Raw genomic sequence first — 70,764 nt, 5'->3', positions numbered from 1 at the left:
ACTGATGTCACCATACAGGGATTTATTGACAAGCCACTTGCATACCCACCTGTGTGTGCCATGGTACAGCCTACTCCAGGATCTAGAGTTCCTGAGGATTTTGACATAGCCCCGACGCTTGTACCTTATCGCTACGATAGGAAGACTGATATCCCTATACACATAAGCAATCTGTCGTCAAGGACTGTAACTCTACAGCCGAGAGCTCTCATTTGCGAGCTACAGCCGGTAACAGTGGAGGACATTAACGATCTACCTACTACGGATGAGAAGGAGGATGTCCTTGATAAGGTGGAGATTTACCAGGAAGGTCTTTCCGAGGAGCAGATTGCTGGGATAAAGGATCTCCTGGAGGAATTTAGGTCAAGTTTCTCCACAGGTGACACCGACATCGGCCATACTGATACTGTCAAGCATCGCATTGACTTGGATGACCCGACGCCCTTCAAGCAACGCTGTAGACGGATAATTCCCACCATGTTTGCAGAAGTTAGAAGTCATCTCCAGCAGTTGTTGGCGGCCGGGGTCATACGACGTTCCCATTCACCTTGGACATCTAACGTCGTTCTGGTACGAAAGAAGTCAGGAGCTCTGAGGATGTGCGTCGACTATCGCCAGCTCAATGAACGCACCATAAAGGACGCCTACGCCTTACCAAGGATTGACTGGATGCTGGACTCTTTGGCTGGGAATCGCTACTTTTCAGTGATCGATATGAAATCGGGTTATCACCAAGTAGAGATTGCCGAGGAGCATAAGGAGAGAACAGCGTTCACTATTGGACCCTTAGGATTTTGGGAATATAACCGCATGCCATTTGGTTTAGCCAACGCCCCCGCAACCTATCAGAGGTTAATGGAAGACGTCATGGGTGAGCTACATACTACCATCTGCTATGTTTACATTGACGACGTTATTATATTTGCCAAGTCCTATGAGGGCCATCTCTCCCACCTGAAACAAGTGTTTCAGAGGATAGCGAATGCTGGCCTAAAGCTTTCACCGGATAAATGTTCGCTTTTCAAGAGGAGGGTTAAGTACGTCGGCCATATTGTTTCAGAGGATGGCATTGAACCGGACCCTGACAAGATTGACAAGATTGTGAACTGGCCTCGACCGACTAATCCCGAGGAAGTACGGAGATTTCTCGGACTCGTTGGGTATTATAGACGTTTTATCCAGAACTTTAGCCGGATAGCGAAACCTATGACGATATTGATGCCAGCGCCTGTGAAGACTGGAAAGAATGGGAAGAGAGCCAAAGGCGAAGCTACCCAGGAATGGAAATGGGGAGATGAGCAGGAGGAAGCCTTCTCATTTCTGAAGTCATGCTTGTGTGGACCCCCAGTCATGGGTTATCCAGATTTTAGCCAGGAAAGCAAGCCTTTTGAAATCCATACCGACGCTTCGTCACTAGGACTAGGAGCTGTACTCTACCAGGAGCAGGATGGATTCAAACGGGTTATCGCCTACGCAAGTAGAGGGTTATCAAAACCGGAGTCTAGATACCCTGCTCATCGCCTGGAATTTACGGCATTAACGGATAACAACCCGCTCACGTATGTACTAACATCAGCGAAACTTGACGCTACGTCACAGAGATGGGTAGCAGCCTTGGCCGGATTTGATTTCAAGATCCTATACCGCCTAGGCATTAGGAATGGAGATGCTGATGCCATGTCACGTCACCCATTATTAGAAAGCAGTGATGACGCTCATATCATTACTAACGAGATGATCAAGGCGATCAACAACAGCATGCAGAGCACTCCGCTCATCGACACCATTTCGATGTCAGCAGCCACTCTGGACACCATTAGTGATCCAGAAGAGACTACATCATTTGATATGATCTCAGGCCAGGAACAAGACTCTGTGCTGTCTGTGTGGATACCATTTGTAAAAGCAGGCACCAGACCACAGCGACAGGACCTACCCAACACCCAGGAGCATTCTGTGTTCTTAAAGAATTTCCACAAGTTGAAGATGGAAGATGGGATCCTGTGTAGAGAGGCCATTCGGAATGGAGAGCCGGTGCTTACCCAAGTGCTACCCCGATGCCAGATTGCTACAGTGATCTCTATGGTACATGACCAGATGGGACATCAGGGACGAGACCGTACTCTCTCACTAATACAGGACAGGTTCTACTGGGTCGGTATGGGAAGAGATGTTGAGAAATGGATCAAGCACTGCGACTGGTGAATCCGAATGAAGACTCCGACCAATTCCAGGGCACCGCTTGTGAACATCCGGACTAGCCAGCCTTTAGAGTTGGTTTGCATGGACTTTGTAAGCCTTGAGAAGTCTAAAGGAGGATACAACAGTATATTGGTCATTACGGATCATTTCACTAAGTACGCCATTGCGATTCCAACTAAGGACCAGAAAGCACGCACCACTGCGGACGTGTTCTTTAACAACTTTATTGTTCACTACGGTCTACCTCAGCGCATTCATACTGACCAAGGGCCAAACTTCATGAGTGACATTATAAAGGAACTATGTGTACTAACGGGAATTGAGAAGTCTAACACCACGCCGTACCACCCAATGGGCAACGGACTCTGTGAGAGATTTAATCGCACATTGATCAGTATGCTTGGAACTTTGTCGGGTAAGCGAAAACAGGACTGGAAATCGAACACTGCGGCATTGATCCATGCGTACAACTGTACCAAACAGGAGACAACAGGACAGACCCCGTACTTCCTGATGTTTGGTAGGAGTCCTAGACTTCCGGTGGATTTAGCCTTTGGAATTCCCACATCCAAACCAACAGGAACTTTGACCTCGTATGTGGAGTCATTGCGGAAGCGCCTTACCGAAGCTTACGCTCTTGCATCGTCCAACTCCGACTTGGCCAAATCCAGACAGAAGAAGGTTTACGACAGCAAGGTGCGCGGTTCTGCCGTAACCATTGGGGACCGAGTACTGGTCAAGGTCGTAGCCTTTGACGGTACACATAAGATTGCTGACAAATGGGAGGAGTACCCATACATCATCATGGATCAACCCAACAAGGACGTTCCGGTATTCCAACTTAGGAGAGAGGACGGTGAGGGAAGGATCAGAACCCTTCACCGCAACCTCTTGCTGCCTATTAGTTTCCTGCCTGGACGCCCTAAAGCTCCTGCACCTGCTCCGAGACGACAACGACCAAGTCAGACGAGACAGACAAGACAGACAAATCCCGTCGTACCAGATGAGGGCAATTTGGAGTCGACATCGTCGTCTGATGAGGAAGTAATGGTGTTAACGAGGATGAAATCAAGGAATGACTCCGACACCATTCTTGAGGAAGAGGTCGTTGCCGAGATAGATGAAGGAGGGGACGCTCTCTCGGGGGGAACGGAGATTCATGTGCAGGAGCGAGTTGAGGATGTTGAATCTGAGGATGATTCACCAGAAGAAACCGAGGAGGAGAACCAACCCAGAAGATCTCGGAGAGAACGGAGGATACCAGAGTGGATGAGAAGTTGAGCCTATGTTTGCTCACAGCAACGAGGGAAACCGGATTGGATGTCCCGAGCTCATTATCTCATCCAGCTGTCCTCCGGTGACCTCTTCAAGGATAAGGGAGGGGAAGTCGCGGCAGCGATTCTCAGCGTAGTCACTGGAAAGTGATTTGATTTTAATCTTTGTTTTCCAGTATTTCACTGTTTTTCTTAATTTTTAGAATGTGTGTTTTTGTATTATTAAAGTCAATTAATTATTGATTTTGATTTTCAGGATAATTGGTTTATATTCAGGCATTGTGTTTGCACTTGTACTTATTGTCTGATGTCTATTGAATTTCAGTGTTACCGGATACTGTGAAGTTAGTTAATACAATTTCATTTTCAGTGGACTACAGTTTAGTTTACTAATTTGTTCATTTCTATTTCAGATTAAGCAATATTGCTGTAATATTGTGGTATTTAATATTTCTGCATTTTTCTTTGTATTTTGTCGTGGACGACATTCTACGAGGCAGGGGAGGATGTAGCAGGGATGAAATTTATAAACTATAAAATATATTTTGTTTTTAATGTTTATGCCGTCATTCGCGCCGACCGTCCCGTGTTTTGTATCATGCTCGCGTAAAAGAATTGTCCTTGTATCGTATCCCATATTGTGATCGTAGTGTACAGGTGTATTGCGTTGCGTTGCTCGTTAGTTTGTTGTTACGTCAGTGTCCTATGGTGTGATTTGTATTGGTCATAATTATGTAAGTTGTTTTGTTGGATTTTATTGGTCCGTTTCGGGTGGTCAGTTTTGGCGCGTGTTTTATTGTCCTTATCTTGTTAGTACCCTTTGTGGACTCGTAGAGGACGGACGTCTTTTATGACAGTAAGTGTCTTATTGATTTTATGTACAATGTATGTTATATTTGAGACTTTATTTATTAGTCTCATTAGTTTATATTGAAACTGGACTTGTGTAATGTAATTGTTGTAACGTATGTATTTAAATAATTATATTTAAAATAATTATATTTGAGTAAGATTCAAAATCATATAACACAGAATTAATTGTATTTTTGAAGTATATGTGATATTCTCATCTGAGTAATGAGATTGTATAAGTCTATTTATTATAATTTGCAGTACAATATTTGGTGGTCAGGATCATTCTACAGTTTATAGCTAGATCTGTCATACGGCTCTGTGCCACACGCAGGTATGCCATGTTCTATTTACGTCTTTGTATTGTTGTAATTTGTAAAATATGTTGAATCCAGATATTGGATTCAATAGAATGTGGTAATTGTAATTTGTTAAAATCCCGAATGTTAAAAGTTATATGTACATGTGAATCTAGCCGGGAGAAAGTTAAGTTTATAAGAGTTGTCTCCCTTATCATGTGTATGAATGAATATTGTATGAAAGTGCTATATGTATGGTTTACTTATATTCGTCTGTATATGTTACAGGGTTTGGTTGCTTAAGACAGATCGCTGATAGATCTGAGCAATAAAGACAGTTGAACTCATCCGAGGAGTTGTTTCGATTATTTCACAATTCACCTCTATCACAGGCACTTGAAATGATGTTGGGTCAAATCGAGAACTTTTGTCCTATAATTTCACGCAGTACCATAGTGAAGAACTCAATTTCTATCCCGTCAATCTGGGAGACAATTCGCTTGCACTTCGGATTTCAATCGACCGGGGCTCACTTTATCGATTTCGCGTCAGTAACACTCAAAGCTAATGAAAGGCCGGAAGACCTGTTTCAGAGAATAACGGCGTTTATTGAGGATAATTTACTTCGTCGCGACATGGGAATCACTCATCACGGACAAGAAATCGCTGACGATGAAGAACTGTCTCCCACAATTGAAAACATGGCAGTCTTAACATAGCTTCGCCTAATAAACCCTGAACTTCCTCGTCTTGTTAAACAGCGGTACGGTACCGAATTGAGAACACGAACTCTTGCATCAATTAAGCCGGAAATATCGCAGGCTTTAGATTCATTGTTAGATGAAATAAGAGCTAGCGACGATGCCAAAGTGATGAGAGCAGCGATATCGAACACTCGATCTCAAGGTCTCGCGTTTCCGCCCAAGCCCACCCCGCGTCCACGCGCTACCGTTTCATCGAAATCGTGCCCCCTCTGTAAGGAAGCAGGCCGGCCAAGCACACACTTCCTCAGTAAATGTACATTTTTACCCTTGAATGATCGAAAATACCTCGCTAAAGCGCGATGTGTTATGAATTCGGATAATGCACCCAGTGACGAAGAAGACTCCGATTCTTCCCATACCGAGAGTGTCGAAGTTAGTGTGTATAGGGTACAAATCCGCCAATCACCGTATCTCGACGCCTTTTATGGACATCACACAGTTCGTTTAACGATTGACAGCGGCGCGACAGGCAACATGATTCATTCGTCAATAACTGCTAAGTTAGGCGTACATGTAAACAAGTCATCACATGTCGTGAGTCAGGCTGACGGTATCTCCGCATTACACGTTATCGGTGAAACGCGCTTCTCATTTCATCACAATGGTCATGATTTGTTTTTCGAAGGTCTTGTTGTGGACAATATCGCGACAGATGTTCTCGCGGGTATCCCGTTTATGGAGAAAAACGACATCTCTATCCGACCATCTCGACATGAAGTAGTCATAGGCGATAACTACGCGTACACGTATGGTTCCCAGCTACGAGGATCAAACCAACACATCGTACAGCGTGCACAAGTTCTTCGTGCTCCGGTCGCCACAACAACCACTGTATGGCCGGGCGAATTCCTTGAAGTGAAACTCCCTGACGATGTTGCGCCTTCTGATGAAACTTTCTCTATAGAGCCTCACCCCACGACAGATGAACCGTTTTCCTGGCCGCCACCGTCTCTTGTATCTAGCGTGGCAGGGACAATCAGAATACCCAACCTTACTACTGAACCTCAAACTGTTAAACGAAACGAGCACCTGTGCAAAATCCGATCGACATTTTGCCCCGAACCGCTCCCACCGTTAAGTGATATGAACATGTCAACCAAAACTCAAACTCAAAAAGCCGGAAACGTTAGGTATTCTGACAGTGTAAACCTAGACCCTGATAATATTCTGTCTGGAGATGTGAAATCCCGCTTTCAAGACTTGTTAGGTCAACACGATAGTGTCTTCAACCCTACCTTCTCTGGTTATAACGGCGCTGTTGGTCCATTGAAGGCTACGGTAAATATGGGCCCGGTACAACCCCCTCAGAGGAAGGGAAGACTGTCCCAATATAGTAAACACTAGTTGGATAAACTTCAAAATAAGTTTGACGAGCTCGAGGGTCTGGGCGTTTTTCGTCACCCCGAGGATGTGAGCGTAAATGTAGAGTATGTGAATCCATCCTTCCTGGTAAAAAAGCCTAACGGTGGCTTTCGGTTAGTTACCGCGTTCGCCGACGTAGGACGGTACAGTAAACCCCAACCATCGCTCATGCCCGATGTGGACTCCACGTTGAGACAGATCGCACAATGGAATTACGTCGCCGTCACAGATCTGACAAAATCGTTTTACCAGATCCCACTTGATAAAAATTCTATGAAGTACTGTGGTGTAGTGACTCCGTTTCGAGGCGTCCGCGTTTATGCCCGGTCTGCCATGGGTATGCCCGGTTCTGAAACGGCTTTGGAGGAATTGACATGCCGTGTTCTCGGTCATCTCGTTCAGGAAGGAATCGTTGCGAAAGTAGCAGACGATCTCTATTGCGGGGGAAACTCGGAAGAGGAATTGCTATCAAACTTCGGTCGATTACTGGATGCCTTACAAAAGTCTGGCTTGAATCTCTCCTCGACCAAAACCGTAATTGCACCAAAGGAAGTCACAATCCTCGGATGGATTTGGCGTCAAGGAACGCTCAGAGCATCGGCACACCGAATCGCCGCACTCGCCTCGTGTGAACCACCGACAACAGTCACTGGTCTGCGTTCTTTCGTTGGAACCTATAAGGTACTCACACGCGTCATAAAAAGCTGTTCGTTTTTAATATCGCCACTCGATAGCGCTACTGCTGGAAGGGAGTCGAAAGACAAAATATTATGGTCCGATGAACTGTTGTCGTCTTTTCGTAAAGCTCAGACCGCTTTGAGCACCAACAAGTCCATAACATTACCGCGATCAAACGACCAATTGTGGATAGTCACCGACGGTGCAGTCAAATGTAAAGGTCTGGGAGCGACTTTGTACATCGCGCGCGGTAATAAACTACTGCTTGCCGGCTTCTTCAGTGCCAAACTGCGACAGAATCAGAGTCTATGGATTCCCTGTGAAATTGAAGCCCTTTCGATTGCTTCCGCTATAAAACACTTCAGCCCTTATATTATCCAGTCTACGGCTTCGGCTTGCGTGTTAACAGACAGTAAACCATGTGTGGAAGCTTACGAAAAACTGTGTAGGGGCGAGTTCTCGGCTAGCCCGCGTGTCTCCACATTTTTGGCTACCGCTAGTCGATATCAAATTTCTATCAGACATGTCGCCGGTGCTGCTATCTTACCGTCGGACTTTTCTAGCCGGAATGCCGCAGAGTGTGAAGAGCCCAACTGTCAAGTTTGTTCGTTCATTCGGTACACCGAAAGCTCTGTGGTACGCCACATTACCACAGAAGATGTGTTGAACGACTCGGTGAAGCTGCCGTACATAAGCAGACCTGCGTGGATATCTATTCAGAGTGAATGCTCTGACCTGCGTCGCACACATGCCCACTTGAAACAAGGGACACGGCCGTCGAAAAAACTCACAAATATCAAGGACGTCAAACGTTATCTACAATCTGCCTCAATTGCACAAGACGGACTTTTGGTTGTGAAGAAAGATATCCCGTTTGAACCACAGCGTGAACGAATAATCATTCCGCGCAACGTATTGGAAGGTCTTCTGACGTCGCTCCATATCAAATTGGACCACCCGTCAACTCATCGACTCAAATCCGTTGTACATCGCTATTTCTTCGCCCTCGACATGGACAAGGCAGTTGAACGAACAACATCCGGATGTCATCAATATGCGTCACTCAGCAAAATTCAGCGTCACACTCTGGTGCAAAGCACTGGGGATCCCCCAGCAAAAATCTGTCTGATGTTTGCGGCGGATGTTATGAAACGCGAACGCCAACTTATTCTCGTGGTTCGCGAGTACGTCACATCGTTCACTGCCGCGATAATATTGGAAAACGAACGACGCGAATCTCTTCGTGACGGTCTGATCTACTTGTGCTCGGAAATGCATCCGTTAGACGGCCTATTCTCCGTTATTCGAACAGATGGCGCGCCTGGGTTTTCCGCTCTCGTGAACGACAAGGACTTGTCTAAACACCGATTGAGGATTGAAATCGGCCGTGTCAAAAACCCAAACAAAAATCCTGTTGCCGAACGCGCGATCCAGGAATTGGAGGACGAAATCCTACGACAAGACCCTACGTGCAGAGCAGTAACACCTCTCCTCTTAGGACTCGCTGTGTCCCGGATGAACACGCGCTTTCGAAACCGAGGGTTGTCCGCTCGTGAAATGTGGACTCAACGAGATCAGTTCACTCACCATCAAATCCCAGTTGACGACCAGCAATTGATTTCGCGTCAACACGATCTCAAAACCGCAAACCATCCTTATAGTGAGAAGTCGAAATCACCGTCCAACTGTCTGCCTACGCCTCCGCAAAGTCGCGTTGGAGACATCGTGTACGTGAACGACGACCGTAATAAGTTCTACGGAAGGGACAGACATATCGTTGTATCTTGTGACGGTCAGTGGCGTAACATTTGTAAGTTTGCAGGATCTCAACTCCGTAAATCGTCATACCGCGTGAAGGATTCTGACTTGTTTAAGGTTCCTTCCACCACTTCGACAAGAACGGAAAGAGAAACTCTCGCGTCTGACAATTCTGTACTCAACGATGAGGACGATTCGGACTCGTGAAATGAAACATTGCCAACTAGTATTGGAAACAGACCGATGACATTTCCCGAAAATGAGCAACCGCTAGAAACTCCACAACCACAACCACTACCCGAAATTCCTAGCGTCATAACGGAGATACCAGCGCATGAATTCAACCCTCAGTCGACCCTTAACGATGGACAAGAAACTTTCACAACCCCGATCGTAACCAACAGGCCTCGCCGGGAAATCCAACGTCCCAAGTATCTGGATGACTATGTGACTGATTAATAAGTGAACCTTTTTGATTGAACGTGTTAGTTATGGAGTGACTAGTGACCATGTACCAGTAATGTTTTTCCAACGCCTTTTAATTGTTTCTTATTTTTCTAAGTGCCAAATAGGTAGCTTTGTAATAACTTTTCCTTGTCCAATTATCGGATGTAACTTTGAACTTTAATGAATTTTTGAATATGTTAAGTGTGTATTTTTTGTGAAAATAACCAGGGAAGAATAATCCCCTTACACGCACGAGGGCAGTCTACCCAATGAGTGTGTTCATGTTTTAAAGTATTTACTATAATTGATGTTCTCTCTTTGAAAGAAAAAAGCGGTAGCGCCAGTATATTGTTAGTAAATTCCGGATCCGCATTATCCGGAATTGGTTCCTTATATTACGCTCGCCTTAATGACGTCATTACAAGCTTTACAGTCTGCGTTTGTGTTGTGATTTGTCTTCCAACGTTTAGCCTAATATTGGCGCAAACTAATGGTGCGAGGCCCTCCAATGGCGTATCTTTCGAAAAGAGCGAACCAAAAGGGGGATAACTCTAATGTAACTATAAAATTTTAAAGCGGCGATGTACCGAATCTATGACACATTATATAATACGAAATAATTGTATAATGTAACTATTTGTTACAGAACAGAAGGTCACCTGGAAAAAGTCTGTTTAAAGAAGAAGCGTGAGATGTCATCGCAACAGAGTCGGTCAAGTTCAACTTCTAAAAAGACCTCCGTTAAATATGTCGAGGATGAATGTACTACAGATTATGAACCACCAATGTTTCATACTAGAACTAATATGAATTTCAGGCAAAGTCTCAGAAGAGCGCAGCTACATGTAAAAGATTATAACATCATAACTTTATATTGTCTATATTTTTCTATGAGACTAACAATAGAATATTTCACTGACATGCAAATACTATCGATAGTTAGAAAGAATTCAAAACAATCCAAATGGAATAGTTCAATATACACGTACTTCAATCTTGTTTTTATCAGATGCAGAGAAAACTTGGCAACATGCCATGCTATCAAAAATACGCGCGAATCTGTGCCGTCATCTTTGGCGTCAGGTTTTGTGACGTCACTGCTGACGGTGCCGTGCGCTTGAGAACATACACAGTACATATTGGACAACTACATTTATTGTGTTGTTCTTGTACATGTGTAAATTAAAACTACTTACAGTAATTTTAAAGCGTATACTGATAACACATTTAGTCTAGTACAGAAATTTCAAATCTCGTCGTGCTGATAACGAGAATTAAAACATGGCTGTCTACATGGAGGCGCGAGACTTTTCCCGCGGGACACAATTTCAAAGTCCAAGGGGTACTGGAATGTATTGGAATCTATATGCTCACACACGTGTTATGGTTAGTAGAGCTTCGCTCTACGCGGCCTTCGGCCGCGCAGAGAGCTGCGCTCTTATAAATTACAACCACACTGATCCTATAACAGTAACAGTTTCAGTGAATGGGAACATGGTTCCAATGGAAATTGACACAGGGTCGTCAGTATCACTTATGCCAGAGATCATGTACAAGGAACATTTTGCTGATGTACCATTGCAGAAAACGCCTGTTCGTTTGAAAACTTATTCAGGTGAGAATATCACACCGCTTGGATCACTGAATGTGTCTGTACATGTCCACAACCAGACAGGGAATGTGGATTTGCTTGTCGTGCCCCAGAAAGGACCTGCATTATTCGGTCGAGACTGGCTACAGAAATTTAATCTCGATTGGCATGAAATCAAAGTACTTGACGTACTGAAGTCACCAACAAACACAGACCAGAAGCTTAAAGTAATTTTGGACAAACACAAGCAAGTATTTTCTGAAAAAACTGGGGAAACTACAGAAGATCAAAGCTACTATCTACATGGCAGACAGTGCATAACCCAAATTCCACAAGGCGAGGACAGTACCTTATGCTTTAAGGGGTAAGGTGGAAACGGAACTCGAAAGACTCGAAAGCAGAGGAATCATCAGTCCGGTACAACATAGCCAATGGGCTTCACCGATTGTCCCAGTACTGAAGAAGTCAGGACAAGTACGTATATGTGGAGATTACAAGGTAACTATCAATCCTGATATGAAAGTGGAGAAATACCCATTGCCACGTAGTTCTCTAAAATCGACCTTCCGCAAGCCTATCTGCAAGCCTATCTACAGATGGAGGTGGATGATGTTTCTAAAGAGCTGTTAACAATCAACACTCACAAGGGTCTCTTTCAATACAATAGACTTCCGTTTGGAGTAGCTTCAGCCCCTTCGATATGGCAACGAGCAATGGACCAGGTACTACAGAATATACCTTTTACATCATGTATACTTGACGATATGATAATCAGTGGCAGAACAGACAAGGAACACTTGGAGAACTTGAACACTGTTCTTGACAGAATTGATTCATACAACTTGAAAGGTTAGTGCCGTGCTGAATGCACCGAAACCGGAAGATGTACAACAACTTCGTTCGTTCTTAGGCCTCGTGAACTATTATAGGCGATTCCTGCCAAATCTTTCCGCTGTTGTCGCACCAATGAATGAACTGTTACAAAATGAGAGTGTCTGGAAATGGACTACCGAGTGTGACAAAGCTTTTACTACAGTGAAAGAGCTTATAACATCAGAACAAGTGTTGTGTCATTACAACCCTGAGCTACCGGTGAGACTTGCCTGTGATGCTTCACCTTACGGTTTGGGAGCCGTTATCTCACATCATGCCAGATGATTCCGAACGACCTATTGTATTCGCGTCACGGTCCTTGACGAAGGCAGAAAAGGCTTATTCACAAATAGATAAGGAAGCTCTTGGATTGTACTGGGGAATTCAAAAATTCCATACCTACCTACATGGCCGTCGTTTCACGTTGGTTACGGACCATAAGCCATTAGTCAGCATACTTCACCCACAGAAGTCAATACCTGCTATGACTGCGGCTAGACTGCAAAGATACGCACTTTTCCTTGCTGGACACACATATGACATTGAGTATCGTCGTACCCAGAACCACTGCAACGCTGATGGACTCAGCAGGTTACCGCTGTCCTCTGCTACAACAGACTACATAGATGAAGCATCTGTACTGTGTACATCTCAACTAGAGAAGTTACCTGTTTCTAGTGTACAAGTCCGGAGAGAAACACACCGTGACCCGGTACTATCAGAAGTTCTTGACAATGTTTTTCGGGGAACAAGCAACCTTCCAAAAAATGACCAATTCAAGCCCTATCGTAACCGTGAGACAGAGCTTACTTGTCATCAAAGCTGCGTTATGTGGGGAAATCGCGTAGTTGTGCCAGAAACCCTCCGAGCTACTGTGCTAGAGGAACTACATGATGGACACCTTGGCATTATAAGAATGAAGAACTTAGCACGCTCATATGTGTGGTGGCCGAACATTGACAATGATATTGAGCAAATGTGCAAGTCGTGCATTGGTTGTCAGAATACCAGCAACATGCCGAAAGCAGCACCTGTACACCCATGGGACTGGCCAACAACCCCTTGGGATAGACTGCATGTGGATTTTGTTGTCCCTTTCATGGACTACATGTTCCTGATTGTTGTTGATTCCCATTCCGGGTGGCCGGAAATATATCCAATGAAATCCACGACTACAAGCCTCACCATTGAGAAACTACGCATTCTGTTCAGTCAGTACGGTCTTCCGCGACAACTGGTCTCTGACAATGGACCACAGTTCACTTCCAAAGAATTTGAAATGTTCATGAAACAGAACGGGATCCGGCATATTACATTCGCACCCTATCATCCGCGTACAAACGGATTGGCTGAAAGATTCGTGCAGACTTTCAAAGCAGCAATGAAACATGCAAAGGGAGATAACAGGAACCGCTCATTACAGGAACAGTTGAGTGTTTTTCTGTTGGAATACAGAACTACACCACATGCGCTTACCAACGAAACTCTGTCAAAGTTGCTTTATGGACGCAACTTACGTACAAGATTGGATCTCATCAAACCTGACTTGACTGGTAAAGTTTTGGGGAGGCAATAACGTATGAAGCTGTCAAAACACTGTGGTACTACAGTCAGGGAGTTCACACCAGGTCAACGAGTAATGGTACGCGATTACCGCCGCCAAGATAAAGTCTGGATACCAGCTCACATTCAGAACCAGACAGGTTGTTGATCAGTTACGCCCTACTGAAGTTCATCCTTCAACAAATGTACCACCAGAAACACCGCAATTACCTGAACTTTCGATTCCCGCTAAACCCATTTCTTCTACAATTACGGACGGGGAGACTATGTTACCTAAGTCTACAGTACCTAAGACGTCACCAAAGCTGAATGGAACACCTGCTAAAGAACCACCATCTGCACCGGATGTGGCACCACCTCGACGCTATCCGCGTAGGGAGAACACGCGTCCTCCTGTTAAGCTGGACTTGTAAATGCTATAGCTTATGACAACAGGTATTATGAATAACTTGCTAAAGTAACCAAAGTTCAGTAAGAGACATTTTCGTTTTATTTAGTTAAATGTTACCATACTGTGCAAAGGGCATAATAATCCCTGTGTGGTAACGAGGACCAAAGGTTATCTAGTGTTAGTTGTAGTTCAATACTAGTTGTATAATTGTTACTATTCTTAAGTGATCATCGTGTCTTTAGATAATGAGAACAAACAATCTTGATAATTGTCCAATTACTGTACCATTTATTTTGGAAAATGAACATTCTTCAGCTATAACATATTTTACAGAGACAATTTTTACTTAAGACATAAACTGATGTTACAATGGTATTAACTCTGTATATTCTCTTAATTGGAGGGGAGGAGATGTTATATACCAAATTCCGGAATGTAACCGATCCGTATATTAGACTATGAGTCTGTGTAACTATTGTACTTTCTCAATAAAAGAGTTCGCCATGTTGACGCCATTTGTAAACCCACGTGTTGTGTGCTCTGTGTTGTAATGCTACAAATACATAACAACTACCAAATCACACGTGTAAGGCGTGGTACCAGACCTTACTACCAAATCACACGTGTAAGGCGTGGTACCAGACCTTACTACCGAATCACACGTGTAAGACGTGGTACCAGACAATACTACCAAATCACACGTGTAAGAGGCGTAGAATCATACCTTACTACCGAATCATACGTGTAAGACGTGGTACCAGACCTTACTACCGAATCACACGTGTAAGGCGTGGTACCAGACCTTACTACCGAATCACATGTGTAAGACGTGGTACCAGACCTTACTACCGAATCACACGTGTAAGGCGTGGTACAAGACCTTACTGCCGAATCACACGTGTAAGGCGTGGTACAAGATTTTAATACCGAATCATACGTGTAAGGCGTGGTACCAGACTTTTTTACCGAATCACATCTTTAAGACGTGATACCAGACATTACTACCAAATCACACGTGTAAGTCGTGGAATCAGACCTTACTACCGAATTACACGTGTAATACGTGATACCAGACCTTATTACCGAATCACACGTGAAGACGTGGTACCAGACCTTACTACCGTGTGTATATATGTGAAATAATCATGGCCAACGCTATAGACCCTCGTAACATTTCAGGCGAAAGTCTGACCTGGTCAAAGCGTTTAATATCACTCGTATGTCCCTTGTCACTACCCACTTCTTCCAAATGTGTCGCTTAACCTGGATTTGGCCTAGATAACGCAGAGAGGAACTTCTGCAATGATAATAGTTATTTATTAAGATCAGCACATGTGTTTGAGAAGTTTTCTATGCGATAAAATTTGTTTATACTGAGATCCATCAGTTACTTTACTACATATATATATACATCTGTACAGACTGTTTTTGAAATTTTTCCAATATACAGTCAATAGGCAGTGGTATCAACTGATAAATCATTATCGAAATAAGATTGCCCGTATAAAAATTTATTTAGGCTAAAATGAATAGTTTACGATCCCCTACATGTATATAGCATTTTAATCTAGGCCACCGCGTGATCAGCGGGGCACATAGCACGTGCCCGTATGTAAAACAGCAAGTGATACATCGATCGGTAACATACCCCATACAAGTTATGTCTCATCATAAATGTGTCATTTGATGAGAGGTTTATTTATTATCGTTATCTGTATGAAAAAAAAAACCTTTAAAGACATGCATACATGACATGAATTTACATAATATAACACACTTTCATTTCTTCTGAAATTAGTCATGAAATGAAATAAAGAGTGTTTTGAATCGGAAAGTTTTGATGATTATTGTGTTCGATTCGATGTACAATGTCCGATATAATGTAGTGTTATTGGCTACATTGTCTATTGTTATCGCCCAGTTGTTTTTATAGCTCACTCACACATCAGTATTAACCTGTTTATATAGCTCACTCAACCACCATTAATAACTTGTTTATATAGCTCACTCACTCATCATTTATAACATGTTTATATTGCTCACTCACTCATGAGTTATAACTTGTTTATATAGCTCGCTCACCATCAGTTATAATCTTTTTATATAGCTAGCTCACTCACTCATCAGTTTTAACTTGGATATATAGCTCGCTCACAATCAGTTATAACTTGTTTATATAGCTCACTCACTCATCAGTTATAATTTATTTATATAGCTCACTCACCATCAGATATAACTTGTTTATATAGCTCGCTCACAATCAGTTATAACTTGTTTATATAGCTCACTCACAATAAGTAATAATTTGTTTATATAGCCCACTCACTCACTCATCAGTTATAACTTGTTTATATAGCTCGCTCACCATCAGTTATAATCTTTTTATATAGCTCACTCACTCATCAATTATAACTTGTTTATATAGCTCACTCACCATCAGTTATAATTTGTTTTTATAGCTCACTCTCTCATCAATTATAAATTGTTTATATAGCTCACTCACTCATCAATTATAACGTGTTTATATAGCTCGCTCACTCATCAGTTATAATCTTTTTTTTTTATATAGCTCACTCACTCATCAATTATAACTTGTTTATATAGCTCACTCACCATCAGTTATAATTTGATTATATAGCTCACTCTGTCATCAATTATAAATTGTTTATATAGCTCACTCACAGATCAGTTATAACTTGTTTATATAGCTCACTCACCATCAGTTATAATCTTTTTTTTTATCTCACCACATCACTAAATCATTTAATATTAAAATACGCGGATCGTAGATGGCGATGATCAAGATCAAAATTAATGCAGTTGTTTGACCACACAATGTTTCATAATATGCGATCAGCGCACTATGTGCGAACGATGTGCGGTCTGTGCGGTGTGCACACGATGTGCGGTCTGTGCAGTAGGAACGGTGTCTGAGCCATTGCGACCGTGGTTCATTTAAATTTAAGAATTCAAATTGTATACTATCAATCTTGTTTAAAGTACACTGTATCATTATTAATATCTTAAACGTTGAAATGAGAAAGATTTAAAAAGCAGACGAGTTCAAACAGACAGTTGCAAAGAGTTGCCTGCTGTTTTGTAAATAGGTAACAACCAGAATGTATATTTTTTTAGATTCGACTTTTATATGAAGGACTTTCCTACTCGCGCGTAGTTATGTTGTCATAGATTATTTGTTATCAGTACATGCATAGCAAACACAAAACAGCAAAAATGTAAAAAAAAAAAAAAATTAAAAAAAATCAACCGAAAAACTATAAAAATTTCTATAGATGACCAATTTTACTACGACAACTTAGCTGTAAATAGGTAACAACCAGACTGTATATTTTGTTAAATTCGACTTTTATATGAAGGACTTTCCTACTCATGCGTAGTTATGTTGTCATAGATTATTTGTTATCTGTAAAAGCGCTGATATCGGCAGCTTAAACATGCATAGCATACACAAAACAGAAAAAAAAACAAAAACAAAAAACTAAGAAAACCCCGAAAAACTATAAACATTTCTATAGATTACACATTTTACTACGACAACATAGATATGTGCGAGTTGGATCGTCTATAATATATCACGAGAACAGAACGTTGAATACGACTGGTAGTGAAGGTTGTGTCGGTAGTGTAAGGATAGCCGTGTAGTGACTAGCTACAGACCACTTATGTATGTAGATCTGGTCAGGTGTGGGATCCGCACATAAGGTAAGCACTGCTTTATACTTATTTCTGTCAATTAATATGTGGTAGTAAATATAAAAGACGAATTATTTTGATACAGATAACGCTTTCATTCTGTGTATTTTAAAACTGAATTTTCTCTTACTGTATTAAATGGCGGTTGAACAATATAAAGCTAAAACAAAATTCTTACCAATGATCATTTAATCAAATATTGTGCAAATTATAGAAACATGTGGTAATAATCAATTAAAGACACACATCCTACAATATTATTTCTAGTAAAGTTAGAAATATCGCACGGGTCTTTGATTTCATAATGGAGACAGAATGTGCACATCACGCTATGGAAGACGGTGTTGGTTATATTGGTTTAATGGTTAAATCAGTTTTATAATCATCTGTAAAAAATGAAATGTTGTGATCTTGATGCCATTGAAGTCCATAAGACCATTTACTATGACTATTGTTTTTCAAAATCCTCGTGAAGATATGCTCATTAGAATTCGTCATTCAACGAATAATAAAACGATCTACCATTTGTTTTCTATTTCAATCACCCTGCTAATGACAAAATCAATATTAAAACTACAAGCCTAATCATATGTTAGTTAAAATCCTTTGTAATCAGCTGTTGAAAATGATCCTTGCCTAAAATATCTATTGGCCCGAACCACAAAATCTTATTGTATTTATAAATTCAAACTGTGTCTAACATCTTAAAAAAACTTATATCTATCACGAGGTTTACATCATCACAATAATAGGCTACAGACGAACTAGCTTACTAAAATCTAATGTTCTAATGTATAAATATAACATTCTCGCTTTCTAATGTATAAATATAACATTTACTCGTGGTGTTTACAGCTAACTTATACGTACGGCCTGAATAAACTACCTTAAACATTCCATATAAGATGTTCCAAGCAGCATTATCGAGTCATGACAAGCGATGTTAAATGTAACAAAACAATGACGTAAAACTCGATGTTTATTCTACTTGGATATGTCTGACGGTTTGTCCATTCTTGACTAGAATACTGAAGTGAAAACATTGTATAATATTCCGCCATTATTGGAGAGCACCTTGAGGTAGAGTTACAATAGACCGTAGATTGCTGCTCTGATACAGGTTATTTTATCATGTCTATCCTTCCACACAAAATCACGAATGCGATTTCTGTATTAAACACAGTGTGTTTTATCAAATGCGTCATCGATTGCTAGGCACGGATCGACATAATCTTGGAGGCATTTCTTGTAGTCTGTGGTATATTGAAACACATTTTTCGTTTTCCACTTTCCCTGAATTTTGCCGATTTCCCCTTTTTATGTCGTAATTCCGACTTCCATCCGTTATTATGTTGGTTCTTTTCTATATCTGGCTGACATTGTCGTTTTTTTGCAAATAAAAAAAAAAATAATCGCAGTATTGGATTTTATACACTGCAATATTTCCCTCCCATACGGCGAAACCACAAGGACTCAGGTAAATGGATATACATGTATAACTAACTCATCACCTGCGATTAATGTCCCTCAAATGGCCAGTATTTCTTGAAAATGATTCCGACAAATGACAGAAATCAAGCAACTTAATTTGCGTTCCATCATCCTTGAATAACTAAAGAGAATATCATATTTCATTGCGCGTGATGTAATTAGAAAGTTATTCAAGTGTATCTGGCATAGATGTTTGATTTAATGATTGATTTAGGTGTCTTAGGTGTATTAATTTTGTACAGAATGTATCTGAAATTGCCAATATGTATTGATGAATTAATGCCGGTGTAACGTTGAAAATGGACCTCCGTTGAAAATTGACCTCGGGTCAGTTTTCAACGTTGAAAACGGACCCCGAATGCCGTTGAAAATTGAACATGCCGTTGAAAATTGACGGTGCCTAGGGTCAATTCTCAACGCCAGGTCTGTTGAAAAATGACCGTTGAAAAATGACCTTGGCAAACTATCAACGGATGGTCTGTTGAAATAAAACTGTTGCACAAACCAGAAACATATATACATAGAGATTGGCAATTTCGCCAATTTTACGATAGGCAGATGTACCTCTCTATGTCCCCAGGGGCTTTTAGATAAACTCTTAAATAGTTAAATACAGCAGAATAACTTTGATATGTTATAAAAGTTAAGTAATTTTCAGATGGTTTGAGTACGATTTTGGAAAGAAAAAATAATATTTTAACTTATATGTTAATAAAACAAAATGCACTTCCGGTTTTGAATGCCTGATTTTCGAAAAACCAGGTAAAATTGCTCATTTTCATACTTTCAAAATTCATATTAAATAACATCAATTGGGAAAACTGATCACATCAAACCATGATATAATGTTTAAACTTTGTGTTGATGCAAAAGTATCATGTTTAAAAGAATACACTTAAATGTAGTTAGCCAAGGGAAAATGCCTATAAACTGGAGGTCCCTCTGCCTGTCAACATAGACAAAGAAGGAGTTTCCAATCTCTATGTATATATGATTCTGCACAAACATAATTCTCGAATTCTGTTATCGCCATTCCTAATATAAGCGACCCTTCTATGCTGGTATTTAAATTGCGTAATCACCTCGATTTGAATTGAAATTTGGTATTGTTATCATCGTATCAAATACCTCATTTAAATATTTTGTATGTTTATTATGGAGAATACAAAACTTTCATTTTTTCTATAGTTATTTTGTTCGCCCGTGTAGATAATGTTAATTTAATTGTTCTCAGACTGAGGAATTGCTATATGACACTGAGGTAACGTAGTAAATAAAAAGGAATTGTTATGTGGTATTCACTTCCGAGTACCAGTGGATAGTGTTACAAAACTATAATTATGGGATATTAGTAATTTGTTTCTTAATGATTTTTTATGATTATATTTTCGACGATTTTACGTTTGTCAGATATTCAGTAATTTTTAATATATATTTATTCCCTGCAATACAAGAATGTTTTATATATCTGCGTATGGATCACTTATGTTGTGTTCTGCGTATGGTTGTGTTTTGTTGTTTTGTAGTTGTGTGTTTTTGTGTTGTGTGTTGTTTGTTTCTGGTGTTGTTGTGTGTTGTTTTGTTGTTGTGTGATGTTGTGTTGTTATGTTATGTGGTGTTGTGTTGTTGTGTTGTTGTGTGTGTTGGTTGTGTCATGTTATCGTGTTGTGTGGCATTGGTGTGTTGCTGTGTGCTGTGTGGCTGTGTTATGTGTTGCGATGTTGTGTGTTGTGTTGTTGTTCCGTGTTTGTGTAAAGCGTTGTTACGTGATGTTTTTGTGATGTGTTGTTGCGTTATGTTGTGTACTGTTGTGTTGTTGTCGGGTTTTGTGTTGCTTTGTATTGTTGTGTTGTTAGGTGTTGTTGTATTGTTGTTGTATGTTGTATTGTAGTTGTGTTGTGTGTTGTTGTGGTTGTGTGTTGTTGTTTGATGTTTTGTTGTTATGTTGTGATGTGTTGTGAGGTGAGTTGTGTTTTTGCGGTGTTGTGTGTTGTTGTTGGGTGGTGTTGTGTTGTTGTTGCGTGTTTGCGTGATGTGTATTTGTGTTATGTTGTGTGATGTGCTGTTGTGTGATGTTGTGTTGTGTGATGTTGTGTTGTGTAGTGTTGTTGTTGGATTTTGTTGTATTGTTGTTGCGTGGTTGTGTGTTGTGGAATTGTTGTGCTGTGTGATGTTTTGTTGTGATGTTGTGTCGTATTGTTGTGTAATGCTGTCTTGTGTTGTGTGTTTTGTGATGCTGTGTTTAGTGTGATGCGTTGTTGTGTTGTGTGATGTTGTTGTGTTGTGTGATGTTATGTTGTTTGATGTTTTGTTGTGTGATGTTGTGTTATTTTGCTGTGTTTTGTTGTGTGATGTGATGTGTTGTTGTGTGGTGTTGTGTTGTGTAGTGTTGTTGTGTTGTTGGTGTGTTGCTGTGCTGTGTGATGCTGTTTGGTTTCGTGGTGTTGTGGTGTCGTGTTGTGTTGTTGTGTAAAAACGAGTTCTTATGGGGTCACTTTTCAACGGGGTCTATTTTCAACGGGTCGGTGTAAAAAGTGCGCTGAAAGTTCAGTTTTCAACGTTTTTCGGGGTCATTTTTCAACGTTGAAAACTGACCCGAGGTCAGTTTTCAACGGGGGTCCATTTTCAACGTTACACCGTCTTGATTCGCTGTTTATAACTACAGCTGTGTGATTGTAACGCTAGGATGGCATTTACACAACATCACAGGTTTTTGTTGTAAATTGAGAGGTGAATAATGATTCTTTTGCCTTGTTATTTTCTCCATTTTTGGATTGAGGTTAAAATTGAATGTTGACAGTCAATCTTGGCGGTATGATAATTGTATGTAACTTTGTGATGTATGTAGGTAATTATCTACATTAGTGTATACTACCTACCTGTACACTCCATTCACAGGTCATTCTACCTGTACACTCCATTCATAGGTCATTGTTCAGAGACATCACGGCAAGCTGTGGTGGAATGTTAGATAACCATGATTGGATTACTACTTAATAGGTCACATATCGATATATGCAGTACCGTTTAAACCAATTACTTGTAAAGATGTACAATGTCTGCTTCATATCTAAATTACGTTTACGTAATAAATGTAATAAATGTAAGGTGAGCTTGACTGATAATAGAATCGGCAATTTTTAAAGAAATAACTTGCAAACCAATGAAATGAGAGTCAAACTGCGCTTACACTTGACATATACCGTTTTACAGCAAATTTATTTTACTTATATATACGTTATTTTTATTTACGGTCAGACTTTGACATTGACATCACTACCTGGATGTTTGTGTGGCTACAGGTCATTGCTCGCCTCACCTGGCGTCCATCTTTGTTATTGTCTACCTATGCATTGTTCACCGTGGCGTTATAGCCTTGTCCGAGCCTCGTCATTGTCGCTGGGGATATTATGAAACACCATGACTTGTTTAGCTAGTAGTCTAAATATATATTCAATACTCCAACATTGGGATCATTCTTTACTTAATTTCGTATGGAAAGTTCAGCGTAAAGAAGGAAAACAAATCCGATACCACTCGAAAAATTTAAGTTCGGAATCACTTCTGTTAACAAATATTGCGAGAGAAGTCAGGGATTTGAGTCAGAACCTTTTACTGCCTACGGCTTACATCACAAGGGGCTGTACAGGTCGTATAGTAGACAGTCGATAGTCGGTATCAATGTTTATAACATATGATATTGCTTTATTTGTGTAATACATAAAAATAACAAGACGGTTTCACGAACAATTTTAGTTTACTACTAGTTCAATGAGACGAAATATTTATATAGTCAATATAATTTTCAATATATTTGATGTAGTTGATGAACGGCAATACGTGTATATATGTTTCTCATTTGTCAAATTACAACAGGATGAGAACATTTTTCCAGCTTTTGTGTCTTTTGTTACAGATTTTACTTAAATCAATATTAATTACTTAAATTTTGTTTGTTTGGTAGTACGTCCAATAATGAATGTATAACAATTTTAATAAGTTACATTATGTTTTACATAGAAAGAGCCTTGTTTATCAAGAATATAGTCTGCAGGTAGTAGGCAGAACGTTCTTATTATCCAGGTCAAATTATGTAGGTAGCCGGAATAACTTAACAGTTATATAGGTCAAATGTCAAGTAGCCGACATAATGCCGATGTTATCTAGGTTAAATTGTGCAGGCAGCCTACAAAACGTTGAAATTATTTAGGTCAAATTGTGCAGGCAGCCTACAAAACGTTGAAATTATCTAGGTCAAATTGTGCAGGCAGCCTACAAAACGTTGAAATTATCTAGGTAAAATTTTGCAGGCAGCCTACAAAACGTTGAAATTATCTAGGTCAAATTGTGCAAATAGCCGATAGAAGTTTGATGTTATCTAGGTAAAATTGTGCAGATAGCTGACAGATCGTTGTTAGTATCTAGGTCAAATTGTGCAGGTACATGTAGTAGACAGAATATTTTTAAAATCTCAAGTATTGTAAGGATATCTCAACCCTGGTGACAGATTTTGGCGTGTCAACCCGAGGATTGCCGGGTTGAAATATCCCTGTACATCGGAAAGGCCCGCGTAAGATTCTATTAATCTCCGAGTGAAAGATGTAAGCCGAGGGTTGACAGCTAAACTGTCTCATGAGGGTTGAAATATCCCTATCCACCTGACAGGCCTATGTTTCATTCTTTTTCTCGCAATTTTCATGAACAATAATAAAAAATCAGTTGTTTATAAACATTTTCATTCGACGTCATCACATGGACGTTACGATACATCGAGATTAATGACGTCGTCGATGACAATGGTTGCCACATGTATTGTTGATCCTAGGTCATTGTCTAGCGCGTTATATATTGCCCCTTTCCCGGTAAAAGACACGGAACTTTATCTTGTTCCTAGCAACAGCCTGTCAGATCGAAAGGGATATTTCAACCCTATTGAAAGATTTTGGCTTGTCGAGTCGAGGCTTGAGACATACCTGTCTACCTGACAGACTCATGTAAGAATATTTGTCTCGCATACATTGTACATGTACTTTAACGAAGCATTATGAAATTATGTACAGTTATATAGAAACATATCGAAAGCGCCACCCTCATAGGAACATCGCAATGCGTCGAAATGTATGACGTCGTCGACAATAGTCACAGCATGTAATGATGACGTCAAGTCATTGTCTAGCGCGTGTGAGCTGTCTTTTCCCTACCCCAGTAAAGGACATAGTTATCTTTTTCCTAAGAGATTAATACTGCGAAAATCGCATCGCCAAAGACTCCTGTCGTTACGCTAGGTAAGTCAACCGTGCGTCCTTCTATTGTTGATAGGTTCACGTGCTATAAAGCCAAGCCTGCAGGTAACATCATTACTATAATTAGGCTTCATTTGACCACACAACTTCGCACTAATTTGACATCCCGTTGACTCCATCTACACCTCCACACATATTCACAATTGACAGGTGTGGACGACGTACCCTCGGAGACCACAGCATCTTAACCACACTAGCTAGGTTTTTGGTTACGTTTACGTGAGTATAAACCGACGATGTCAGTTACGTTTACATCATACAAAGACAAACAAATCATTACTTATATACTTAATTAGTACAAAACAACAAAGCAAACAATTATCACGCCTGCGTTTAGTTTCTTTGCTAAGACTAAGACGGCTATTTTCAGAGATTATTGATGATAAGCTATGGAGGATCGCGAGGACCCCGTGGATACTGCTAAGGTAGAGGTAACTACTGAGGAAGATCGGCCGAGACATGGCAAGACCTTTTATGGCGTGGAGGACGTCCCACCAATTCATCTCTGTTTTCTGTTCGGCTTACAGGTAAGATCTACTATTTTGGAGTGAGTTTTCATGGTTACTCATCACTTGTTTGGTATAAGAGTATTAGGTTGATAAAGAATGTACAAATGTATCTATTCGGCCAATCTACGTCTGTGCCGATTTATAATTTTGCCCATGTTATGATAAATTTATCATTTATCACAACCGCGTATGTATAGAGACAATTATAAATGTTTGATATCGCCGGGATGACACGGCCGCATTAACACGACGATGTTTTATATCACGATAATGTAGAATAGAAATAGTTCTTGTTGTGGCTTCCACTCTCTTTTTATGGGGTTGCTGACTTATTTTTTTTGTCGATCAGGCAGCATCGCCTAACTAGTTACTGCTATATTGTTATTGTAGTTTACGGTTAACGGGGTGTCCCATAAATCATGTTATACTTGAAATGTTAAAGCTGTTGGCATACATTAAGAACACAGAGATATTTTGGTAGATAAAGACATGCAGTATGAATAAGAAAATAAGAAAAGCATTGACGTCACAATGACGTCATCAAATAAGATCACGCCCTGTTAAATATTCCATACTTTCTAAGACACTGAGCTTCGTCCTCCAATGCCCCGGTTCTCAACAAATCTAATTATTTCTGTGTGAATATTATCAGAAATACAGGAATACAAGCGTTGTCCAAATCTCCAATTATACATTTAGTATAATACACAGTGCATTTTCGATATTCTTCTATAGTGGTTGCTGAAACATCAATGATAATTTTGAAATTTTGACATAATTATGGGAAACATGTATATGATTTTATCAAATCACATAATTTAAATATTTAATTGGTATGCATTTACATGAAACGTAATGACTAATCGTATGCGTTAGATACATGTAGTGAAGCACATATATTACCCATTCTGAAGCTTACACCTTCTCTTTCGTTGAAGTTATATGTGCCGTAATTTCCATACCCACGAATCACGAATCAAGAATTTTATCAAGAATGATTCACCTCTAAACATTACTAATATTTTGAGAATTACAAAACTTTCAACGTAAAGGTTTTAATTTGACAAAGTCAACAAAGAGCCAAAAATGAATTTCGATTATACTACCACAATTGATGATGTGTTACGTCAGCAATGCAGTACAAACTGTAACACAGTTAAACCCAGAACAAATTAAGTAGTGGTCAACTATTACATTTTACATTTGTACTGTCATGTATCTAATGTTAAAGTGAATTTGATCTATATGTTTTCATGTTAACAGTGAATATTTCATATGTAGTTGCCATTACCTATAAAGCATTATACATGATTGTCTCAGCCTTTAAAATTATTTTTAGAGATGCATTCAACAAAACATGTGGTAGTTTTGAATATATTACTGAAAAAATGTAGCATGTCAAAGTTTTCGCCCAGTTATGACACAAATAACTTTTAGTCATGCGTTAGATACTGAACTAATATATACTTCCCGTTCTGAAGGCTGAACCACTTGTTTCAGTAAGCTATGGTTTAGATACTGAAAAAACATCTATGCACCCCGTTCTGAAGGCTGAACCATTTGTTTCAGCAAGCTATGTTTTAGATACTGAAAAAAAATCTATGCTCCCCGTTCTGAAGGCTGAATCATTTGTTTCAGCAAGCTATGTTTTAGATACTGAAAAACATCTATGCTCCCCGTTCTGAAGGCTGAACCATTTGTTTCAGCAAGCTATGGTTTAGATACTGAAATATATATATAGTCCCCGTTCTGAAGGCTGAACCATTTGTTTCAGCAAGCTATGTTTTAGATACTAAAAAACATCTATACTCCCCGTTCTGAAGGCTGAACCATTTGTTTCAGTAAGCTATGTATATATATAGTCCCCGCTCTGAAGGCTGAACCATTTGTTTCAGTAAGCTATGATTTAGATACTGATATTTATATATACAGAGTCCCCGTAATAGAGTCTGTCCATTTTGTTTCAGCAAGCTATGTTTTATATACTGATATACATATACTCCCCGTTATAGTAGCTGCCTCCTTTTTGTTCCAGCAAGCCATGCTGTGTCTGGGGAGCACCCTGTCCATCCCTTTCATCATATCCGGTATGATCTGTGCCGAGGACGAGAGTGACGTCAGAGCCAAACTCCTTAGCATCACCATGTTTATGTGTGGCCTGGCGACTATCTTGCAGTGCACGTTTGGTGTCAGGTTAGAATCTTATACAAAGGATATTGCTTAATTTTGATTTCAGGAAAGTGTTGTGACTATATGCATATCACCGAGTTATCTGTCCCTGCTGATGGTACGGTTGTTACAGCATGTATATGTGAGTGTAATGTCATATGTTTTCAGGGAAAACGATGTAATTTATGCTCGTAATGACGTCACATTAGATACCATCCCGCAAGGGAGATAACCCAGGTTGTTTCATGAATATCGGGGATTTTAATTATAATCACTGATGATATTTACCTTAACGTAAGACGTATTTATATGTTAAGCTTTTGCATACTTTTCACTATTCATAAAGATTAATTCCCATTTTAAAATGACACTTTACGAGATCCCCCTTCGTCTTTTTGACTTGGTTTTTGCGGATTTTCATCAGATCGTGCCATCATCCTTTTGCTTGTTTCATCATTAAAACTGTTAAAAATCTCAATAAAGAACTAATAGTTTGACTGACATATGAATCTTGCTATTACCATTTTGGATTTTCTTACATGTCTTGTTTTAAGTCATGCTTTATTCTACGTAGTTTCACATGAGACATTGTGTAGACCACACATATGTTATGTGTGATAATGACTTGCGTGTTTCACGATAGCATCCATGTCTTTAACTATCATCTTATTAGAACTCCGGATTTTTCCGAGAAATCGAAATTTCAAAAGTAAGTTATTGTAAGTGATATTTTGTTGATTACAGGTTGGGCATAGTCCAAGGTGGATCTCACACTTTCATCGCCCCAATAGTCGCCATGATGACTCTAAGTAAATGGAGCTGTCCACATTCTCCCGGAGGTAAGTAAATGGATCTGCCCACATTCTCCCGGAGGTAAGTAAATGGAGCTGTCCAGATTCTCCCGGAGGTAAGTAAATGGAGCTGTCCACATTCTCCCGGAGGTAAGTAAATGGAGCTGTCCACATTCTCCCGGAGGTAAGTAAATGGAGCTGTCCAGATTCTCCCGGAGGTAAGTAAATGGAGCTGTCCACATTCTCCCGGAGGTAAGTAAATGGAGCTGTCCACATTCTCCCGGAGGTAAGTAAATGGAGCTGTCCACATTCTCCCGGAGGTAAGTAAATGGAGCTGTCCACATTCTCCCGGAGGTAAGTAAATTGAGCTGTCCACATTCTCCCGGAGGTAAGTAAATGGAGCTGTCCACATTCTCCCGGAGGTAAGTAAATGGAGCTGTCCACATTCTCCCGGAGGTAAGTAAATGGAGCTGTCCACATTCTCCCGGAGGTAAGTAAATGGAGCTGTCCACATTCTCCCGGAGGTAAGTAAATGGAGCTGTCCACATTCCCCCGGAGGTAAGTAAATGGAGCTGTCCACATTCTCCCGGAGGTAAGTAAATGGAGCTGTCCAGACTCTCCCGGAGGTAAGTAAATGGAGCTGTCCAGACTCTCCCGGAGGTAAGTAAATGGAGCTGTCCAGATTCTCCCGGAGGTAAGTAAATGGAGCTGTCCACATTCTCCCGGAGGTAAGTGATGGAGCTGTCCACATTCTCCCGGAGGTAAGTGATGGAGCTGTCCACATTCTCCCGGAGGTAAGTGATGGAGCTGTCCACATTCTCTCGGAGGTAAGTAAATGGAGCTGTCCACATTCTCCCGGAGGTAAGTGATGGAGCTGTCCACATTCTCCCGGAGGTAAGTAAATGGAGCTGTCCACATTCTCCCGGAGGTAAGTAAATGGAGTTGTCCAGACTCTCCCGGAGGTAAGTAAATGAAGCTGTCCTCATTCTCCCGGAGGTAAGTGAATGGAGCTGTCCACATTCTCCCGGAGGTAAGTAAATGGAGCTGTCCAGATTCTCCCGGAGGTAAGTAAATGGAGCTGTCCAGATTCTCCCGGAGGTAAGTAAATGGAGCTGTCCAGATTCTCCCTGAGGTAAGTAAATTGAGCTGTCCAGATTCTCCCGGAGGTAAGTAAATGGAGCTGTCCAGATTCTCCCGGAGGTAAGTAAATGGAGCTGTCCAGATTCTCCAGGAGGTAAGTAAATGGAGCTGTCCAGATTCTCCCGGAGGTAAGTAAATGGAGCTGTCCCGATTCTCCCTTATGTATATGTACTGGTGAACCAGAGGATTTATATCATATTGAATGAACATGGTTGTATGTCCTATCACTTATGTCCAGTCGAAAAAAGTTCTTAAGAGGATAACAAATGAGACGATAGTAAAGAATGAATGTATTCATCTACAAATATATATGCAACCAATACAGATTTGAATATCATGCTATCTCATCTACGATTTCAAGATCTCAAATCTAGTGCTGAATAATAGGACATTTTTTGTAGATACTTACTTGGTTGTTCTAAAATCGAGAATATGAAAAACTGCGATTTTTGTTTATCTAGTCACTATTGTCTATCGCCTAACCGCGAATATTTCTCTCCTCTAAAATATATCAAAGCTCTAAAACCACGAACGAAAGTACACCCGAATATTTCATGTCATGTAGTATAAGCATATTAACTAAAGCAGGCGGTATCTCCCTAGGCTATGAACGGATTTAGCTCGATATATTTGAAAGATGATCTTATATTCAGCATCAAAGAGGGGCGACGTTCACATTTCGTCGACCCTGAAAAGTATCTAACCGCATACAAATCTAATATCATTGTTACCAGATGAAGAAGCTGGTAGTTTTGTTGAGTAGGGTTGTTTCATTGACAAAATAAAAGAGAAAACGAACACTTTAAATGAAACCTCGTGATCGGTGCTGTGCATATAAATCTTCTGAGCCATTTAAAAAAAACATAAAAAAACTCCTTGACTATTGCCATAGCTTTAAGTCATTTATTATAGCTGTAAGTGTAGTCCCGTAACTAGGATATGTATGAACAATACACGCGTTGCATTTACATGCAAGTGATTTATGTAAGTTCAGTATAGACACATTGGTCTCAAGGCAGCGGACCTCCCGTAAGTGTATAGGTAGACTGTGTCGAGTGAGTACAAATATGTTACCTATTATAGGGGCCAATGTTAACGGGACTTCGACAGCAGAGGACAAGGACGTGGAATGGCAGCTCCGTATGAGGGAGGTAGGTCACGTGACATTGTTAGTGTAGCTGCATTATATACGGCAATTAACATGCACTCATACCTTTGAACGCGTCTCTGTAGTATTGTAGACAGATCAATACCTGTTTTTTTTCCATTTGTAAACGCCAACCGACTATACAGAATGGTTTTTCAACTGGCATGGCAGTGGTTGGTTTGTTCATCATTGGATTATTAGCATGTTCCGCCTCCTTCAGGAATTAAGAATTTTCTTCTGCATAAGTCTTCAAACCAGATTGCATTTTACACACATGATAAAACGTCCCTTGTAGTAAAATAAGTTTAAAAAACATTCATAGAATGGAATTGTGCTAATGTTTCCCTTTGTTTCCTGGACGTTTGAAATGTCATTCCCTTTGTTTCCTGGACGTTTGAAATGTCAATAACAATTAACTGTAGTTTTATTTTATTTCATCACTATTTGATTTAACATTGTAAAATGATATTTCTTTTCTTGTCTAGTCCACTTCCTTGGAAGGTAGGAGTTTTTATTTGATCATACTGTTAGAGTATATCCCGATATTAAAGCTTTTGTGAAACTAAAGTGTATCACTCAATTAATTTTAGATTCAGGGCAATTTGATCTTAGCATCCTTGACCCAGGTGATTTTAGGATGTACTGGGGTGATGGGTTTCTTCCTCCAATTCATCGGACCCCTCACCATCGCTCCGACAATCTCACTGATCGGTCTGTCACTGACAGGGGTGGCGTTAGACTTCAACACCGTCCACTGGGGTATAGCCAGTCTGTAAGTCGACAAGACATTATTAAAATTGATTACAAGTAGGATATGACGTATGTAAGTCTAAATCAACCACAGTTTATGTGATAATATCATGCTCGGTACAGGCTAAATTAATTAATGGATTGAAAATATAGTATAACTTGTCTAAACTGAATGTCATCGTGGTCATCATATTTGGCCGGTGTATACAGGTTTCCTAATTCTACATGTTAAAATTACATTAAAACAGAAAATACATTCAATTAAGCCTGAATATACAGATCCGGAATACACCAGGACTGGTCTTGACAGATGTCAGTTTATTACAGTATTCTTTGATATTTAACGTAATGCTACTAGTTTGAAGGGCAAAGTACACACAAAAACTATTGAATAGTATGTATAATATTCCTTCAAATGAAAGAGATATGATAGTACATGCCCTCTATATTTCATCTATTGTATAAACCGAAAGATGGTTAAAAGAAAAACTATCTCAATCTCGACAACGTTATTTTCATTGTAATGAAATGACAGAAAATTACTACAATTTTACTACAATATTTATAAATAGCAGATCAGGGTTTGTGGTATTTGTTTCAGAACGTTTTGTCTGATCGCCATCTTTACACTTTTACTGTCTCGAATCCAAGTTCCTTTACCGTCGTTTTCTATGAAAAGGAAATGCCATGTCACGAGATTTCCCATCTTCCAGCTGCTGCCAGTAAGTATAGTAATAAGAAACACACCAATTTCTCTTTTTCTCTTGTTGAAGCTAGTTGTTATCAAATGATACAACAATTTCACTATTTGTATTGTTGAAGCTAGTTGTTATCATAGGACATAACAGCAATACACTGTTTCTCATTTTGAAGTAAGTTGTTATCAAATGATATAACAATTACACTATTTCTCGTGTTGGAGGTAGTTGTTATCAAATGATATAACAGTGTTATGTTTCTCTTTTTGAAGTAAGTTGTTATCAAATGATATAACAATTACACTATTTCTCGTGTTGGAGGTAGTTGTTATCAAATGATATAACAGTGTTATGTTTCTCTTTTTGAAGTAAGTTGATATCAAATAATATAATAATTGCACTGTTTCTCTTGTTGAAGCTAGTTGTTATCAAATGATACAACGATTTCACTGTTTCTCTTGTTGAAGCTAGTTGTTATCAAATGATACAACGATTTCACTGTTTCTCTTGATGAAGCTAGTTGTTATTTTAATTATTTGATATAACAATTGCACTATTTCTCTTGTTGAAGCTAGTTGTTATCATAGGACATAACAGTGTTCTGTTTCTCTTTTCGAAGTAAGTTGTTATCAAATGATATAACAATTACACTATTTCTCGTGTTGAAGGTAGTTGATATCAAATGATATAAACAATTGCACTATTTCTCTGACTACTTAACTAGCTGTATAAGGTGATTTTTAATTGCAATCTTTCTTGGCTGTGTGTTGACAGATTCTCCTGCCGTAATATACGATAACTTTTTGAAGAAAATGTGATTTTGAACATAAATAGTTGTTATATACGAATCGAATAAATAGATTCAAAAATGAGATCTACACACGTAATAACAAACAATGATATAATAATTGCAATATTCCTCTCCGTTTTGTAGCTATTTTTCAATACAAGTATCGGCTGGCTAGTGTAGCTATGTCGTTAGATATTATTTGACGGTATAAGAATTGCATTGTTTTTCTCGTGATTGTTTTAAGGTATTGATACTGTTAAGTATATTTTATGTATATACTATTTATGTTAGTTGGTATTATTAGTTGTAGTATATTATTTCTCTTTTCATTTAATAGGTTTCTTGTATTATATTGATTTTAAAAGTTACTTGGAATGATTTATTATTTATTTACTAGTACGTTGTTTTTAAATTTATATGTTACTTATTATTTTGTTACTTGTGTAATGCTTCACTTAAGGATGATCCACCGCCGACAGAGCATAAACTATCATCATCAATGGTAATAGTGGTGTAAAGTAACTTACTTTTGTAACTGAAGAAAAATACTAATTCTTCTGCTTCTGTTTTTGATTGAGAAAAAATATCATTTGTCAACGGTGGAGCATCTTTAATATTGTAAAAGTTACTTTGGCTAATTTATTATTCATCTACTAGTATGTTGTTTTGTCTTTCCATTTCATAGGTTTAACATGTTTGTCATTATTACTAGTATAATGTTTCGTTTCATTTCTTATTTTACAGTTTACCGGGGTTAATGTATTATTACTTGCATCCTCTTTCTATTTCTCTAGGTGATCATCAGTATAAGTATCGGTTGGCTCGTGTGTTACCTACTGACCATCACAGACACTTTGCCCAATGACCCTAACTCCCAGTCCTATTACGCCAGGACAGACGCCAGACTCGATGTCGTGTCCGGGATTCCTTGGTTCTTCTTCCCGTATCCATGTGGGTACCCGTTTTAATGAAATGAAATGCCATGATTATAAATGTTACATTGAAGTTCCAGTATATACTTATATATGTAAATGTCTAAGGCTCCTGATCAGTTACTGAAATATTGACTATCCATTATTGTCCAATATAACACCATTAATGCTGTCCTGAATGTCTTCTTGTAAGTCATTGATGTTTACTCTGAAGTCGTTTGTGATACTCTGTGCCAGGTCGTTCTAAGGTTGATTAGCTTAATCACATAATTAATGGAAGTTGTTAAGAATCCTTTAAAAGTTTGTAAAATTTGTATTACCAGAAATTGTTTTATCCTGATTTGAAAATTTCCGTTAAACTATTATTAGCCTATTCACATTCTGACAACTTGGCCCTGATAGCAAACTTATATTTATTTATTAACCGTTCCCACCTTACATTATGTCATAAACTGTTATTTATTAGTATTGACTGACTAAATTCTTTCTTCCGAGGAGGAGCACTTAAACCATCATCTTGGTTTTCAGTTATATTTGGCACTCCGACCGTGTCGGCCGCCGGATATGTAGGGATGTTGGCCGCCACTCTGTCCTCCATCGTGGAGTCGATCGGGGACTACTTCGCCGCCGCAAAAATTTCGCACGCTACGCCCCCTCCACCGCATGCCATCAACAGGGGATTGGCCATGGAGGGGTTCTGTAGTATACTGTCGGGTCTAGTCGGGGCTGGACATGCTACAACGTCATACAGCTCCAACATTGGCGCTATCGGGATTACAAAGGTCTGTCTGAGTGAGCATAACGGCCGTAGATAAACTTAATCATTATAATAAGATTAAAAAGCACGTTTTCATGCAGTCAACATGCACGTATATTGGTAGTGATATTTTTGCCCAGCTTTGATGACAAACTGTCTGTCCGCTATATATGTTCCCTATATGGTAAGACATGGATAAGTAAATATACAGGATAACCACTGTATCAGAGCCACTCTTCTTTTATGATACATATGCATGTCATCATTGGAAGGATATTTTGAATTGACCTACTTGAAGGCATTAATACTTATATGGTGTTTACAGAACAATCACGGTGTTACCTATAAATGTCTTTGCACAAATACCAAAACACATTAAAGTTCGAAAAGTTTATTGGACCTGGCGTATACCTGTACTCTAGTTGTGTTGCAAATTCTAACATCACTTATTATTTTGGCACATAAATAGGTCCATAAATTTTATATGTTTATAGGTATTAAAAGACCTAGGTAGAAAACGCTTTCTGATGAGATAAACATTAATCTTATCACATAACAGGTGGCAAGTAGAAGGGTGTTTCAAGTAGCCGGGCTTATTCTGGTAGTAAGTGGAGTCATCGGTAAAATAGGAGCCGTACTGACATTAATTCCAGATCCGGTGATAGGTGGGATTTTGACAGTAGTGTTTGGAATGGTGGCTATGGTCGGAATCTCCACTCTACAGTACACTGACATGTCATCCACACGTAATCTCACCATATTGGCCATCTCCATCATCCTGGGTCTGATGGTGCCCCAATGGATAGCTCAGAACCCTAACGCTATACAGACAGGTAATCTAATATATAGCTCAGAACAATAACGCTATACAAACAGGTAATCCAGTAAATAGCTCAGAACCCTAACGCTATACAGACAGGTAATCTAATAGATAGCTCAGAACCCTAACGCTATACAGACAGGTAATCTAATAGATAGCTCAGAACCCAAACGTAATACAAACAAGTAATCAGGCAGAGAGATCAGAATCCTAACGCTATACAGACAGGTAATCTAATAGATAGATCAGAACCCTAACGCTATACAGACAGGTAATCTAATAGATAGCTCAGAACCCTAACGCTATACAGACAGGTAATATAATAGATAGCTCAGAACCCTACGCTATACAGACAGGTAATTCAGTAGATAGATCAGAACCCTAACGCTATACAGACAGGTAATCTAATAGATAGATCAGAACCCTAACGCTATACAGACAGGTAATCTAATAGATAGCTCAGAACCCTAACGCTATACAGACAGGTAATCTAATAGATAGCTCAGAACCCTAACGCTATACAGACAGGTAATCTAATAGATAGCTCAGAACCCTAACGCTATACAGACAGGTAATCTAATAGATAGCTCAGAACCCTACGCTATACAGACAGGTAATTCAGTAGATAGATCAGAACCCTAACGCTATACAGACAGGTAATCTAATAGATAGCTCAGAACCCTACGCTATACAGACAGGTAATTCAGTAGATAGATCAGAACCCTAACGCTATACAGACAGGTAATCTAATAGATAGCTCAGAACCCTACGCTATACAGACAGGTAATTCAGTAGATAGATCAGAACCCTAACGCTATACAGACAGGTAATCTAATAGATAGCTCAGAACCCTACGCTATACAGACAGGTAATTCAGTAGATAGATCAGAACCCTAACGCTATACAGACAGGTAATCTAATAGATAGATCAGAACCCTAACGCTATACAGACAGGTAATCTAATAGATAGCTCAGAACCCTACGCTATACAGACAGGTAATTCAGTAGATAGATCAGAACCCTAACGCTATACAGACAGGTAATCTAATAGATAGATCAGAACCCTAACGCTATACAGACAGGTAATCTAATAGATAGCTCAGAACCCTAACGCTATACAGACAGGTAATCTAATAGATAGCTCAGAACCCTAACGCTATACAGACAGGTAATCTAATAGATAGCTCAGAACCCTAACGCTATACAGACAGGTAATCTAATAGATAGCTCAGAACCCTAACGCTATACAGACAGGTAATATAATAGATAGCTCAGAACCCTACGCTATACAGACAGGTAATTCAGTAGATAGATCAGAACCCTAACGCTATACAGACAGGTAATCTAATAGATAGATCAGAACCCTAACGCTATACAGACAGGTAATCTAGTAGATAGCTCAGAATCCTAACGCTATACAGACAGGTAATCTAATAGATAGCTCAGAACCCTAACGCTATACAGACAGGTAATCTAATAGATAGATCAGAACCCTACGCTATACAGACAGGTAATCTAGTAGATAGCTCAGAACCCTAACGCTATACAGACAGGTAATTCAGTAGATAGATCAGAACCCTAAAGGAATACAAACAGGTAATCCAGTAGATAGATCAGAACCCTACGCTATACAGACAGGTAATCTAGTAGATAGCTCAGAACCCTAATGCTATACAGACAGGTAATCTAATAGATAGATCAGAACCCTAACCTAATACAAACAGGTAATCCAGTAGATAGCTCAGAACTCTAACGTAATACAAACAGGTAATCCAGTAGATAGATCAGAACCCTACGCTATACAAACAGATAATCTAATAGATAGCTCAGAACCCTAACGCTATACAAACAGGTAATCCAATAGATAGCTAAGAACCCTAACGCTATACAGACAGGTAATCTAATAGATAGCTCAGAACCCTAACGCTATACAGACAGGTAATCTAATAGATAGCTCAGAACCCTAACGCTATACAGTCAGGTAATCTAATAGATAGCTCAGAACTCTAACGCTATACAGACATGTAATCCAATAGATACCAAAGAACCCTAACGCTATACAGACAGGTAATCTAATAGATAGCTCAGAACCCTAACGCTATACAGACAGGTAATCTAATAGATAGCTCAGAACCCTACGCTATACAGACAGGTAATTCAGTAGATAGATCAGAACAATAACCTAATACAAACAGGTAATCCAGTAGATAGATCAGAACCCTAACCTAATACAAACAGGTAATTCAGTAGATAGATCTGAACCCTAAACTAATACAAACAGGTAATTCAGTAGATATATCTGAACCCTAACCTAATACAAACAGGTAATTCAGTAGATAGATCTGAACCCTAACCTAATACAAACAGTTAATCCAGTAGATAGATCAGAACCCTAACCTAATACAAATAGGTAATCCAGTAGATAATTCAGAACCCTAACGCTATACAGACAGGTAATCTAATAGATAGATCAGAACCCTAACGCTATACAGACAGGTAATCTAATAGATAGCTCAGAACCCTAACGCTATACAGACAGGTAATCTAATAGATAGCTCAGAACCCTACGCTATACAGACAGGTAATCTAATAGATAGCTCAGAACCCTACGCTATACAGACAGGTAATCTAATAGATAGCTCAGTACCCTAACGCTATACAGACAGGTAATCTAATAGATAGCTCAGAACCCTAACGCTATACAGACAGGTAATCTAATAGATAGCTCAGAACCCTAACGCTATACAGACAGGTAATCTAATAGATAGCTCAGAACCCTACGCTATACAGACAGGTAATTCAGTAGATAGATCAGAACAATAACCTAATACAAACAGGTAATCCAGTAGATAGATCAGAACCCTAACCTAATACAAACAGGTAATCCAGTAGATAGATCAGAACCCTAACGTAATACAGACAGGTTATTCAGTAGAGTAGATAGATCAGAACCCTACCGTAATACAAACAGGTAATCCAGTAGATAGATCAGAACCCTAAAGATATACAATCAGGTAATCCAGTAGATAGATCAGAACCCTAACCTAATACAAACAGGTAATCCAGTAGATAGATCAGAACCCTAACCTAATACAAACAGGTAATCCAGTAGATAGATCTGAACCCTAACCTAATACAAACAGGTAATCCAGTAGATAGATCAGAACCCTAACCTAATACAAACAGGTAATCCAGTAGATAGATCAGAACCCTAACGTAATACAAACAGGTAATCCAGTAGATAGATCAGAACCCTAACGCTATACAGACAGGTAATCCAGTAGATAGATCTGAACCCTAACCTAATACAAACAGGTAATCCAGTAGATAGATCAGAACCCTAACCTAATACAAACAGGTAATTCAGTAGATAGATCAGAACCTAACGTAATACAAACAGGTAATCCAGTAGATAGATCAGAACCTTAACCTTATACAAACAGGTAATTCAGTAGATAGATCAGAACCCTAACGTAATACAAACAGGTAATCCAGTAGATAGATCAGAACCTAACGTAATACAAACAGGTAATTCAGTAGATAGATCAGAACCTAACGTAATACAAACAGGTAATCCAGTAGATAGATCAGAACCATAACCTTATACAAACAGGTAATCCAGTAGATAGATCAGAACCCTAACCTTATACAAACAGGTAATCCAGTAGATAGATCAGAACCCTAACCTAATACAAACAGGTAATCCAGTAGATAGATCAGAACCATAACCTAATACAAACAGGTAATCCATTAGATAGATCAGAACCATAACTTATACAAACAGTAATCCAGTAGATAGATCAGAACCCTAACCTTATACAAACAGGTAATCCATTAGATAGATCAGAACCCTAACCTAATACAAACAGGTAATCCAGTAGATAGATCAGAACCCTAACCTTATACAAACAGGTAATCCAGTAGATAGATCAGAACCCTAACCTAATAGAAACAGGTAATCCATTAGATAGATCAGAACCCTAACCTTATACAAACAGGTAATCCAGTAGATAGATCAGAACCCTAACCTTATACAAACAGGTAATCAAGTAGATAGATCTGAACCCTAACCTTATAAAAACAGGTAATCCATTAGATAGATCAGAACTCTTACGCTATAGCATGATCAATAACTAGTATTTGACTGCTTTGGAACAAGAAAGTTCAAGACAAATGTTGTGATACAAAATACATGTTCTTCCTTCTGAACTGTCGTTGGCAAAGGGCGAGAAATGGCGCATTAAAAATGATAAACCACAAATCACAATGTACATGTATCCTCAATTATTATCTCCCACTGGCGTTTTAATTATACGGAAAACCTAAGTCTAAGGGTGAAATAGAAATAATTTTTTTAATAATTCATATACTTTATATCAACTCTTTTTCAGGTAATTCTGAAGTAGATCAAGTATTGAATGTCCTTTTAGGAACGGCTATGTTTGTTGGGGGATTTATCGGCTGCTTTCTGGACAATATTGTGCCAGGTAAGTTGTGATATCTAAAATGAGAGTGTATAATTGAAATCATTAACAAAAATTATATTTTCTTCTTTAAGCCGAATCTGGAATATATACATGCAGATGTTGTTTGGGATTATTGATTGGTAAATTTTAATAAAGTACTCTAGTCTGTACAACATAAACTGCATAAATACCCTTTATCTATGACCCGCTGTTACGTAGTACTAGCGACCCTCCTTTGCAATGTAGATCAGTAAACGTCTTTATTTTTTTCCATTAGTTCTAAATGAATTCAATAATAATGCTTCAAATCTGAACAAATGATTAAATCAGCAGATTTAGTTTCAAACTACTAAAGTTTCCCAATGCAATACTAATCTTGGAACCTTCACCTATAAAGATCACCTTGCTGACTCTGCTGTGTGCTCTTGTGGCCATGCCTTTGAAACAGCATCACATTTCTTCTTTAATTGTGTTAGTTTCATTTATTATCGTATCACGTTGCTAAACACGGAAAGTTATATTACGTGTGAAAATCACAACCATTTCTCACAAAATATTTTGTTCCACGGATGCGAACAGTTTGTACTATTACTGAAAGAACGAGCATCTTATCTGTTGTCTGCGCATTGATTTAAAATTGTATGGTCTATTACTTTCGCTCTTTTTGTCATAGTGAAAACTGTTTAAGTGTTATACATATTTTCCTCCGTCTGTCTGAGTTTTAAACTTACTAATACCACTTTTTATAAAGTTGCAGCACTTGAAGTATTTTTATTAAAATAGTAAAAAAACTTTTAAACGTGTACACGTGCCGAATCATTACGAATTCTTCTGAACATTGTCGCGACACTCTCGAAGTAACACGAGAGTTGTGAAACCAAGAGAAAAATACATATTTTTTATAAACAAAACACCTGGTCGGCCTCAGCAGACTGCATACGCATTCTGTAAAGTGTGGACGTATATCAGCATGATTTGCTCATATTAGCCAGAAGGAAAACGTAAACAAACATATGTACGCTTACGCTAGTTACCTGGCTCACCACGTGCAGGTCGTGTCCAATGTCAGTCACGTGATACGATTTGGAATCTGACAAAACCCGAAGTCACATGGCGGTGATTGAAGGCGTTTTATTCAAAACCAGGAATATATGATCCCTTGATTTCGGCTCTCTTATAAGCCGACATATGCTTTTGGGGAGCTAAATCATCAAGTTACATGTCATTGTTCAAGTATCAAATGTTCAATTGACATATCATTACAGTGAAATTAACATGCAATATAACTTTAAAGCTCGAAATAATCGAATTTGATAAAATCGTATTTTTTTTTAAATATTTCCAATGGATTCTTTCTTTTTTTTTATCTAAATATTTTAAATATATTTTCATATTTCTATAATGTACCATGGATTTTCTTATTCATATGAATCTGATAACTTACTATTTTCATGGTAATGCCTTTTTTGCATGTACTTCTGCCATGAATTTAAACTCTTATACAGTGTAGGAAATAGCATATATTTGAAATGTAATTATTAAGTAACTATAATTTCAAACCAAATATTTTGTGTAATTGAGTCTCTTTCCTCATCAGTAGATGGACTGCTTTATGTGAAATGTAAAAAAAATATAAAAAAAAAAAAATTAAAAAAAAAAAAAAAACCCAAAAAAAACAAAACAACAAAGGCTCTTAACTACTTCATGTACATTTTCTTTATATTTGAGTTACATGTCTCTCCTCTGAGTAATTTCTTTTGTTGTGTGTTACTGTCCAAGAATGCTGGTAACTTACACCGTTGTGTTTTATGGAGATGATGTTTATAGGCATTGCCTGTTGTCTTATGGTATTGACGTTTTAGTCAATAGAATCATTTGAAATAGATATGAGTGCAAATATTTTTGTAATGTCGAAACTTTGATTTTTTGCAAAGAATTACAATTCACAGATACATAAATATATCACATTTTCATTAACGAATTCAGGGGCGTAGCTTACTCTATAAAAAAGCCCGGGCTTGCACATAAAAAATCCTAGTACGAGTTATTCATGTTCTTGTAAAGTTAAAACATATATGTTGATCCGTCAAAGTCTTTGATGTAATTTAAAATCAAAGTTAAAATAACCTAAACGTAGATGATTTATCTAAAATTAATAATACTGAAATACACCCGTGCAGTTTTGGAAGTCCGGAAATGGAAACCTGAAGTCGTATCCATTTATTACGATAAACCTTCGGGTCCTGGGTGTTTAGTGCTTGTGTTGTTGGTGCTTCTAAGAGACAAGATGGCTTTTACAAGCTTAAAACGAAAGACACGCAAAGTCAAAGGACGACAGATGAAATATAGTCCGCTAAAACCTGTCTATATTATTAGGCTTTTTATTTATCTTTTTGCCAAATATAAAGTCTTTATATATAAGGCCAAAAAAATTATATATATAGACAGGTTTAGCGGACTAGATTCTGTTATTCAGTCATCTAAGGAGGAAAAGGCCACCTTATCTAGATATGGGATTATTGTTCCAAAATCCCAACCAAGAGTAAATGCACAATCTACTGACTCATACTCTTGTTGGAACGATATAGAGAAATAAAACTTCCCGTCAAGATAGACTTTTAAGAAGACAAAATGCTGTGTTTTTCTATCAGTGCGACTTTTATGCCTTATAATATGAGGCGCTGTTTTTATATTCATTCATTTTTTCAGATATATGTATAATTCGATTTTTACATATGAAAAAATTCCACAACGCAAGAAAGTCCCGTCAATCTATCCTCAAATCCCCTTAGAGTCACTCAAGATACATGTAGGACTTATCATGAGATTTTCATACACTTTGTACTAAACATTAACGCATAATTATCAGGTACAGGTAGAAAACAGACCTATTCATTTGGTTTTAATAAATCTAGTTTAGCAATACCAAGCATTATCAAACATCATTTTCGGGACTAAACAATTCCTTAAAACCATTTTCCGTCGGGGGGCTTCGCCCACCTGAAGCCCCTAACCAGGGCGTTGACCTGGACCCGCTGGGGGCCTAGGCGGTCCCCCCAGACCCCTCGCCTGGGCTTGCACGTGTAAACGACTCTAGCTACGCCCCTGGAATTGCGTATGAATAGCAGTTCCAAAATATTTTATTATGAACGATAAATATTTAAAATGAAGGTTAGATAACTCGTACGTATTTGTGTGTTTCTAGGCTCCGCGGAAGAACGTGGTATCAAGAAATGGCGAGAAAACATGTATGATTCAAACGGCAAGTCGATGGAGAGTAATGTACACTATGACATTCCATACATAACGAAGTACATGAAGAAGGTGAAATGTTTGTCATTCATACCTGTCTGTCCTACATTCGACGGTATGGGCGACAGAATGAGCTGCAGAAAAAAACAACCACGTGATTTGGACACGACCTTTAATGAAAAGCATCCCAAAGCAAACAATGATGAATATCACCTTTCGAATATTACACAGGACAACACGAAGCTTTGAAGAATGCCTTGTCATTGTATTCATCGATGTATATATAACCAATATATACCGTTATAGTACAGATAAATTTGAGAAATGCTTTGTCATTGTCTTCATCGATGCATATATAACAAATAGATATCGTTATAGTACAGATAAATTTTAGGGATGCTTTGTCATTGTATTCATCGATGTATATATAACCAATATATACCGTTATAGTACAGATAAATTTGAGGGATGCTTTGTCATTGTATTCATTGATGTATATATAAGCAATAGATACCGTTATAGTACAGATAAATTTGAGGGATGCTTTGTCATTGTATTCATTGATGTATATATAAGCAATAGATACCGTTATAGTACAGATAAATTTGAGGAAGGCTTTTAACCAATAGATATCGTTATAGTACAGATAAATTTGAGGGATGCTTTGTCATTGTCTTCATTGATGTATATATAAGCAATATATACCGTTATAGTACATATAAATTTGAGTAAGGCTTTGTCATTGTATTCATAGATGTATATATAAGGAATAGATACCGTTATATACAGATAAATTTGAGGAAGGCTTTGTCATTGTATTCATCGATGTATATATAACCAATAGATACCGTTATAGTACAGATAAATTTGAGGAAGTCTTTGTCATTGTATTCATCGATGTATATATAACTAATAGATACCGTTAGTGTACAGATAAATTTGAGGGATGCTTTGTCATTGTCTTCATGGATGTATATATAACCAATAGATACCGTTATAGTACAGATAAATTTGAGGAAGGCTTTGTCATTGTATTCATCGATGTATATATAACCAATAGATACCGTTATAGTACAGATAAATTTGAGGGATGCTTTGTCATTGTATTCATTTATGTATATATAACCAATAGATACCGTTATAGTACAGATAAATTTGAGGGATGCTTTGTCATTGTATTCATTGATGTATATATAACCAATAGATACCGTTATAGTACAGATAAATTTTAGGGATGCTTTGTCATTGTATTCATCGATGTATTTATAACCAATAGATACCATTATAGTACAGATAAATTTGAGGGATGCTTTGTCATTGTATTCATTGATGTATATATAACCAATAGATACCGTTATAGTACAGATAGATTTTAGGGATGCTTTGTCATTGTATTCATCGATGTATATATAACCAATAGATACCGTTATAGTACAGATAAATTTTAGGAAGGCTTTGTCATTGTATTCATTGATGTATAAATAACCAATATATACCGTTAGTGTACAGATGAATTTGAGGGATGCTTTGTCATTGTCTTCATTGATGTATATAAAACCAATAGATACCGTTATTGTACAGATAAATTTGAGGAAGGCTTTGTCATTGTCTTCATCGATGTATATATAACCAATAGATACCGTTATAGTACAGATAAATTTGAGGAAGGCTTTGTCATTGTCTTCATCGATGTATATATAACCAATAGATACCGTTATAGTACAGATAAATTTGAGGGATGCTTTGTCATTGTATTCATTGATGTATATATAACCAATATATACCGTTAGTGTACAGATAAATTTGAGGAAGGCTTTGTCATTGTCTTCATCGATGTATATATAACCAATAGATACCGTTATAGTACAGATAAATTTGAGGAAGGCTTTGTCATTGTCTTCATCGATGTATATATAACCAATATATACCGTTAGTGTACAGATAAATTTGAGAAAGGCTTTGTCATTGTCTTCATTGATGTATATATAACCAATTTACCGTTATAGTACAGATAAATTTGAGGGATGCTTTGTCATTGTCTTCATTGATGTATATAAAACCAATAGATACCGTTATAGTACAGATATATTTGAGGAAGGCTTTATCATTGTCTTCATTGATGTATATATAACCAATAGATACCGTTATAGTACAGATAAATTTGAGGAAGGCTTTGTCATTGTCTTCAACGATGTATATATAACCAATATATACCGTTAGTGTACAGATAAATTTGAGGAAGGCTTTGTCATTGTATTCATCGGTGTATATATAACCAATAGATACCGTTATAGTACAGATAAATTTGAGGGATGCTTTGTCATTGTCTTCATTGATGTATATATAACCAATATATACCGTTAGTGTACAGATAAATTTGAGGAAGGCTTTGTCATTGTCTTCATCGATGTATATATAACCAATATATACCGTTAGTGTACAGATAAATTTGAGAAAGTCTTTGTCATTGTCTTCATTGATGTATATATAACCAATTTACCGTTATAGTACAGATAAATTTGAGGAAGGCTTTATCATTGTCTTCATTGATGTATATATAACCAATAGATACCGTTATAGTACAGATAAATTTGAGGAAGGCTTTGTCATTGTCTTCATCGATGTATATATAACCAATATATACCGTTAGTGTACAGATAAATTTGAGGAAGGCTTTGTCATTGTATTCATCGGTGTATATATAACCAATAGATACCGTTATAGTACAGATAAATTTGAGGGATGCTTTGTCATTGTCTTCATTGATGTATATATAACCAATATATACCGTTATAGTACAGATAAATTTGAGGAAGGCTTTGTCATTGTATTCATCGGTGTATATATAACCAATAGATACCGTTATAGTACAGATGAATTTGAGGGATGCTTTGTCATTGTCTTCATTGATGTATATATAACCAATATATACCGTTATAGTACAGATAAATTTGAGGAAGGCTTTGTCATTGTATTCATCGGTGTATATATAACCAATAGATACCGTTATAGTACAGATAAATTTGAGGGATGCTTTTTCATTGTCTTCATTGATGTATATATAAGCAAAATATACCGTTATAGTACAGATAAATTTGAGGAAGGCTTTGTTATTGTCTTCATCGATGTATATATAACCAATATATACCGTTATAGTACAGATAAATTTGAGGAAGGCTTTGTCATTGTATTCATCGATGTATATATAACCAATAGATACCGTTATGGTACAGATAAATTTGAGGAAGGCTTTGTCATTGTCTTCATTGATATATATATAACCAATAGATACCGTTAGTGTACAGATAAATTTGAGGAATGTTTATCATTGTCTTCATTGATGTATATATAACCAATAGATACCGTTATAGTACAGATAAATTTGAGAAAGGCTTTGTCATTGTATTCATCGATGTATATATAACCAATAGATACCGTTATAGTACAGATAAATTTGAGGGATGCTTTGTCATTGTTTTCATCGATGTATATATTACCAATAGATACCGTTATAGTACAGATAAATTTGAGGGATGCTTTGTCATTGTCTTCATTGATGTATATATAACCAATATATACGTTATAGTACAGATAAATTTGAGGAAGGCTTTGTCATTGTATTCATCGGTGTATATATAACCAATAGATACCGTTATAGTACAGATAAATTTGAGGAAGGCTTTGTCATTGTCTTCATTGATGTATATATAACCAATATATACCGTTATAGTACAGATAAATTTGAGGAAGGCTTTGTCATTGTATTCATCGGTGTATATATAACCAATAGATACCGTTATAGTACAGATAAATTTGAGGGATGCTTTTTCATTGTCTTCATTGATGTATATATAAGCAAAATATACCGTTATAGTACAGATAAATTTGAGGAAGGCTTTGTCATTGTCTTCATCGATGTATATATAACCAATATATACCGTTATAGTACAGATAAATTTGAGGAAGGCTTTGTCATTGTATTCATCGATGTATAAATAACCAATAGATACCGTTATGGTACAGATAAATTTGAGGAAGGCTTTGTCATTGTCTTCATTGATATATATATAACCAATAGATACCGTAAGTGTACAGATAAATTTGAGGAATGTTTATCATTGTCTTCATTGATGTATATATAACCAATAGATACCGTTATAGTACAAATAAATTTGAGAAAGGCTTTGTCATTGTATTCATCGATGTATATATAACCAATAGATACCGTTATAGTACAGATAAATTTGAGGGATGCTTTGTCATTGTTTTCATCGATGTATATATTACCAATAGATACCGTTATAGTTCAGATAAATTTGAGAAAGGCTTTGTCATTGTATTCATCGATGTATATATAACCAATATATACCGTTATAGTACAGATAAATTTGAGGGATGCTTTGTCATTGTTTTCATTGATGTATATATAACCAATAGAAACCGTTATAGTTAAGATAAATTTAAGGGATGCTTTGTCATTGTATTCATTGATGTATATATTACCAATAGATACCGTTGTAGTACAGATAAATTTGAGGAAGGCTTTGTCATTGTATTCATCGATGTATATATAACCAATAGATACCGTTATAGTACAGATAAATTTGAGGAAGGCTTTGTCATTGTATTCATCGATGTATATATAACCAATAGATACCGTTATAGTACAGAAAAATTTGAGGAAGGCTTTGTCATTGTATTCATCGATGTATATATAACCAATAGATACCGTTATAGTACAGATAAATTTGAGGGATGCTTTGTCATTGTTTTCATTGATGTATATATAACCAATAGATACCGTTATAGTTAAGATAAATTCAAGGGATGCTTTGTAATTGTATTCATCGGTTTATATATAACCAATAGATACCGTTATAGTACAGATAAATTTGAGAAAGCTTTGTCATTGTTTTCATCGATGTATATATTACCAATAGATACCGTTATAGTACAGATACATTTTAGGGATGCTTTGTCATTGTATCCATCGATGTATATATAACCAATAGATACCGTTATAGTACAGAAAAATTTGAGGAAGGCTTTGTCATTGTATTCATTGATGAATATATAACCAATAGATACCGTTATAGTACAGATAAACTTTCAGGAAGCCTTGGTCATTGTACCTATCAATTTTATATAAACAATACATATAGTTATAGTACAGATCTAGAAAAATTTGAGGAATGCTTTGTCATTGTATTTAATGATGTATATATATATATATATATATATATATATATATATATATATATATATAAACAATAGATAATGGTACACCAATATCAAAGTTTCCACCTCACTCGATCAGCTATAGCTGGTATTCATCAGGACACAAGGAATATCATCTATATTTGGAAAGTGTGAATGGATGAATGGATCGAAATGTTAGGTAATGGAGCTGCAGTTGATTGCATATATACATGGATTTCCAAAAATCATTTGATACTGTGCCACATAAAAAACTTCTAAGTAAAATGTACTCGTATAGAATAAGATTAGATAAATTACAATAAGAATAGATTTACTACAGCCGAACGCTTACCTATTTACAGATGATACTTAAGTGAACAAGGGCATACGAGGGGACATTGATACGGATATCCTACAAGAGGACATACGAGGGGGCATCGATACAGATATCCTACAAGAGGACATACGAGGGGACACTGATACGGATATCCTACAGGAGGACAAACGAGGGGTCATCGATACAGATATCCTACAAGAGGACATATATTGTACAAGGGGACATCGATACAGATATCCTACAAGAGGACATACGAGGGGACATCGATACGGATATCCTACAAGAGGACATACGAGGGGACACTGATACGGATATCCTACAGGAGGACATACGAGGGGACATTGATACGGATATCCTACAAGAGGACATACGAGGGGACATTGATACGGATATCCTACAAGAGGACATACGAGGGGACATCGATACGGATATCCTACAAGAGGACATACGAGGGGACATCGATACAGATATCCTACAAGAGGACATACGAGGGGACATTGATACGGATATCCTACAAGAGGACATACGAGGGGACATCGATACGGATATCCTACAAGAGGACATACGAGGGGACATCGATACGGATATCCTACAAGTGGACATACGAGGGGACATCGATACGGATATCCTACAAGAGGACATACGAGGGGACATTGATACGGATATCCTACAAGAGGACATACGAGGGGACATCGATACAGATATCCTACAAGAGGACATACGAGGGGACATCGATACAGATATCCTACAAGAGGACATACGAGGGGACATTGATACGGATATCCTACAAGAGGACATACGAGGGGACATCGATACAGATATCCTACAAGAGGACATACGAGGGGACATCGATACGGATATCCTACAAGAGGACATACGAGGGGACATCGATACGGATATCCTACAAGAGGACATATATTGTACGAGGGGACATCGATACAGATATCCTACAAGAGGACATACGAGGGGACATTGATACAGATATCCTACAAGAGGACATACGAGGGGACATCGATACGGATATCCTACAAGAGGACATACATTGTACGAGGGGACATTGATACGGATATCCTACAAGAGGACATACGAGGGGACATTGATATACGGATATCCTACAAGAGGACATACGAGGGGACATTGATACGGATATCCTACAAGAGGACATACGAGGGGACATCGATACGGATATCCTACAAGAGGACATATATTGTACGAGGGGACATCGATACAGATATCCTACAAGAGGACATACATTGTACGAGGGGACATTGATACGGATATCCTACAAGAGGACATACGAGGGGACATCGATACAGATATCCTACAAGAGGACATACGAGGGGACATCGATACGGATATCCTACAAGAGGACATACGAGGGGACATCGATACGGATATCCTACAAGAGGACATACATTGTACGAGGGGACATTGATACGGATATCCTACAAGAGGACATACGAGGGGACATCGATACGGATATCCTACAAGAGGACATACGAGGGGACATCGATACAGATATCCTACAAGAGGACATACATTGTACGAGGGGACATTGATACAGATATCCTACAAGAGGACATACGAGGGGACATTGATACGGATATCCTACAAGAGGACATACGAGGGGACATCGATACGGATATCCTACAAGAGGACATACGAGGGGACATCGATACAGATATCCTACAAGAGGACATACGAGGGGACATCGATACAAATATCCTACAAGAGGACATACGAGGGGACATTGATACGGATATCCTACAAGAGGACATACGAGGGGACATCGATACGGATATCCTACAAGAGGACATACGAGGGGACATCGATACGGATATCCTACAAGAGGACATACGAGGGGACATCGAAACGGATATCCTACAAGAGGACATACGAGGGGACATCGATACGGATATCCTACAAGAGGACATACGAGGGGACATCGATACAGATATCCTACAAGAGGACATACATTGTACGAGGGGACATCGATACAGATATCCTACAAGAGGACATACGAGGGGACATCGATACGGATATCCTACAAGAGGACATACGAGGGGACATTGATACGGATATCCTACAAGAGGACATACATTGTACGAGGGGACATCGATACAGATATCCTACAAGAGGACATACGAGGGGACATCGATACGGATATCCTACAAGAGGACATACGCGGGGACATCGATACAGATATCCTACAAGAGGACATACGAGGGGACATTGATACAGATATCCTACAAGAGGACATACGAGGGGACATTGATACGGATATCCTACAAGAGGACATACGACGGGACATTGATACGGATATCCTACAAGAGGACATACGAGGGGACATCGATACAGATATCCTACAAGAGGAAATACGACGGGACATTGATACGGATATCCTACAAGAGGACATACATTGTACGAGGGGACATCGATACGGATATCCTACAAGAGGACATACGAGGGGACATTGATACGGATATCCTACAAGAGGAAATACGACGGGACATTGATACGGATATCCTACAAGAGGACATACGAGGGGACATTGATACGGATATCCTACAAGAGGACATACGAGGGGACATTGATACGGATATCCTACAAGTGGACATACGAGGGGACATTGATACGGATATCCTACAAGAGGACATACATTGTACGAGGGGACATTGATACAGATATCCTACAAGAGGACATACGAGGGGACATTGATACGGATATCCTACAAGAGGACATACATTGTACGAGGGGACATTGATACGGATACCCTACAAGAGGACATACGAGGGGACATCGATACAGATATCCTACAAGAGGACATACGAGGGGACATCGATACAGATATCCTACAAGAGGACATACGAGGGGACATCGATACGGATATCCTACAAGAGGACATACGAGGGGACATTGATACGGATATCCTACAAGAGGACATACGAGGGGACATCGATACGGATATCCTACAAGAGGACATACATTGTACGTGGGGACATTGATACGGATATCCTACAAGTGGACATACGAGGGGACATCGATACAGATATCCTACAAGAGGACATACATTGTACGTGGGGACATTGATACGGATATCCTACAAGAGGACATACGAGGGGACATCGATACGGATATCCTACAAGAGGACATACGAGGGGACATCGATACGGATATCCTACAAGAGGACATACGAGGGGACATCGATACGGATATCCTACAAGAGGACATACATTGTACGAGGGGACATTGATACGGATATCCTACAAGAGGACATACGAGGGGACATCGATACAGATATCCTACAAGAGGACATACGAGGGGACATTGATACGGATATCCTACAAGAGGACATACGAGGGGACATCGATACGGATATCCTACAAGAGGACATACATTGTACGTGGGGACATTGATACGGATATCCTACAAGTGGACATACGAGGGGACATCGATACAGATATCCTACAAGAGGACATACGAGGGGACATCGATACAGATATCCTACAAGAGGACATACGAGGGGACATCGATACGGATATCCTACAAGTGGACATACGAGGGGACATCGATACGGATATCCTACAAGAGGACATACATTGTACGAGGGGACATCGATACGGATATCCTACAAGAGGACATACGAGGGGACATCGATACGGATATCCTACAAGAGGACATATATTGTACGAGGGGACATTGATACGGATATCCTACAAGAGGACATACGAGGGGACATTGATACGGATATCCTACAAGAGGACATACGAGGGGACATCGATACGGATATCCTACAAGAGGACATACGAGGGGACATTGATACGGATATCCTACAAGAGGACATACGAGGGGACATTGATACGGATATCCTACAAGAGGACATACGAGGGGACATTGATACGGATATCCTACAAGAGGACATACGAGGGGACATCGATACGGATATCCTACAAGAGGACATACGAGGGGACATTGATACGGATATCCTACAAGAGGACATACATTGTACGAGGGGACATTGATACGGATATCCTACAAGAGGACATACGAGGGGACATCGATACGGATATCCTACAAGAGGACATACGAGGGGACATCGATACGGATATCCTACAAGAGGACATACATTGTACGAGGGGACATCGATACGGATATCCTACAAGAGGACATACGAGGGGACATTGATACGGATATCCTACAAGAGGACATACATTGTACGAGGGGACATTGATACGGATATCCTACAAGAGGACATACGAGGGGACATTGATACGGATATCCTACAAGAGGACATACGAGGGGACATCGATACGGATATCCTACAAGAGGACATACGAGGGGACATCGATACGGATATCCTACAAGAGGACATACGAGGGGACATTGATACGGATATCCTACAAGAGGACATACGAGGGGACATCGATACGGATATCCTACAAGAGGACATACATTGTACGTGGGGACATTGATACGGATATCCTACAAGAGGACATACGAGGGGACATTGATACGGATATCATACAAGAGGACATACGAGGGGACATTGATACGGATATCCTACAACAGGACATACGAGGGGACATTGATACGGATATCCTACAAGAGGACATACATTGTACGAGGGGACATTGATACGGATATCCTACAAGAGGACATACGAGGGGACATTGATACGGATATCCTACAAGAGGACATACGAGGGGACATTGATACGGATATCCTACAAGTGGACATACGAGGGGACATTGATACGGATATCCTACAAGAGGACATACATTGTACGAGGGGACATTGATACGGATATCCTACAAGAGGACATACGAGGGGACATCGATACAGATATCCTACAAGAGGACATACGAGGGGACATCGATACGGATATCCTACAAGAGGACATACGAGGGGACATCGATACAGATATCCTACAAGAGGACATACGAGGGGACATCGATACGGATATCCTACAAGTGGACATACGAGGGGACATCGATACGGATATCCTACAAGTGGACATACGAGGGGACATCGATACAGATATCCTACAAGAGGACATACGAGGGGACATCGATACAGATATCCTACAAGAGGACATACATTGTACGAGGGGACATCGATACAGATATCCTACAAGAGGACATACGAGGGGACATCGATACAGATATCCTACAAGAGGACATACGAGGGGACATCGATACGGATATCCTACAAGTGGACATACGAGGGGACATCGATACGGATATCCTACAAGAGGACATACATTGTACGAGGGGACATTGATACAGATATCCTACAAGAGGACACACGAGGGGACATCGATACAGATATCCTACAAGAGGACATACATTGTACGAGGGGACATCGATACAGATATCCTACAAGAGGACATACATTGTACGAGGGGACATCGATACAGATATCCTACAAGAGGACATACGAGGGGACATTGATACAGATATCCTACAAGAGGACATACGAGGGGACATCGATACAGATATCCTACAAGAGGACATACATTGTACGAGGGGACATTGATACGGATATCCTACAAGAGGACATACGAGGGGACATTGATACGGATATCCTACAAGAGGACATACGAGGGGACATCGATACAGATATCCTACAAGAGGACATACGAGGGGACATCGATACGGATATCCTACAAGAGGACATACGAGGGGACATCGATACAGATATCCTACAAGAGGACATACGAGGGGACATTGATACGGATATCCTACAAGAGGACATACATTGTACGTGGGGACATTGATACGGATATCCTACAAGAGGACATACGTGGGGACATCGATACGGATATCCTACAAGAGGACATACGAGGGGACATCGATACGGATATCCTACAAGAGGACATACGAGGGGACATCGATACAGATATCCTACAAGAGGACATACGAGGGGACATCGATACGGATATCCTACAAGAGGACATACGAGGGGACATCGATACGGATATCCTACAAGAGGACATACATTGTACGAGGGGACATCGATACAGATATCCTACAAGAGGACATACGAGGGGACATTGATACGGATATCCTACAAGAGGACATACATTGTACGAGGGGACATTGATACGGATATCCTACAAGAGGACATACGAGGGGACATTGATACGGATATCCTACAAGAGGACATACATTGTACGAGGGGACATTGATACAGATATCCTACAAGAGGACATACATTGTACGAGGGGACATCGATACAGATATCCTACAAGAGGACATACGAGGGGACATTGATACAGATATCCTACAAGAGGACATACGAGGGGACATCGATACGGATATCCTACAAGAGGACATACATTGTACGAGGGGACATCGATACGGATATCCTACAAGAGGACATACATTGTACGAGGGGACATCGATACAGATATCCTACAAGAGGACATACGAGGGGACATTGATACGGATATCCTACAAGAGGACATACATTGTACGAGGGGACATTGATACGGATATCCTACAAGAGGACATACGAGGGGACATTGATACGGATATCCTACAAGAGGACATACATTGTACGAGGGGACATTGATACGGATATCCTACAAGAGGACATACGAGGGGACATTGATACAGATATCCTACAAGAGGACATACGAGGGGACATTGATACAGATATCCTACAAGAGGACATACGAGGGGACATTGATACGGATATCCTACAAGAGGACATACGAGGGGACATTGATACGGATATCCTACATGAGGACATAAATAAATTTTTGAACTGGGGCGATAAATGATTATTTAAATGTCATCATTTAAAATGTAAATCCATGCACATAGGACATGCTAATAGGACAAGACTATACCACATAGGCAATGAGCCCATACAAGAAGTGGAAAAAGAGAAGGATAATGGAGCATTATAGACAAATTTCTTTCATATGAAGATCAAACATGTACACAAGTTAAAAAAGCAAATTCCAGGTTTGTAGTAATTAGGCGATCTTTTCATTGTCTAAATGAACGAAATTTCCATTGTTATACAAAACACTAGTTAGAGTCCATCTTGAAGGTAGTGAATGTCGTCCCTTCAAATTAAATGATGTTGATATGATTATGTACATAGAACAGTGGCGTAGGAAGATGAAACTTAATGGGGGGGAGGGGGCAAAGGTCTTCAATATTTCGTAACAACCCCCCCTCTCTCACGCTCCTCGCGCCTACTGAAGATACCCTGATATTTTTTTTTCATATATCATTACATATAATCCATGTACACATCTATAGAAAGTGGCGTCGGGTTGGGGAGGGGGGGGGGGGTACGGAGAGGTATCCCCTGGAAAATATTACGACTAAGAATGACTGAGATGAGCTTTACAGTGTATTTTGATGATTTTTCGAGCATTTAGAATGGATGAAATGTGTTGTACGATGCATTTTATTGAATATGCGAGCGCATATTCAACAAAGCCATCGAAAAGCAAGTTTCGAACTGGCAATTTATATAATTAGGGGCAGCATGCCAGCTGACGTCTGATTCACAGGGATATGAGATTAACTACACTTTATATAACCATGGACACACCAGAGTGCCCACAGACCATTTTAGATGTTTTAGAGGCTAGATAAAAAAAAATAGGTAAAAATCATACTCTATAGTTTGGTATCAGTGTCTTAGTAACTCGGGCTACCTTGCTTGTCGGGACATTCAGATGTCCTGACATATTACCACACTACCTCTGGATCGCGAGTTCAAAACTTTCTTCCCTATGTATACAACTGTATACATTACAAAGAGGTATGATTTTTACCGATTTTAATCTAAACCCTTAAAACATATAATATACATTGCCATCCAAAAGGTCTGTTACAAGTGTCTAGATTCTGTATAAAATAGTTTTGACAAAAATCTATGTGTAACAAAACTTTGGAGGACAGTGTATGTCCAATATTACGAGTTTAAGTACATTTGGACCATCAAGTCCCTGTGGACAAGGATTACGTCCTTATAGAGAACAACCAACTGTACTGTATTATTAAAACAGAGGAATATTAATTAGCTATTGAGTTCTTTAATTAAAGTCTAGGTTCTCACATAACACTAGATAGAACAAAAATGGGTCCTTCTGCTCAAACTCCAACCAGGGTAGCTATATTGAAATCAGGCGCATTTTGCGCTAAAAAATCCTGAAATTCTAATATTTTACCTATCCATTATCAAAATTGATATTTTGAACTTAAATCTCAATATGAATTTCCAAATTCATATCATGGTTATCTAGGAATAATTGCCTGTCAGAAAACATTTTTACTTTTGAAATTCATAATTAGCCAGCCAATTAGCGGCCGGGTTAAATTTTATCCTGGGCTCGTATACACAGGGGCCATTTCGAAGGTCTTTTTTCATTTAGTTGGTTGTTCCCTACTGTGGTTCACATCGTGTATAAGAGAAATCGCTGTAGTGTGTGGTGTATAGATAGGAGGCTGCGAAGAATCACTTTATATTATAGATTGACGAAATACAAGCACGCGATTCATGTGTTATATGAACGAATAACAGAAAGGAGAAACCAGCAGCTAAATTCAAAACACAATTTATATATACAATATTATACAGAGATGGTTCACAATATCTAAAGTAATTGGTGGTGGTACAAGAGTAATACGATGATTTAAAGTGTTACTTATCTGTATGCGAATGTCCTGGTATAATCCTTGATCCTTCCAGGTTTCAAATTAACAATAATCACAAATCCACGAGGAAAATGAATGTCCACAGATGATTTGTAAAGTTCCAGGCAATATGAATAAATCCACACAAAGTGTTGTAATAATCCACAGATAAAGTCACAATAGCTCTCCCAATAGAATCTTATATGGCACAGTACAATTCTTGATATGACTCATTACAGGTCTCATTACAGTTCTGATTAGCTTTGGACAGTTGGAGTATATATAGCTAAACCCTAGTTCAAGAATATTGGAGAACCTTCTACTTCTAGAAATATCTAACTAAAACCAGTATACAAATAAACACACAGAACTTTCTGGAAATAGACCATTCTAGACCTCTACTTATAATCAACATGTTTACAAACATATTTGTTTATACATGATAATATTCTAGAAAGTTCTACAACCTAGATTAATGATATGACCTTTATAGGATGTATTGATAATAAAGCTATAGGAGTTATCTCCCTTATCTCATAACTACATGTATTTAGTGTGTACGGGTTGACAAACCTTGTGCACGGATTAGTAATCCGTGCGAACGGAATGACAAACCGTGTGCACGAATTGGTAAACAGTGTGCACGGATTCACAAACCGTGTGCACGGATTGGCAAACCGTGTGTACGGATTGACAAACCGTGTGCACGGATTAGTAATCCGTGCGAACGGATTGACAAACCGTGTGCACGGATTGGTAAACCGTGTGCACGGATTCACAAACCGTGTGCACGGATTAGTAAACCGTGTGTACGGGTTGACAAACCTTGTGCACGGATTAGTAATCTGTGCGAACGGATTGACAAACCGTGTGCACGGATTGGTAAACCGTGTGCACGGATTCACAAACCGTGTGCACGGATTAGTAATCCGTGCGAACGGATTGACAAACCGTGTGCACGGATTAATAAATATATTTCCATGTCCCTTCGCGGGCTCCGTAGATTATCGTATACCAGAACAACACAAAACTTTGTGATTCGTGATCAATGTGTTATTATCATTTTTTCACTTTTCTTCATGTTGAAACAACAGCTACATGCACATTACATTTACAAAAGATTGTTTTCCTATTAGTAAATACTAAATCATACATCATCAAATATTTGCTATTAAAGATAGGTGATTAAAATAACATATTATCTGCTTCTTATAAAAAATCAATGTATATAAAAATAGCAGAATCTGGCTTAGCGTTAATATGCAGATCTTCTTATCTTTCGATTCTCACCACCGTACATGTAGCTATTACTACATAATAAATGATTATATATCTGAGGATTAACATTGGATATATACACGGTCAGTATCTTACAGTAGGCCAAGGACGTATCCTTGGATGGGCCTTTTAGTTTTATTTTGGTGTCGTCACGGAAAGACGAGATGACTCCTGTCTCCTGGACATTAAAACAAATCATTTATTTCATCTAGGCAAATGATAATTTGATAATTCCATATACTGCCTGCAAGGAGACGTCCTAGGCCTATCGCTACCCACAATGCACTCGATCGTGGTCTTATACATATGTATTATGTAACTTTTCATCGATAATTTGATCCAGATAATTATATCTGTCTTAGATAGTTATATTTAGAAATATGAATATGTGGAAGGAACGTGTGTACAAGATAAATAACCCATCTCAACTGCTATTCCGAGACCGTGAAATGTAATATTGGTCACCTCAGCCAAAGCACAGGGGCACGCAAATTATTCATCATGGAAAATAATTGCTATGTACGTCATGTCCACATGACTGAAAATTGCGAAAAATGAATCGTATATTATGTCAATATCGGTTAGCTTGTAATGATAATAATAATAATAAACTTTATTTATTGAGGATGGATTTACATGTTAAGCCAAAGGCTTATCTACCACATTGTCCTCCTGTTAGTAAAACATAATCACTGGTAGCCCTGTTCTGTTAATTTTCGTTCTTAAACTGTTATTTTAACCATATTTGTGATTTTTAAATATTTATGTTGGTTATATCTGTTTCACTGTTATTATCAAAATTTTAGTTATCTTTAACTAAAAGCATGTTATTATTTTCTAGCACACGTTATATATTTGCTGCTGTGTTACCTCTAGGCCCTGCAGGTAGGGCTTTAGAATTGTACCTGCTGCCCCTATTGCATGATCGTAAAAGGCGACTAAATTTAGGATCTTATCTTTTCTCTTCTTCCTAACTGACTTTATCTTTCCTAATGCCTTCCTTGGCACCGCCTCACTTTTGGCCTTGAGTTGAACGTTCGCCCCTGTGAGGAAGGCTCTGGGTTCTGTCCCCTGGCCGAGACACACCAAAGTCTATAAAAGTGGTAGTTTCTGCTCCTGCTTAGCGTTCAGCATACAGGGAGCGGGACGACTGGTTCGCCCGTTGTCAGTATAATGTGACCGGGTGGGGTGTGTTGCTTGGTGTCTTCGGCGGCATGCTTCAGTGATATAGCACTATAAAAAGGGCAACAGTTCCACTATACAAGAAGACACAACACGAACATACCGCAGTCTCCCAGTACACTCACCTCGCACAACATACACGCAACACACCGCATACATGGGAGGCCGTCCTTACATGACCATAGCTGTTAATAGGACGTAAATAAATCAAACAAACAAACAAACAAAACCTCTATCTTTGCATGCGTTTGTCTTTTTTAAATGATGTTAGATTCAGTGACTGGTGTTATTATTTATTTTGCATTGTTATTCATTTCATTTCACGTGTTAGTGTCAGCAATGATTGTTAATGATTTTGTTTCCCATGTTATTGCCAGAATGTTACGTGATTTTTATGTGAAACTTTGTTAGCATCAACAGAACATGTGATTATTTACGTGACCACGTTACGAGTACCGTTGGAAACGTTATTTTTTTTGAAAGCGTTATTTCTTTCGTGGAAGTAACACTGCCTATTGTTCTCATTGACCCCCTACGGCGACAGCGCAGTGAGCCGGCGGGCGAGCTTCGCTAGTGTGTTGACCACTCACCCAGAACGAGAGCACGGCTCCCGATATATAGTCGACTGACGGTATCGCTGTCACTGTATCGCTACCGTATCGCATGTGCTGTGCAACTGAGCATGGAATATATATAGTTTTCAGTTCCCGAAACGTTATATATGGCGTTACGGTTCGTAAAACTCTTCTTCATTCATTATATTTACAGTTCTAACTAAGCCTCTGCGAAAAAAATCCTGTATAAATAGACCCTTAGTACTAGTTACTATATGTTACATCCGTATTCTTGGGTTAGTAAATTTCTTAATTCTTAGGTTAGTAAACGTCCAAATTTGTCAAGCTAACTAGTCACTTCTAGTTGTGTTCAAGTACCTAACACAAATGCGGTCACTCCACGAGCTAGCTTTGGACCATATCAAATCGATATGTTGCATCATCAAGGTCACTATGTCATCGCGAAATATCAGCTCTAAAACAGTATGAGACAAATCTTCATGGTCGTGTTAGAAGTCCCCCTTCAAAATTATGAAGATAGACGACTAAGCCCACAGAAAAAAAAAACAACCCCCAGGTCATTAAAGGGCCGCTTGTTACTGAAGTCGGGTCGGAATAAAATGAATTGAAAAAAATTGTCAATTCAAGATTCAGCGAGAGAAGTGATGACAAAGGGCGGAGTCAATTAATACCAATCAAAGTACGCTTCTTATGTGATTGGGTAATAGTATTCATGACATAGCCCATGAGGCACGGTGACATTTTTCATAAAGAATAATGTTCATTTTTCAGACAATTTTAAACATTATAGCCAGTCAGGTGATACGACTTCTTTAATTGACTATTTGTAGACTTCTTTCAATTAACTGTACGGATAAGCAAAAGATGTAATGTCGTCCACGTGTTCTCACAGCATGTCATCACTTAACTACTGTACTAAACGATACTGAGTAGTATGCAGTTTTGACAAAAACAATAATGTATTCGTGGACTTTATGCAGCAGATTTTGGACCTAGAAGATATGACGGATATGAACTCACACATTTTTTTTTTACCGTGGAAGGAATTTTAGCACGCATGAAGATATTTATGGATTGTATCGATTGATCTACAAAAACGACCCATGTCATCTGTTTTAATTATTCTCATTAATTTGATGTGTTTTGTCGATGTACATGAAACACTAAATGCTTTTGAAAACCGCAGGTTGAATCATTTAGATTGATCAAAGATCGTATTAAACTTGAAATAAAAAAAAATGAACAAATGAACTTTGTATATCAAGGATGTATTAAAAGGACCCCATTCAATCTGAGGACCTCAGTTATGGAACACCAGCGCAAACCCAGTAATGATATATATTATTTTATACTCGGCCGTTATGTCTTTTGGTCAAACTCACTTTACAAATTTCTTTACTATTCATAAAATCAAGGACGTATATCTCACTTATAAATCCTTGATAAAATCCACCGACTTATTGCGTTACGTGTTGTATTGTATCGTGTGCATTTATGGAACTATATTTCTGGTTATATACATATTTTTAGCGTGAATTGCCTGGTTAATTGTATATATATATATATATATATATATATAATATAAAAAAAAAAATAAAAATCGATTTCTCACAAAAATGTTACATTTTTGTATTTAGCAAGAGGGATATTTAATCTAATCTATCACTAAAATTTCTCTTTTAACCTCATGTTTACGGACCATGGACAAAGGTTGGCGATTAACCGCCAGCGGCAACTCTCTAAATCACACGCGTGGCCATTCCAACGAACCCATAACGAAAATTGGCGAAGTCGTACCCAGAAAGTTACCTGAGAACTAATACGGTTGCGTGGCTTGGCATGTAAATCGCCGCGGGGTTCTAGCGTGACCAAGACAACGGGGTCATACCTCACGAAAACACGTGGAAAGCCCAGCTGTCGTGCTTTTGATTCACAGACTTGCCTAACCAGTGTACGGGTACTCTAATATGTAATTAATCCATGTCACTGCAACTCAGAAGATAGTTTCAAAGATTTCATTATAGTCTCCCAGACACAGTAAAATGTGTTACATGGATTATACAAGTTACATTTTTAACTGCACATGGCAGGTGGACAATATATATCATTACCAATTACTAAAATATGGAATATTAATTTGAAAATTAACAATACTTATACCGTACTACTATCATAGCTTTTATTCACATCTACAAAAATACCATCATTTTTCAAATGAATAGAGACACCTTCTTCAATAATTGAATATTACAAATACCTGTAAATCCACCCATCTTATGAAGACTGGGATTACTATAATAATACTGTGGGATATATTTAATACGTATATTTTTTTCTATTTCTTCGTGTTTACATACAAAAAGATAGTGAATTCATCCCCGATATTTTCATTGCATAAATGGCATATTCTTTAACGTTTCTCAACATTACGCCATCTTCCAGTCTCAACTGGAATTTTTAAATTTGATGTACGGAATTTAGTTATGTATACTCTATTCATTTCCGATAATTTTATAAGATAATTTTCAAATCCAAAATATTTTTTATATGTTAGACAAGTCTGTCTCTTGAGGAGTTTTCCACACCTGAGAACCATTTTTGTATAAACTGATCTTGAAGGCGCTGTTTCATAAAACTTTTATAAAAACTGTTAATCATTTGTATTTCATTGAGGAAGATATTTGACTGACCAGATTCGTCAAAAATATTTTTAATGAAAGATTCCATTAAAATGTGTATATTCCTTCGAAATGTAACTTCGAGATTAGTTTATAAAGTATGCTACTTAATTTATTTTCATTTTGTATAAGTCTATTCCAAAAACACAGCATTCTCAGTTTGATATTTACTTCGAGTGGGAATCTTCCCAGTTCCCCATACACCATAAAATAGTAGTCGAAGAACATGTACCATAAGTACACATGTACCAAAAGTACGCTACACAACCGTGTGCTAATATTATACAATACTATTTATTTTATCTAATTCTTATCGGAACACATCGTCGTACCTAAATGAATAGTCAAGGACTCCAAAACCAAAAACTGTAACTAGATAGAAAGTTTCTTTTTAATCTGTTAAAATCGTTCATATATCTGGGTTTAGTGTAGTAGATAAACAAAGACGTGCGTGTCCTGAAAAGTCGTATATTAGAACGTGAAACTTTTTTTTTTATTTTGAAATATTACCATTTAGTCTTTATATAAATTATCTCATAATATGTTGACTTGTATTTTGAAATGAAAAGTTGTTAAATTCTGTTGGTAACTCGATTTGGTCCGCAGTCACTTGCTGAAATAAAACACACCATATTACAGTTTACGCGTGGCTGAACACGTGATGACCAGGTACTGATAAAATTGACAGGAACAGAAAGGTCGTCATGGTTCACGCTGGGTGGATAGTTATTTCATGACGGGGAGGGGTGGTCTGTATACATGGGACTGTGGCGTTTGTGTGACATGAGTGAGTCGAGGATGCAGATATTTCTTCGATATTTTTAGAAATTGATACTGATTAATACGTTCATAAAAATCACTAGAACTCAACTATGTAGTAAAAAATCTTTGTATTATTACTCAATGATATGTCGAGCATTTAATTACGCCCCTAATTGTTTTCTAAAAGGTATTGTTCATAGACGGCACTGATTAAGATATACACTTAATTCATTAATATTAAAATATGATACTTATAGATAATACTTGTATGTATGTTATCTGTAATTTGATGTATGGATAAGCAGTAATAAAATGCAAAGTTTGTAGAGGTATCACTATTTTAATTACTGATCAAATAAGGAACACAGTCTAAACCAGACCAAGGATTTATAAGTGAGAAGGATTCGTGTCTGTCTCTTTACACTACTAAACACCACGCGAGACGCTTATGAACCGGGAATAAAAACCGTTTTTCTCAACAAATACTTGTCTTATCGAGTCAAACGAAACGCCAATGTAAAGTAAATTAAATTTCACAACGTTTATAACTTGCTTTAAAGACGGAAGATTTAGAAGAAATGTCTTAAACTATCGTTAAAAAAATACGACCGCTCATGAAATGGCAGCACGCTTCAGAAAGTAAGACGGTAACCCTCGCACCCCCATGCTACATCAAAGGCTGCGGCGGCGGATATCAAAGGAAATCAGTCGTCGCCCAACGTCACGGTCAGTGCACAAACACAAAAGCGCCTGCGCTGTCTTTGCCCAAAACTCAGTGTGACTTATCCTTCTCATATACGTCCTTGACCAGACTGACAGATGTTGTAATGGATTTGATGATCAGATTGATTTCTTAACGCAATGACGCGCAAGCACGCGCAAGCGTGATATGGGTCTGATGAAATCACATCACAAATATTATCGAATGCCCACTGCTCACTATTCGGTTCACCAAATGGAAGTTTACCCATTTCGCATAGTTTTGACCCAAACTCGCCAGTTATATATCATGAACCTGTGCAACCAGGTACACAGGTAAGTGCACGTGAACCAGCGCGTGCATTCCATCATAGCACTCCGAATAGGACGAGTGAGACGGGGACCGCAACAACAGGACTCAATACACCGCCTCCTGCACAATATGTTAATCCTGTCCCAATCCCGTACCACGTACCCTACTCCACACCGGCCCCGCAAATGGCCAGCATGGAACCGCCTCCCCCGCCTCCGCCCTCGCCTCCTCCTACGCCTTCGATGTTTCTTATCAATGATCTACATACTAGACTCTCACAACTAGACCAAATTCTCCCCAAACTAGACATTCTAGATCAGATAAATGAAAAAATAAATACGTTTGAAAACTGTATAAGAAATATCCAAAAAGATTTGGGTGATGTTAGGGAAATGGCGGAGAGAAACAAGGCTACAAACGATAAACAGGAAGATCACCACTGCAACCTGGAATTCCGTGTAAGTGAGTTAGAGAAAAAAAATGAAATGTTACTTCAAGAAAACCACGAACTATCTGAAAACTTCCTGAGACTGCAGACACAGTCCATGAAGTACAATTTGCTATTCTCAGGAATCCCTGATACTTATGACCAGACTGAAAACGCTGAAGATACGGTGAAGGACTTTCTCCGCGATTCCTTACAAATCGAGCGCGCGGATGAAATAGCATTTGACAATGTTCACCGACTCCGACAGAGGAGCGACCGCAAACCTCGCAGCATCATTGCTAAATTTTCAAAGTACAGTGACTTAGAAAAAGTACTCCAGGCGGCGCCTACTAAACTACGGGATAAACCGGAGATCAGCATACAAAAACAATTTCCTCAAGAAATCGCGCGAAGGCGCGGCGCGCTTTACCCAGTGATGAGGGAACAGAAACGCCGTGGTAACCGGGCTGTGCTTAATTACGATACTTTGTATGTTAACGGAGAGCCATACCGCGACGCACCCCCGAGATATCCTGCAACCGAACGACCACCTCCCGGAAACAACGGCCGTCACTAGGGACGCGACACAAGGGGTCATGTGACCAAGGACTTAAAATTTACCTACCTCAATGTATGTGGTATCAAATCAAAACTGTTATTACCTGAATTTGTAGATGTTATCAAATCAAATGACGTCTCTATTTTTGTAGAAACTAAAACAGATGACTATGACGTCCTAGATTTACCCCAGGGATTCAGTTATATAGCGAAAAACAGATCACACGCTAAGCGTAAGTCAGGTGGTATAATATTGATCTATAAGAACGAGTATAAGTCATCATTAGTGTTTCATAAAACTCCTTCAGAGTTTGTTCAATGGGTAGAAATAAATACCTCTAAAAACTCGCATAATCTACTGATAGGCTGCGTTTATGTACCGCCAGAAACGTCAAAATACACTTCGAATGAAGCGTTTGATGATATCGAAAATGAAATGACCAATCTGGTTAAGAATGAACAAAAAATAATGATTATTGGTGACCTAAATGCTAGAACACAATGCCATAATGATTTTGTTGTTCCAGACGGTCAGCTGGTAGAACTTTCTAATGCAGTTGAAAGCAATGATTTGAGAAATTATTTTTACGATTATGAATCATTAATTCGGGCTGGAGTCCCATTACTAAGAGCTAGCCAAGATCAAGCTAGACCAAATACATTTGGAATCAAACTTCTAGAATTTTGTAAAAATAACAATCTTTACATAGCGAATGGTAGGGCCGGTAAGGACATTAACATTGGTAGAAATACGTGTAAAGATGTAAGTCTGATAGATTATTTAATCGTCTCCTCAGATATATTTCCTATATTAACTGATTTCGAAATTCTGGATTTTGACCCACTTATATCTGATGCGCATTGTAGAGTATTGTATAGTATTCAATACACAGAGGCCATATTTGAAAATGAAAAAAATACTTCAACCTCAGAGAAAATAAGAAAATGGGTAAAAGAAAAACAAACTGATTTTGTTAACACTCTACAATCTGAACAAGACGGTATCATAATGGAAATAAATGAGAAAATAACAAGACTTCAGCAGTCAACAACACCAGTATTAAAAACTGATATAAATGATATAGTAAATATGATTACGGACATGTTTAAAAAGGCAGCTAAAAATGTTTTTGGTACACAAGAAAACAGAATTAATAGAAGAAAATTTACACTAAATTGTGACAAACCTTGGTTTACACGCGACTGCTCACGTAAAAGACAAGAATTTCATGAAGCGAAAAAACGTTATAATATTCTGAAAAGTAGTGCAAACCGGAAAACACTAGTGAAAAAGAGCAGGGAATATAGGAATCTCTTGAAGACAAATTACAAGAAATTCCAAGAAAATATCGAAACTGAAATTAGAAGAGCATCAGTTAATCAACCAAAAGTATTTTGGGATATGTTGAATAGACTTGATAAGAAGCATAATGAACTTAATGTTGATTTACCTATCGAAGACCTCTATACATATTTCAGCAATCTAAATTCAACCAAAGATAATGACACAGAAGAATTTGAAATTCCTATTTTTACAGATAACACATATGACAATATACTGAATGATAAAATTTCTTCCAAAGAAATTGTGGACGCAATTAAAAAATTAAATAATAATAAAGCATGTGGCATTGATAATATATATAATGAATACATTAAGAGTACTGTAAATGAAATGTTACCTGTTTATGACAAACTTTTTAATATTGTTCTCGACACTGGTATTATTCCGGAAAGCTGGAGTACGGGGATTATTAAGCCTATCTTTAAAAATAAAGGTGATCCCAAAGATCTAGATAATTACAGGGCAATTACACTAGTTTCGTGTCTTGGAAAGGTTTTTACGTCTGTTATCAATGCTAGGTTGTATAAACTATCGGATGAAATTGATCTCATCAGTCACGCACAGGCGGGCTTTCGAAAAGGTCATTCAACCGTAGACAATATATTTATTTTACATGTACTTATTTCGTTGTACTTGTCTTCAGGTAAAAAAATTTACTGTGCTTTTATTGATTTCAAAAAGGCCTTTGACTCGGTTTGGCGTGTTGGCCTGTGGCAAAAGTTAATCAAGAGTAATATAACTGGCAAAATATTTAATGTTTTATATGCTATGTATTCGAACACAAAATCTTGTGTACAAAATGGAAATGAAAAATCAGAGATGTTCACATCCAATATCGGTCTAAAACAAGGGGAAAATTGCTCACCTTTTTTATTTGCCCTGTATCTGAATGATTTAGAAACTTATTTTGCTGATAAAAATGTTGATTGTCTAAACAAAATCCATGAGTTATGTCGAGAGAACCTTAACATGTATGTTCGACTTTTTCTAATTTTATATGCTGACGACACCGTTTTGATGTCTGAATCAGCTGATGGTTTGCAAGCAATGTTAGATATGTTTCAAGATTATTGTCAAATGTGGAAACTTGTGGTGAACACTACAAAAACTAAAGTGATGATTTTTTTCGAAAAGAAAAACAAAAACGGCAAATAACTTTTCCATTTTTGATAATAGATTGGATATCGTAGAAACTTTTTCGTATCTAGGAGTAATTTTCAATTATAATGGAAGTTTTAACATTGCTAAGAAACATTTATGTGATCAAGCTAAAAAGGCACTTTTCGCCTTGTATCGTAAAATAAGGAATCTGCACCTACCTATAGATATACAATTAAAACTATTTGATTCATTGGTTAAGCCAATTTTATTGTACGGGAGTGAAATATGGGGTTTCGAGAACATAAATATGTTGGAAAAAATCCACCTACAATATTGCAAAAGAATTCTTGGTGTGAAGAAAAATTCTACAAATTTCATGATATACGGAGAAACTGGCAGATTCCCTATTTCAATCGATATTAAGTTAAGTTTACTTAGGTTTTGGTTTTCTCTCATCTCCAATGAAAAGAAATTGTCTAGCTCTATGTATAAATTAATGTATGCCCTCCATGTAACAGGGAAAACTGAATTCAAATGGCTTAAGTGCGTTAAAGAAATTCTAGATAATTCTGGTTTAAGTTTTGTTTGGATATATCAAAAAAGCTGTTTACCTGATATTAAGTATCTGAAGTCAACTATTACCCAGAAATTAAGGGATCAGTTCATCCAGTCGTGGTTCCAAGATATTGAAAACTCTTCGAGAGGTTTTTATTATTCTATATTTAAAAACCATTTTGGACTTGAAAATTATTTAATACGATTAAATGAAAAAGACAGAAAAACAATGTGCAAATTCAGAACTTCAAATATTAAATTTCCGGTTGAAACCGGAAGATGGATAGGAGTTCAACGTAACAATAGAATATGTCATTTATGCAATACCGGTATTGGTGATGAATTCCATTATTTGTTTTTATGTTCAGATTATAATGTAAGTCAGCTACGTGGGGATTACATTCCTGCTTACTACACAAGACATCCTAATCACATTAAAATGAAAGGCATGTTCTCCATTTTTCATAAAAAAATGTACGCAAATTTATGCTTATTTGTTCAGAAATTATGCAATTTGTTATAGTATTAATTACAGCTCAAAATTATCTAAAATATATGTATTGTTCTAATGTATTAATATATATACACATATGAATAAGTCAATTATTACTATACTCAATACATGTATATTAATATCTCCTATGTTACCAATTTTAAAGGTGAAACAATTTGTTGGAAAAATGTTATGACACACTGAATTTTGTTTGTAAAAGTTTGAATCTTTATACAAATAATGCATCTAATTTTGCCTGTCATGCTTTAAAATTGAATTGTATATGTATGACCTCTTGTTATACACAATAGTGTATCTGAGTGTAATAAAAGAATTGAATTGAATTGAAATCCATTGTTAATCGTTGGAAGTTTCTAGTGGGATTGGCATTCGGGTGTCGACAGATCGGTGAGGGGTTGAAGGTTACCTGTGACCACATCAAAGGAACTCTGTGATTGGTGTTACAAAACGCCATTTATAGGGGAAATATATCAAAGTTTTTCAGGGATTTAAAAAAAATCAACACGATCAATTGTATTGTCCTCTTCAGCTTTTCAACAGTTAACACAAGTGATGACGTCAGTTTGGTATTTCCTTCGATCTTCTCTTGTCCTACACTATGATATCTGAAACGAGAACCTCAGGTACATTTGTATACTATATTAATTGAATATCAATGATCTAGAACTACAGGAACGTCTTCAATCGCAGATCGAAGCCATGTATACAAGGTGTGTAGACAAGCTTTACAAATTGGTCTCATCTGAAACGAGAACCTCGAACACCATTTAGTATCAACACAATTCACATCAGTACAAACAGTAATTCATATTTTACCGCTCGTATCGGAACTCTCCCGGGAAAAAGGTTGAAAATGCATGTTTCGCCAGGTAGCAAGAATGACGAGAGTAAAACAAGTAAATGTGTATTTAGAGAAAAATAAAGAAGTTTTAGTGCATGCATGACGTAAACATAAATATCACAGGGGTAGTCTACAATCGGATAGCTTAGCCCATTCCACAAACCTAATGTTTACCTGTGCAAGCCGTGTGTACTCGGCCGTCACGGCTCGGCGCGTCCGCTCGATAATTACCAACGTCAGTCAGAAAATCTGTTAAACCGACGAAATATTTAATTCTATCGCCGAATGTGTTAATTTCACTGTCGCATCGGAAAAGTTTGACCCCGACTATGTAGCATTAGATTGCCGTGCATGTAAACAAAGGTGGGTACTTGTAACTGATAGCCTCTGATGGTTTGCTAGTCGGCCGTCACGGCGGAGACAACGGACAGAAAAATACTTTTTTTTTTTTTTACGGCAGAATACTTAATTATTCTGATCGAATTGGAATTCTAAGGAAAAGTCCTAATATTAAGGGTTAACACTGAATAAAAAAGCACATAAGCTAATCCTGCCGAAACTTGTTGAAAATTAAGTATTCTGCCGTTATTCTAACAAATTCTGAATATTGGTGCTGGAAAACAAATATTTCTTTTACACATAATCGGATAAAAATGTCAATTTATCATAAACCAATACATTTGTACATGTTTCTGTTGTCATACATACATAAATAAAGCATCGACTTGTTTTCATGTATATATGGTAATATCACAAGGATCCGAAAATTAGCTACATTTGATATATTTTATTTATGGACCCACCAGAGACCATTTATAGACGTTTAAGAGGTTTAGATCAAAAATCAGAAACCTCTAAAATTGGTCTTAGGGTCCTCTGTTGGGTCCGTGTAAAACTATTTATCAACAAAAGGAAGCGAATGTCTTACGTCCTACAAAGTATGTACTTAATCTTCAA

At 38.2% G+C, this 70,764-nt stretch overlaps 1 protein-coding gene across 2 annotated transcripts; it reads left to right on the top strand.

Moving 5' to 3' along the window:
- Nucleotides 1-16,897: 16,897 nt before the first annotated feature.
- Nucleotides 16,898-45,603, top strand: LOC138334252 (solute carrier family 23 member 2-like). Of its 2 annotated transcripts, none has more exons than XM_069282875.1 (12): nt 16,898-17,777; nt 24,933-25,089; nt 27,107-27,264; nt 27,985-28,079; nt 30,255-30,322; nt 30,909-31,090; nt 31,670-31,790; nt 33,351-33,507; nt 34,017-34,270; nt 34,805-35,078; nt 39,457-39,552; nt 42,737-45,603. In XM_069282875.1, the coding sequence occupies exons 2-12, from the start codon at nt 24,952-24,954 to the stop codon at nt 43,030-43,032; spliced, it is 1,839 nt and encodes a 612-aa protein (XP_069138976.1). In that variant the 5' UTR covers nt 16,898-17,777; nt 24,933-24,951; the 3' UTR covers nt 43,033-45,603. The 2 variants fall into 2 exon arrangements, with proteins under 2 accessions (XP_069138976.1, XP_069138977.1); XM_069282876.1 differs by lacking the exon at nt 16,898-17,777 and adding an exon at nt 24,575-24,781.
- Nucleotides 45,604-70,764: the final 25,161 nt, after the last annotated feature.

The sequence above is a fragment of the Argopecten irradians genome, chromosome 11, assembly GCF_041381155.1.
Source record: "Argopecten irradians isolate NY chromosome 11, Ai_NY, whole genome shotgun sequence".
Lineage (NCBI taxonomy): Eukaryota > Metazoa > Mollusca > Bivalvia > Pectinida > Pectinidae > Argopecten > Argopecten irradians.
This window is presented reverse-complemented; position numbering and strand designations above follow the sequence as displayed.

Bases quoted from the DNA above. Each gene is read 5' to 3' on its own strand.
- LOC138334252 (XM_069282875.1), top strand. From the start codon at position 24,952: ATGGAGGATCGCGAGGACCCCGTGGATACTGCTAAGGTAGAGGTAACT. The intron at 25,090-27,106 runs GTAAGATCTACT...TTTTTGTTCCAG, and splicing joins GTTTTCTGTTCGGCTTACAG to CAAGCCATGCTGTGTCTGGG. The intron at 30,323-30,908 runs GTAGGTCACGTG...AATTAATTTTAG, and splicing joins GGCAGCTCCGTATGAGGGAG to ATTCAGGGCAATTTGATCTT.